Source organism: Hypanus sabinus, unplaced genomic scaffold, assembly GCF_030144855.1.
Source record: "Hypanus sabinus isolate sHypSab1 unplaced genomic scaffold, sHypSab1.hap1 scaffold_303, whole genome shotgun sequence".
In the NCBI taxonomy this organism is placed as follows: Eukaryota; Metazoa; Chordata; class Chondrichthyes; order Myliobatiformes; family Dasyatidae; genus Hypanus; species Hypanus sabinus.
The window spans coordinates 303,009-375,097 of NW_026781186.1; the positions used below are offsets into that span (position 1 = coordinate 303,009).

Genomic DNA, 72,089 nt, shown 5'->3' on the forward strand with positions numbered 1-72,089 from the left:
GTACCATCAAACAATCCCATGGTCAGACACAGAGTGATTATTCCTCTACACGGTCCCATCACACACGCCTTGGGCCAGACACAGAGTGAATCTCCCTCTACACCGTCCCAGCAGACACTCCCGGGGTCAGACACACAGTGAATCTCCCTCCACACCGTCCCATCACACACTCCAATGGTCAGACACAGAGTGATTATTCCTCTATACGGTCCCATCAAACATCCCGGGGTCAGACACAGAGTCATTATTCCTCTACACCGTCCCATCACACACTCCCGGGGTCAGACACAGAGAGATTATTCCTCTACACGGTCCCATCAAACACTCCCGGGGGTCAGACACAGAGCGATTATTCCTCTACACGGCAGCATCAAACACTCCGTGTGTCAGACACACAGTGATTATTCCTCTACACGGCCCCATCAAACACTCCCGGGGTCAGACACAGTGAATCTCCCTCCACACCGTCCCATCACACACTCCCGGGGTCAGACACATAGTGAACCACCCTCCACACCGTCCCAGCACACACTCCTGGTGTCAGACATATAGTGAACCACCCTCCACACCGTCCCAGCACACACTCCTGTGATCAGACACAGAGTGATTATTCCTCTACACCGCCCATCACACACTCCCGGGGTCAGACACACAGTGAATCTCCCACCACACCGTCCCATCACACACTCCAATGGTCAGACACAGAGTGATTATTCCTCTACACGGTCCCATCAAACGCACCCGGGGTCAGCCACAGAGTGAATCTCGCTCCACACGGTCCCATCAAACACTCCCGGGGGTCAGACACAGAGTCATTATTCCTCTACACCGTCCCATCAAACACTCACGGGGTCAGACACAAAGTGAATCTCAATCCACTCCGTCCAATCACACACTCCCGGGTCAGACACAGAGAGATTATTGCTCTACACGGTCCCATCAAATACTCCCGGGGTCAGACACAGAGTCATTATTCCTCCACACGGTCACATCAAACTCTCCCGGGATCAGACACAGAGTGATTATTGATCTACACGTTCCTATCAAACACACCCGGGGTTAGACACAGAGTGAATCTCCCTTCGCGCCGTCCCATCACACACTCCCGGAGTCAGACACAGAGTGATTATTCCTCTACACGGTCCCATCAAACACTCCCGGGGTCAGACACAGAGTGATTATTCCTCTACACAGTCCCATCAAACACTCCCGTGGGTCAGACACACAGAGATTATTCCTCTACACGGTCCCGTCAAACACTCCCGGGGTCAGACACAAAGTGAATCTCCCTCCACGCCGTCCCATCACACACTCCCGGGGTCAGACACAGATAGATTATTCCTCTACACGGTACCATCAAACAATCCCGGGGTCAGACACAGAGTGATTATTCCTCTACACGGTCCCATCAAACACTCCCGGGGTCAGACAGAGAGTGATTATTCCTCTACACGGTCCCATTACACACGCCCTGGGGCAGACACATAGTGAACCACCCTCCACACCGTCCCAGCACACACTCCCGGGGTCAGACACAGAGTGATTATTCCTCTACACCGCCCATCACACACTCCCGGAGTCAGACACACAGTGAATCTCCCTCCACACCGTCCCATCACACACTCCAATGGTCAGACACAGAGTGATTATTCCTCTACACGGTCCCATCAAACACTCCCGGGGGTCAGACACAGAGCGATTATTCCTCTACACGGTAGCATCAAACACTCCGTGTGTCAGAAACACAGTGATTATTCCTCGAAACCGTCCCATCAAACACTCCCGGGGTCAGTCACAGAGTGAATCTCCCTCCACACCGTCCCATCACACACTCCCGGGGTCAGACACAGATTGATTATTCCTCTACACGGTACCATCAAACAATCCCGTGGTCAGACACAGAGTGATTATTCCTCTACACGGTCCCATCACACACTCCCGGGATCAGACATAGAGTGATTATTCCTCTACACGGTCCCATCAAACACTCCCGGGGTCAGACACAGAGTGATTATTGATCTACACGGTCCTATCAAACACTCCCGGGGGTCAGACAAAGAGTGATCATTCCTCTACACGGTCCCATCAAACACTCCCGGTGTCATACACAGAGAGATTCTTCCTCTACACGGTCCCATCAAACTCTCCCGGGGTCAGACACAGATAGATTATTCCTCTACACGGTCCCATCAAACATCCCGGGGTCAGACACAGAGTCATTATTCCTCTACACCGTCCCATCACACACTCCCGGGGTCAGACACAGAGAGATTATTCCTCTACACGGTCCCATCAAACACTCCCGGGGGTCAGACACAGAGCGATTATTCCTCTACACGGCAGCATCAAACACTCCGTGTGTCAGACACACAGTGATTATTCCTCTACACGGTCCCATCAAACACTCCCGGGGTCAGACACAGTGAATCTCCCTCCACACCGCCCCATCACACACTCCCGGGGTCAGACACATAGTGAACCACCCTCCACACCGTCCCAGCACACACTCCTGGGGTCAGACATATAGTGAACCACCCTCCACACCGTCCCAGCACACACTCCTGTGATCAGACACAGAGTGATTATTCCTCTACACCGCCCATCACACACTCCCGGGGTCAGACACACAGTGAATCTCCCACCACACCGTCCCATCACACACTCCAATGGTCAGACACAGAGTGATTATTCCTCTACACGGTCCCATCAAACGCACCCGGGGTCAGCCACAGAGTGAATCTCGCTCCACACAGTCCCATCACACACACCCGGGGTCAGATACACTGTGATTATTCCTCTACACGGTCCGATCAAACACACACTGTTTCAGACACAGAGTGAATCTCCCTCCACGCCGTCCCATCACACTCTCCCGGGGTCAGACACAGAATGATTATTCCTCTACACGGTCCCATCAAACACTCCCGGGGTCAGACACAGAGTGATTATTCCTCTACACGGTCCCATCAAACACTCCCGGGATCAGACACAGAGTGATTATTCCGCTACACGGTCCCATCAAACACTCCCGGGGGTCAGACACAGAGTCATTATTCCTCTACACCGTCCCATCAAACACTCACGGGGTCAGACACAAAGTGAATCTCAATCCACTCCGTCCAATCACACACTCCCGGGTCAGACACAGAGAGATTATTCCTCTACACGGTCCCATCAAATACTCCCGGGGTCAGACACAGAGTCATTATTCCTCCACACGGTCACATCAAACTCTCCCGGGATCAGACACAGAGTGATTATTGATCTACACGTTCCTATCAAACACTCCCGGGGTCAGACACAAAGTGAATCTCCCTCCACGCCGTCCCATCACACACTCCGGGGGTCAGACACAGATAGATTATTCCTCTACACGGTACCATCAAACAATCCCGGGGTCAGACACAGAGTGATTATTCCTCTACACGGTCCCATCAAACACTCCCGGGGTCAGACAGAGAGTGATTATTCCTCTACACGGTCCCATTACACACGCCCTGGGGCAGACACATAGTGAACCACCCTCCACACCGTCCCAGCACAAACTCCCGGGGTCAGACACAGAGTGATTATTCCTCTACACCGCCCATCACACACTCCCGGAGTCAGACACACAGTGAATCTCCCTCCACACCGTCCCATCACACACTCCAATGGTCAGACACAGAGTGATTATTCCTCTACACGGTCCCATCAAACACTCCCGGGGGTCAGACACAGAGCGATTATTCCTCTACACGGTAGCATCAAACACTCCGTGTGTCAGAAACACAGTGATTATTCCTCGAAACCGTCCCATCAAACACTCCCGGGGTCAGTCACAGAGTGAATCTCCCTCCACACCGTCCCATCACACACTCCCGGGGTCAGACACAGATTGATTATTCCTCTACACGGTACCATCAAACAATCCCGTGGTCAGACACAGAGTGATTATTCCTCTACACGGTCCCATCACACACGCCTTGGGCCAGACACAGAGTGAATCTCCCTCTACACCGTCCCAGCAGACACTCCCGGGGTCAGACACACAGTGAATCTCCCTCCACACCGTCCCATCACACACTCCAATGGTCAGACACAGAGTGATTATTCCTCTATACGGTCCCATCAAACGCACCCGGGGTCAGACACAGAGTGAATCTCCCTCCACACCGTCCCATTATACACACCCGGGGTCAGACACACTGTGATTATTCCTCTACACGTTCCGATCAAACACTCCCTGTGTCAGACACAGAGTGAATCTCCCTCCACACCGTCCCATCACACTCTCCCGGGGTCAGACACAGAGTGATTATTCCTCCACACGGTCACATCAAACTCTCCCGGGATCAGACACAGAGTGATTATTGATTTACACGTTCCTATCAAACACTCCCGGGGTCAGACACAAAGTGAATCTCCCTCCACGCCGTCCCATCACACACTCCGGGGGTCAGACACAGATAGATTATTCCTCTACACGGTACCATCAAACAATCCCGGGGTCAGACACAGAGTGATTATTCCTCTACACGGTCCCATCAAACACTCCCGGGGTCAGACAGAGAGTGATTATTCCTCTACACGGTCCCATTACACACGCCCTGGGGCAGACACATAGTGAACCACCCTCCACACCGTCCCAGCACACACTCCCGGGGTCAGACACAGAGTGATTATTCCTCTACACCGCCCATCACACACTCCCGGAGTCAGACACACAGTGAATCTCACTCCACACCGTCCCATCACACACTCCAATGGTCAGACACAGAGTGATTATTCCTCTACACGGTCCCATCAAACACTCCCGGGGGTCAGACACAGAGCGATTATTCCTCTACACGGTACCATCAAACACTCCGTGTGTCAGAAACACAGTGATTATTCCTCGAAACCGTCCCATCAAACACTCCCGGGGTCAGTCACAGAGTGAATCTCCCTCCACACCGTCCCATCACACACTCCCGGGGTCAGACACAGATTGATTATTCCTCTACACGGTACCATCAAACAATCCCGTGGTCAGACACAGAGTGATTATTCCTCTACACGGTCCCATCACACACGCCTTGGGCCAGACACAGAGTGAATCTCCCTCTACACCGTCCCAGCAGACACTCCCGGGGTCAGACACACAGTGAATCTCCCTCCACACCGTCCCATCACACACTCCAATGGTCAGACACAGAGTGATTATTCCTCTATACGGTCCCATCAAACGCACCCGGGGTCAGACACAGAGTGAATCTCCCTCCACACCGTCCCATTATACACACCCGGGGTCAGACACACTGTGATTATTCCTCTACACGTTCCGATCAAACACTCCCTGTGTCAGACACAGAGTGAATCTCCCTCCACACCGTCCCATCACACTCTCCCGGGGTCAGACACAGAGTGATTATTCCTCTACACGGTACCATCAAACACTCCCGGGGTCAGACACAGAGTGATTATTCCGCTACACGGTCCCATCAAACACTCCCGGATGTCAGACACAGAGTGATTATTCCTCTACACGGTCCCATTAAACACACCCAGGGTCAGACACAGAGTCATTATTCCTCTACACGGTCACATCAAACTCTCCCGGGGTCAGACACAGAGTGATTATTGATCTACACGGTCCTATCAAACACTCCCGGGGTCAGTCACAGAGTGAATCTCCGTCCACACCGTCCCATCATACACACCCGGGATCAGACATAAAGTGATTATTCCTCTACACGGTCCCATCAAACACTCCCGGGGATCAGACACAGAGCGATTATTCTTCTACACGGTAGCATCACACACTCCAATGGTCAGACAGAGAGTGATTATTCCTCTACACTGTCCCATCAAACACTCCCGGGGGTCAGACACAGAGTGATTATTCATCTTCACGGTCCCATCAAACACTCCCGTGGTCAGACACAGAGTGAATCTCCCTTCGCGCCGTCCCATCACACACTCCCGGGGTCAGACACAGAGTGATTATTCCTCTACACGGTACCATCAAACACTCCCGGGGTCAGACACAGAGTGATTATTCCTCTACACAGTCCCATCAAACACTCCCGGGAGTCAGACACAGAGTGATTATTCATCTACACGGTCCCATCAAACACTCCCGTGGTCAGACACAGAGTGAATCTCCCTTCGCGCCGTCCCATCAAACAATCCCGGGGTCAGACACAGAGTGATTATTGATCTACACGGTCCTATCAAACACTCCCGGGGTCAGACACAGAGTGAATCTCCCTCCACACCGTCCCATCACACACTCCGGTGGTCATACACAGAATGATTAATCCTCTACACCGACGCATCACACACTCCCGTGGTCAAACACAGATTTATTATTCCTCTACACGGTTCCATTTTGCTAAGCTCCATGTACCTATCTAATAGCCTCTTAAAAAACCCTATCGTATCTGCCTCCACCACAATTGCCGGCAGCCCATTCCACGCACTCACCACTCTCTGAGTAAAAAAACCTACCTCTGGCATTTCCTCTGTACCTACTCCCCAGGACCTTAAACCTGTGTCCTCTTGGGGCAGCCATTTCAGCCCTGGGAAAAAGTCTCTGACTACCCACATGATCAATGCCTCTCATCATCTTGTACACCTCTATCAGGTCAGCTGTCATCCTCCTTCGCTCCAAGGAGAAAAGTCCATGTTGACTCAACCTATTCTCATAAGGCAAGCTCCCCATTCCAGGCAACATCCTTGTAAATCTCCTCTGCACACTTTCAATGGCTTCAACATTTTTCCTGTAGAGAGGCAACCAGAACTGAGCACAGTACTCCAAGTGGGGTCTGACCATGTTCAGGTATAGCTGCAACATTACCTCTCAGCTCCTAAATTCATTCCCACGATTGATGAAGGCCAATACACCATACTCCTTCTTAACCGCGGAGTCAACCTGGGCATCTGCTTTGAGCATCCTATGGACTCAGACCCCAAGGTCCCTCTAATCCTTCACTCTGCCAGAAGTTGACCTACCTGGACATGGTCCATTCCCTGTACGTTTGTATGCCTGTCTTAATACAAAACTCCCTTACTCTTATACTCCACACCCTGCCCAGTGGGGACCAGCATTCCGTATACCTTAACCCGTTGTTTTGCCACGTTCTGAGAACTATGTGCCTGGATCCCAAGATCCACAAGATCACTCGTTCCATCAATGCTGTGAAGAGGTCAATCATTAACATTATACTTCCCCCTTCCATTTGATCTCCCAAAGTGCAATAACACATTCCCTCCCAGATTAAGTACCTTCTGCAATTACTCTGCATATGTTTGTGATCTAAGTCCCACTGTGTGCACTGATCAATAGTTACACTGTCCACAATTCCACCAATCTTGCTGTCACACTAAACTTGTAAACCACCCATCAACATTTTCATCCAAACATTGATATATATCAGAAACAACATAATTCCCAGCATCAGTCCTCGTGGATCACCTCTGCACACGGACTTCCAGCCCTACATAGACTTCTATGAGGAATCCACTTCGGAATTGAAATTGCAATCTATATTGAATCCCACTAAGGTCTATATAGATCATGGTCACAGTCTTGCCTTCATCAAGCACCAAGGTGTTGGGACTGATTCTTTTTACGTTATCTGTCAATGATTTCTTTACCCATTCTCTTCATCTGCCTGTCCTTCCCTATTTCCGCAAAAATACCTGCGCCTCCACCTGTCTCTTACAACCGTATAACAATTACAGCCCGGAAACAGGCCACCTCGGCCCTTTTAGTCCATGCCGAAGGGTTACTCTCACCTGGTCCCACCGACCTGCACTCAGCCCATAACCCTCCATTCCCTTCCTGTCTATATGCCTATCCAAATTGACGATGGATTTGATGGATTTGTTGCAAAACGTGCAGATGATATGAAGAGACAAGTGGAGGTGCAGGTATTTCTGAGGAAATAGAGAAGGACAGATGGATGGAGAGAATGGGCAAAGAAGTGGTAGATGGAATACAGAACTGGGAAGTGTATGGTCATGCACTTCAGTTAAAGAGATATTAGGGTCGACTATTTTCTAAATGGAGAGAAGATACAAAAATGAGTTGCAGAGGGATTTGGGAGTCATTGTGCTGGTTCTCTAAAGGTTAATTTGCAGATTGAGTCTGTGGTGAGGAAGGCAAATATGATGTTAGCATTCATTTCAAGAGGATTAGAATATAAAAGCAAGGATGTAATGTTGAGACTTTATGAAGTACTGGCGAGGTCTCACTTGGAGTATTGGGAGCAGTTTTGGGCCCTTTATCTTAGGAAGGATGAGCTGAAACTGGATGGGTTTCAAATGAGATTCTCAAAAATGATTCCAGGATTAAACAGCTTGTCATATGAAGAGTGATTGATGGCTCTGGGCCTTTATTCCCTGGAAGTTAGAGCAATGAGGGATGACTAATTGAAACATATCAAATGGTGAAAGGCCTTGATAAATTTGATATGGAGAGGATGGGAGTGTCTAGGACCAGAGGGCACAGCCTCAGAAGAGAGGGGCTCCCTTTCAGATTGGAGATGAGGAGGAATTTCTTTAGAGATGTTGAATCTGTGGAATACATTGCCACAGGCGGCATCTGTGGGGGCCAGGACATTAGGTATTTAAGGCAGAGCTTGATGGATTCTTGAATGGTCAGTACAGGAAGGGATACAGGGATAAGGCAGAAGATTGGGGCTGAGAGGAAAAATGTATCAGCCAATATGAAATGACAGAGCAGACTCGATACGCCAAATGGCTTAATTCTACTCCTGTATCTAATAATCTGTATCACCACCACCGAAACCTCGATCAATTTTGTCAAGCGTGATCTGCCCACACAAAACCATGCTGATTGTCCCTAAGCAAGCCATGCATTTTCAAATGTGGATAAATCCTGTACCTCAATTTCAAACTCGGATCTGCTGGTCTTCAAACAGCTCCCGCACGTCAGATGTGGACTTGTCTGACGGTGGCTGCTCCCAATCAATGTCCCTTGGCTTCTGTCTTACTCCCTACTAACCTGCACTCCTGCAATTCAGTACCTTCATACGAGATCTGATTTTATTCTTCCTCATCACTAAGAAAGAAAATAAGATCCCAGAATATTCACTGCCTCTTAGCTGTCAGCTGGCCTAGCTCGTTTCCCAAAACTAATTCCTCCTGTCTGTTGTCTCCTCTGGTTGTCTGCTCTGTACATAACGTTTCAAACACTCTTCAGATTCAGTGAAGAAATCTTGTGCATCTTAGTATTGAGCAAGATCCAATCAATTCTAGGGAAGATAAAAGTCCCTGCACTGGTCATTGGGGTCCAATATGATAATCCTATCAGTGTAACTGCAGATTGCCTCTGCGAATGAGCCTTCGAGTTAGTTGGGACATTCCCGGTGGGGTAACCTCTGCTCCTGCTAAATCCACCCTACCCCAACTCACGTGTAAGACGATGAAAGCTAGGAATGTTGAGCTGCCAGCCTTATCCCTCCGACAACATAATGTTGAAATAAACTCATTTCAGCCCATCAGTTCCAGCATGTTTATTAGCTCTCGTTCTTTCCAGACGGTCTTGTCATACGTATATTCTCCCACTTACTACTCGAATTCAAACTCTGTCAAGTGACACCATTAAACCTCCTAGTGAGGAATTTGGTTCCCCTCCGGTTCAGATGCAAATGGCCTTGTTTGTCCCGGTCTCCCACCTGCCTGGAAGGGAGCCCATTGATCCATGAATCTGAAGCCCTCGCTCCTGCATCAGAACATATTCAACGTATTAAAGTTATGGAATTCTCACCACACCACCACATAGTTTGTGGCAGAATTCCGAGATTGCAATGCTGGAAGTCCAGCTTTTTTCTGAGTTCCCGAAAATCACTTAGTAGGACCTCATTCCTGCTCGTTTAACCCCTTCCGTGTAGCAGGAAGAAAGCACCCCTCTCGATGTACTCGTTCCATCTTCCCTTTGAAAGGCCTTGTAGCTGAAGCCTCAACCATTGTGGTGAACTATGAGCCTGTCTGGACACGCCCCCTTCTGACTGCTCCTGTGGCTCCTCCCACAGGCCCCTGTATAAAGGGGTTCGAGGTCTGATCCTCTGCCGCATTCTCCAGGATGTAGTATGATGGTTACTCGCTGCTGGTTCCTTCTTCAGTCAATAAAAGCCGATATCTCGCCTTTCGTCTCAGGGTGAGTTATTGATGGTGCATCAATTTTATTGACTGAAAGTTTTAAAACATGGAAACCGTTTTACGTCCGGAAAGGTTGGATTTGGACACTCAAGACCCTGAAGCAGCTCTTGCTTTTGATCACTGGCTGGCATGCTTCCAATCATAATTGGAAGAGGTTCGTACAACTGAACCCGCCCTTATGCACAGAATTCTCCTCTCGAGGGTCACCCCAAAAGTTTATTCCATTAGCCGGGACCTGCCGACCTACGAAGGGGCACTGGACGCCCTCAACGTGCGGCATGTGAACACCGTCTACCCAAGACATCGTTTAGCTACCCGGCGACAGCGGCCTGGAGAATCGAGCGCGGAGTTTCTCCGAGCACTACAGACACTCGTCCGAGCTTGTGACTGTAAGACGCTCGCGGCAGAACAACATGCGGAGCTGCTAGAACGAGACGCCTTTGTAACGGGACTGAGGTCAGTGTACGTGCGCCAGCGACTTCTGGAACACTCCGATCTTACCTTACGCTCGGCGATCGAGACGGCCAATGCTTTGGAAGCTGCGCTGCAATACGCCGACGCTGTCCAGTCGCGAGATTCCCCGCCGGTTCCGTGGACGCCACCGACCCCGCCACGGCCGGCACCCGGGAGCGAAATTGTCGCTGCCACTGCGATTCCACCAGCTCCCCGAGCCCGTCAGAAGCCTGTGCTTTGTTATTTCTGCGGCCTCAAAACGTAACCCCGAAAACGCTGTCCAGCGCGAGAAGCGACCTGCTCCAGCTGCGGAAAGCGGGGCCATTTCGCCGAGGTCTGTAAGTCTAAACTGCGAGCGGAGTGCAGCGCTGCTGGTGAGACGTGGGGGCCGCCATCTTGCATGCCCGGATGTGGGCGGCCATCTGTCGGCGTCAGCATGCCCCGCCCCCGACCCTCGGGTGCTTACCGGATACCCTGGATGTGGGCGGCCATCTTTGTCGGCGTCAGCATGCCCCGCACCCGACCCGCCGATGCTTAACGGGTACCCCGACGGCTCGACTCTGGCCACTGTGACCCTCGACCAAAGCGCCCCACACCAGCTTGCAAGGTCAATGATGGACATCCGGGTGGTGGGGCACAGGACTAGATGCCTTTTTGTCACGGGCAGTACTATGAGTTTTATTCACCCGGACACAGTGCAACGCTGCGGACTCGCAACACGGCCAGTAAGTCAGAAGATCCATTTGGCTACTGGGTCGCATTCCACAGACATCTGGGCGGGTTGTGTAGCGGCATTGGTGGTGCAGGGCACAGCATATCGGAACTTTGCGCTGCTGGTCATGCCTAATCTGTGCGCACCTGTGCTGTTGGGGCTGGACTTCCAGAGCCATCTCGAAAGTGTGACTGTGTTATATGACGGGCCCCTCCCACCACTCACTGTCCGGAATCCTCAGTTCTGTGGAACTTCACACACAGCGGCACACACATCCCATCCAGCACAACAGCTGCCCTACCGACACCACTTGCAGTCTCTCAACTCTCAAAGTCCCTCCCCCGCCGCGGTTCGCCAACCTGAACCCGACTGTAAACGTGTGGCGACTAAAAGCAGGCGGTACAGTGCGCGGGACAGGGCCTTCATTCAGTCAGGGGTGCAGCGGCTGCTCAGGGAGAGGATCACTGAGCCAGGCACAAGCCCTTGGAGGGCCCAGGTGGTTGGATGGCGGCCCCAACCCCCCTCACGAACTCCTATTCTCTTTTCCCAGGAAGTCTGTCACTGGGACCACTCTACCAGTTTGGCTGATGTCCCCGGGGCCAGTGCTGCTCCGGAAACATGTGAGCAGCAATAAATACTCCCCGCTGGTCGAGAGGGTTCACCTTCTGCATGCGAACCCCCAGTATGCCTACGTGGTTCTACCTGATGGGCGGGAGGACACGGTCTCCATCCGCGACCTGGCGCCCGCAGGTGCAGCAGACCACTACCCTGAACACTCTCCGGTAACTATGAACCCTGTACCCGAGGTGACACCGCGCTCACCAGGCCCTACATAGACTCCTCATGACACCTATATACCAGGTGCCTCGCACATGCATGAGCTGGAACCAACACAACCTCCGTCTCCTGTGCAATCACCAATATCGCCGGCATCGGTGCAATCACAGCCGGTGCTACGTAGATGGCAGCGACAGATTCGACCACCTGATAGACTTGACCTGTAAGAAACTTCGCCACATGGGTACACGTTTAAACAAAGTGAATGTGGTGAACTATGTGCCTGTCTGGACACGCTCCTCCCACAGGCCCCTGTATAAAGGCGATCGAGGTCTGATCCTCTCCCTCATTCTCCAGGATGTAGTATGATGTTCACTCGCTGCTGGTTCCTTCTTCAGTCAATTAAAGCCGATATCTCGCCTTACGTCTCAGACTGAGATATTGATGGTGCATCAACAACCTCACACCAGCTCCTCAGCCACCACTTTACCTGGGGTTTAGAAGGCGCCAGAAGCGTGATCTATATATCCTAATATCAGTCTTATCCTGTTCCTTTATGTGACCGGACTTTCATTTCCCTCGCGACCTAGAGGAACAATTGTTCTGATGAATTAACGCTCTTATCACTGGAAGTGACTGCACCCTCGCCCACCAACTGCTGTGTGTTAGGGCGCTCGCACTGGTCATGGGGCCGGGGAGCGACAGACCGAGTTTCTCTGGTATTTGCGGAATGGAAAAGCACTTCCTATAATTTAAAGCATGAGAATCAGCAAATTTCCAGAAAACCTTCAGTGTGTACGTGTTGTGTGAGGGAGTTTTTTTTTCCGCTCGAGCGCTGTGCTGCGGATAGGAAATTGCCGGGCCTAGTAAAGTGAAGGCGGAGCTGGACGATGAGAAGCCGCTCTCGGCTCTGTCCGTCACTCTGACTCTGTCCCCTCACCTCCCCGCTCTGTCTCTCTGTGTGTTTCTTGGGCAGCCCTTTAAAGAGTGAAAAAATGTAACTAGCAATACAACAGGACGGTGATCAATGAGCTCAGTGATTTGAGGAATGTGAGATAGAAACATGGAAAATAGGTGCAGGAGTAGTCCATTCTGCCCTTCGAGCCTGCAAACAAGAACAAGAGATGTTCCATTATCATTCACGAACCACGGCAGAACTGCCGTGGGGAATGGTCGGTCCCTGGGAGTGCTGTAAAACAGAGATATCGGGGTGCAGATATCGTATTCCTTCAAAGGGTAAACACAGATAGGCAGGACGGTGAAGAAGGTGTTTGCCACACCAGCATTCATCGGGAGAGTATTGGACACTGAGCAGTGACGTCACATTACAGCTCTCCCAGCCTTGGGGAAACGACTCTTGGAGCATGACGTACATTTATAGTTGCCCTGTGAGCAGAGGGTGACATTAAACTGGAGAGGGTGCAAAAGGGATTTAACAGGAGGCTGGATAGGCTGGAAATTCCTCATCAGAGTGTATGTGACATTAGACAGGTTGATAAAATAATGGCAGACATTGATATGGTCAGTAGTGAATCTGTTATCTCCAGGGTCATGAAGTTGGAAGCTTGAGATTCCAGGTATAAAGTGAGAGAGGGAAGATTTAAATGGGACCATGAGGAGCAGGTTTTGTACACAGAATGCGCTATTTACATGTAACAAACTGCCTCCTGTGATGGTATAGGTGGGCACCATTACAATATCTCTTGCACTGTGGAGAGGGATGTTTCACAGGGACATGGGCCAAATGTAGATAACTGAGAATGGTTTTGTTTGTCCACTTTGTCAGCATGGATGTGTTGGGCTGAAGGGCCTGTTTCTGTGCTGCACAACTCATTGACAACGTCTGTTGCTCTGGCAGAGCGGGACGGACAGTGTCAGTAGTGAGAAGGTTTGGGGGATGTAGAGAGGAGAGTGAATGGTTGAGGATGAGGCGGATGGAATAGAATGTGGGGAAAAGTGAGATCACCTATTCCCAGGATCAATCTGTAAGAATCATTTTCACATGGGGATGTTCAAAGGGACCTGGGTGTCATTGTAAACAAATCACTTGAGTTAACATGCAGATACAACAAGTAATGAGAGGGGCAAACAGTACTTTGTCCTGTGATCCAGGAGGAGTGGAGAAGAGGGGTACAGATATCTCAGTGGATTCTATAGGGTCCTGGTGAGAGCACACCTTGAATGTAGTGTCCGTGTTTGGTCACACTTCCTCAGGAAGGATATCCCTGCAATAGAGGGAGTGCAGTGACTGTTCCCCACACTGACTGGGCTGGTTCCAGGGATGGAGGGTTGGTTATGTGAAAGGACAGTGAGTGGGCTGGGTCTGTATTCCTTGCAGTTAATGAGTAAACGAGGAAATCTGTTAGATTCTTTCAGGATGTGACAGACAGTAGGCAAGGAGGATCTTTCCCCTGAATGAGAGTTCCAAAACTGAGGAAAATACCCTCAGAATGAGGTGTAAATCGCAAACACGAGAGAATCTGCTGATGCTGGAAATCCAAAGCAACAAAAGATGCTGGTGGAACTCATGAGGACAGGCAGCCTGTATGCCAAAGAGTAAACAGTTAACACTTCGGGCCAAGACCCTTCCATCAGATCACTGTGTGAAGGTTCTCAGCCCAAAGCATCATTACTCTTTTACATCAGAATGAGTTGACATGCATTCAGGATGGAAATTGAATTATATCTCTTTAATCAGAAAATGAAGAACTTCTGTATTCGCTGTATAAGTAATCTGGAGCCTCAGGTGCTGGGTTGTGTCAAAGCTGAGATCACCAGTCTCTGGGAGAGTTTTCGTCACTCAGACCATAAGGCCACAAGATATAGGAGCAGAATTCAGCCATTTCGCCCATCGAGCCTGCTCTGCCATTTCATCATCACTGATCAATTTATCCTCTTACCTCTTATCTTCCCTTGTATCCCTTTATGCCCTGACCACTAAAGAATCTATGAATCTCTGCCTATACCCAGTGATTTGGCCTCTCCTGCTGCCTGTGGCAAAAATTCCACTGATTCACCATTCTCTGGCTGAAGGAATTCCTCCTCCTCTCCCTTCTGGAAGGATATTCTATTTTGAAGCTGGGTGGTCTGGCTTTAGACACTCCCACCACAGGAAAAATCCTCTCCACATCCACTCAATCAAGCCCTTCCACTATTTGATAGGTTTCAATTCGGTAACCCTTCTTTCTTCAATGTCACGGGGAAGAGAGGCCCAGAGCTATGAAACGCTTTTCATATGACAAGCCATTTAATCCTGGTAAAATTCTCCATTTGTGACGTCATGTCAGCAGAAAAAGTTCTGGATTTCAGAGATTTTTGTATTTTGGAATTATGGACAAATCCGCAAACCTCAATCATTAACCCATGCAATCCCAGGCACACAGATGCAAAATAAAGACAGATGTAAATTTAAAGCAGGAAAGTGGTACCTTACGAGGAGGTAAAGCCTGATTACAAGGCCTCAGAACATTGTACTCTCCAAATGGTCAAAATACAGCCAAGTAACAAGTTCGAAAATACCCACAACTTGCAGAATTACAGTGCCTCTGATTATCTTGGTCCATGGGATAAACACAAGCTGGGTCTGATCAACCCTGGCTCGGTCACCTGGGCAAGAGAGTCTCATGATTAACGACCCGAAACCCCCAATGACCCGAGGTTGCAGTGCTGATGATGTGTCCCTTTGCACACCCGGTTCTTTAAGCCAAGTGGGAGTCAGGCCACGTTAATGAAAGGCATCGGCTAGATTAAAGTGGCTCCACTACACTACCCTATCCACCATAGTCCCACATATCTCACCATACTAAACTCCACAGCTTTATCTCTTCCAGCCTCACATATACATCCACCAGCCCTACCCTCAAACCCAATCCTAAGAAGTGGCACCCACCCCTTCTAACCCTGGCCACACACCCACAAACTCGAAGACTAGTGTAAGGAGGAGTAAGATCCAACAAAGGCAAGCGTTGGACCTGGTGGATGAAGGCATGGGCCGGATCAATGTGGCAGCGTTGCGTGGCACTGAATCGAGAGTGACGAGATGAAGAAGCACAAGAGGGGTGATTCTCCGACTGCCTGCATAATCTCTTTGTTATTTTGATTTTGTTCTGATAGTCCTCTGACTACTTGAATATGTTGGTATAATTCATATTTAATTCCAGTGTTTCTTGTCAATGTTGTGTCAGACGAAATGTGTCTGTGATGCTGCTACAAATCCGTTGTTCCTTTCACCTGTGTGCATAAATAAACTCGATTTGAACTTTACTTTGAAATGTCCAAATCTCTCCTTCGCTCTCCTGCTGCCCTGTGTCATGAACTGAACGTCTTCGTGTTTAATTTTACAATATTTCATCTAATTTTATTTTCATACTGCTTTTGAAATTTGCGTTTCCCTTTTCAATTGCAGCCCGCACCCCCGCCTGTCTCTGCCCTCTGTCCTTCCTCCTGTATTAAACGCAGCGCGAACCGTCACACATTGGTGCCGCTTCCCATCCCCCAGCGTTCCGCTTGGTGATTCCTTTCTCCAAGCAGCCAATCGGAATGCTCAGCGTCACCATTCTAATTAACATACCATTTTGTGCGCTGCCTATTTAGTCCGGGCTCCGAACAGTTTCTGATTATTATTGTGTTTGAAACCGACGGGGAAGTGCCTGATCCACCGAAACCCGCTCCCAAGAAGGGCGCCAAGAAAGCTCTGTCCAAACCGGCGAGCAAGTCCGGCAAGAAGTGCAAGTGGTCGAGGAAGGTGAGTTACAAAGTGATGAAGCAGGTTTACCCCGACACCGGCATCTCCTCCAAGGCCATGAGCATCATGAATTCATTCGTGAACGATATCTTCGAGCGCATCGCGGGTGAGGCTTACCGCCTGGCCGACTACAACAAGCGGTCCACCATCAGCTCCCGGGAGATCCAGACCACCGTGCGCCTGCTGCTGCCCGGGGAGCTGGCCAAGCACGCCGTGTCCGAAGGAACAATGGCGGTGACCAAGTACACCAGCTCCAAGTAAAGACAACTTTACTGACAAAACAAACGGGAACTTCAAAGGATCATTTAAGAGCCACTCACGCTTTCATTAAAAGAGTTACAAAATATTGAGCCATGGACTTGAGGTAAGTTTGAAAATTGCTTTTTGATGCGCTCATTCAGAATCTTATCTCCGTTACTCAGAAATTGCTGTCCACTATTCAGCAGAATCCAGATTTCTCTGTTACATTCCTGCGTACTGCACAGGCACGGAATCGTGACGCACCCCTTCCCTGTCATTTCCTCTCGGTCATCAGGTTTCTCTGAAGAAGACACTAATTGTTGCTTCTGGTTTAATTACCGTGGAGGATGCGGTTCTTTGAGTTTTGTCCCATTTTGGTTACTTCTCTTAACCCCATTCCAACACGAGAGCTGAACACTCACGGTTTGTTCAGACTGTATTTGTTAAAGCCCCACTTTCTGAAGGGCCATCCGTTGGTAAACTGACTTGAGTTTACACAATGACCGTCCGCGAACATTTATCAATTGAAAGAAATCGGTGAACTAAATCTCCAGACACCGTGGCAATATTAACTACACTTAGTTTAAATCTGTTTCACCAATCATAAACGTCCCGCTACATTTCTCCAGACTGTATATGAAGGGAGAATACGCATATTTCCGGAAGCCAGAATTTTTCACGGTCAAGACTCCAAGTTTATTTCTGATTTATCATATCTATCTGACGTTGTATGTATTCCGGAAACCTGGTTTCCCACATTTAAATTCTTCCTTCCAGGATTATATTGTAATTAGGCGTGATAGATTATTTGGTAGAGAAGGTGCTATTGCAAATTTTATACAGAAAGGGAGAAGGCATACAGTTGTGGATGTGAATGAAATGTATGATACACTTGTAGAAGTATTTGATTCAACAGGGAGCGACATTAAAGAGGTATATTATTATAACCATGGTGGAAAGCTTTCGATTGATGTGTTAGAGTATATGTAGCTCCAGCTCACTAAGGGTTGTATGGTTGGGGATTTTAATGCATAGACTTCACTGTGGGCTTGTTCTCAGAATGATGGTGCTGGTATGATTGCAGAAGAGTTTTAGATATTTCACTGTGTCTAACTGGTGGGAGAGTTATGAGATTTAATGTTCATAATAGTTCTGAAATTGCTGTAAGTTTAACTATGGTTTCAAACATTCATGCTGCAGTGAGTGGGTGGTATGTCATGGGAGATGAAACATTGGGGAGTGATCATTTTCCTCTATTTATAAGCCTGGGTTTAGACCAAGATGCCACTTTGAGGAGGTGGAATTTCGGTAAAGCAAATTGGAGAAGTTTTAATGTTTTATGTGATGAATGGGACATCTGTGTGGATGGAATGGTGAGCATGATGTCGATTTCTGCAAAGAAAGGTTGTCACGTTATTCCTCAAATTTGCTGGAAGAGACTCATATTAAAAAGTGCATTATTAGGAGAAAAGCTGTACCATGGTGGACGGAGGAGTGTGCAGAAGCAATTATTGAGAAAAAATGTGGCATTTTGGAAAGTTAAGAAGTATCACTGTCTGCGTGATCTTATTAAGTGTAACAGGTCACAGGCCGTGGTGAGGAAGGTAAAGAAGGTTGTGAAAAATATTTACTAGAGGTCATATTGTGCTAGAATTGGAAGGACAATTAAACTTGGAGGTGTTAGGGGAATGATTAAGAAAATGGGGGTGAGGGATTTATAGGGTTCCCAGTATTGATTAAAGAAGGTGATACAATTGTGACTGAAACAGAGAGGGTTTAGTTACTGGCGTGGTCATTTGCTGTAACTCATAATCAAAATAATGAAGAGACTAAATACCCAGACGTGTTGGAAACCTGCTGTAGCAATGACAGTGATGTAGAGTTTTATTTGTGTGAATTTAGGAAAACGATTATTAATACAGGGCTGACGTCTCTAGGAAAGGATGATATAAGTTATTGCATGTTTAAACGTATGGCCAGAGCTCTTTGGAGATAATATTACATTTTTGAATCCTATTTGGCATTCAGGCCATCTTCCCTCCTCATGGAAAATTGCAATTGTAGTGTCTATTCAGGATCCTGGTAAACCCCTGTTGGATCCTCCTAGTTATAGACAAATATTCCTGATTTCCCATTTGTGTAAACATATGGGATATATGGTATTAGAGTGGTTGAATTATATTTTGGAAAAGGGAGGGGACATGTTGTTGTTAATATACTGGATTAGTTTGAGGGGACAAGTGCTGTTTCAACAGCACATGTGCCAAAAGCAGTCAATGTTTTTATGCAGAAATCTCAGCATCTACTTCAACACAGCAAGCTTCCAGAAACAATATAGTCAGTGGAAATGTCAATCCATCGCCTCCTATATTGTCGCGATGAGGCCACACTCAGGTAGGAGGAACAACACCTTGTATTCTTGCTGGTCAGCCTCCAATCTGATGGCATGAACATCGATTTCTTGATCTTCCGGTCATGCCTCCCCTCCCTCATCATTCCCCATCCACGTTTCCCTATTGTCGCCTGTCCATCACCTCCCTCGGGTGTTTCTCCCCCACCACTTTTCTTTCTTCCACTGCCTTCTGTTCTCTCCTATCAGACTTGCCCTTCTCCAGCCCTGTAGCTCTTTCACCAATCAACTTCCCAGCTCCTTACTTCGTCTCTCCCTCTCCCAGTTCCAGTTATCACTTTGTGTTTCTCTCCCCCTCCCCCACCTTTAAATTTACTCCTCATTGTTTGTTCCCCAGTCCTACTGGAGAATCTTGGCCCAAAATGTAAACTGTACTTTATCCACAGATGCTGCCTGGCCTGCAGTGTTTCTGTAGCATTTTGTGTGTTCTTGGATTTCAATAACTGCAGATTTTCTCCTCTTTATTACTCAATGTCAACAGGCATTCTGTATGACAACTGTCAAAGTCCCACTGCAGATATGAAACTCGAGGTTCGGCAGATGCTGAGAATAAACTGCAAAGTAACACACAAAGTACTGCAGGAGCTCAGCAAGTCAGGCAGCATCTCAGCAGAGAAATAAACAGTCTATGTAGGATGAAGTGTTTGGGCTCATAATATTCACGGTTTATTCCTCTGCATAGATGCTGCTGGGGCTACTGAGACCCGCCAGCATTTTGCAAACATAAACCTCTTTTTTTTCAGTCAATCAGTTTCCAGATGTTGCTGAACTTTCATTTGTAGCCTCATCCTCCTGCTCTGGTTCCCTCTTTCTACTCCCCATCAACTCGAGCCTCCATCACATCTAGAGCCTCCTTTTTGCTGACCCCACTTGTTTCTGCTCCATCGAATATTTACCCACCATTCTGCTCATACCTTAGAGGAGAGCATTGTATTGCAACAGTCTGGCTGTGTGAGGCACGGCCCTTCAAGATCAGTGAAAATCACCCAAAACAGTGAACAGAGAAGGGGAGAGCCTATATTACCAGCAATATCGAGGAGCAGATAGGGAAACAGATTCCGGAAAGGTGTAAGAATAACAGAGTTGTCATGATGGGAAATTTTAATTTGCCAAATATAGATTAGCATCTCTCTAGAGCAAGGGTTTTTATGAGGTGGAGTTTGTTAGGTGTGTTCTGGAAGGCTTCTTGACACAATACGTAGTTAAGCCTACAAGAGGAGAGGCTGCACTTGATTTGGTATTGGGAAATGAACTTGGTCAGGTGTCAGATCTCTCAGTAGGAGAGCATTTTGGAGATAGTGAATATAATCCTATCTCCTTTACAATATCATTGGAGAGATATTCGGAGCAGACAAGTTAGAAAAGAATTTAATTGGAATAAGGGGAATTATGAGGCTATCAGGCAGGAATTTGGAAACAAATGCTCTCAAGGAAAAGTACGGTAGTGTGGCAAATGTTCAGGGAATACTTGAGTGAAGTTCTGCAATAGTTACGTTCCCATGAGACACGGAAGTGATGGTAGTGTGCAGAAACTCTGGTGTACAAAGGCTGGTCAAGAAGAAAAGAAAACATTACTTCTTACTTCTTACTTCTCCTGACAGTAAGAGTGTTCACTTTGATTTGTAAATATGTGGATTTCATCTCCAGGCACAGTGAGGATATAAAATCCCCATTTGAATACACTCAGATATGAACTGATTGTTCATAGTCACAGTGCATTGATTACTCTTCACAAACATGTCTATCCAAATAGAAACTATTTGCGCCATTGCAGAATACTCCACTTGAGGTTCCTCCCCTCCCTGAATCACAATATATAGGGGACAACCACCTAAATCTGATACAGCAGCTCAAAGAAAGCAACTTCCATTTCTTTGTTACAGGTACATCTGATTTTTCTTTCAGAAATAATTATTGTCAAGCATTAAATGTAGATGGCTTCATTGGTAAATTGGAAGATGAAGAAACAATTGATGGAGCTGTGGATAGTGTGGAGGACTGGCAATACATACAGCAAAATGTAGATCAATTGCAGATATAGGCTGGGAAATAGCAAATGGAATTTGACCCAGATAAATGTGACGAATTGCACCTCAGTAAGGCAAACGCAAGACAGAACACTGTTATGGGCAAGGTCCTTTGGTGTTGCTGAGCAGAGAGATCATGGCATCCTAGTTCATTGCTAGTTGTAAGTAGCTACACAAGTTGGTATGTTGTTTAGAAATAGGCTTACAACATGCTTGCATTTATTATTCGAAGCATTTAGCTCAATAGTCATGTTCCTACTTTGTAAGACTCTCGTTGGGCCACATCTGGATGACTGCATACAGTACTGGTCGCCCCACACTTGGAAGGATGTGGAGGCGTTGGAGAGGGTGAAGAATATGTTTACCAGGATGCTGCTTCATTTAGAGGGTGTGTGCTATCACAGGAGGCGTAATAAAATGTTGTTTCCACTGGAGCTCCAAAGGCTGAGGGGTAATCTGATAGAGGATTGCAGGAAGATGGATGGTATGGACATGGTATAGGCAGGAAGGATTAGTGTTTGGGTGTTTTTGATTTGCTTTATAGCTAGTTCATCACAACATTGTGGCCCTAATGGCCTGGTGCTGTGCTGTACTCTTCATTGTTCCATGTTCTCCTTAGTTCTCAAAGCATTTTCATAGCAAACTGACCCATTTGACAGTTACCTTGTAGCTGTTGGTTAAATCCTTTGCGATTTACAATTTGCTATTTCTAAACCCAAGGTAAAGTTTCCATTTAGTATTTTAAATCTCTCACAATATCATTAGACATTTTGGATCTTAAACCACACAAGCAGCAATGACGTTAAATTAGTTTTGTCTTTCCATGTTCATGAGATGTTCTTCTGCACACCATTGATTTAACATGTGGTAATTTAATAGCACCTTTCTGTCAGCTTAAACAGTCTGACATATCACAGAAACAAACGTTTTCACTGACAGAACTGCCAATGATCAAATGACTTATCTTTAAACGCTTTTAACTCTTGTACATGAAAGTCGCTGAAGGCTCTGATATTCTCAATCCACCTTGCCTGGTACAAATGATCAATCCATGGTCAAAGTCACTAAGATCTCATTTCTCTCCTATGGTGATGTTTGGTCTCAACAACAAATGAATCTCTTGACCATTCTTGCATGCTTTTATGCATTAAGTTTCATCGACAATATTGGATGATGAGATATCGGCACTAACAAGTGTAATGGGATGTACGGGTGTTCCTAATAAAGTGGCCACTGAATGTACTATGCTCTGCTTGGGCTGTCCTGAACCATTTCTCTGTCATTGAGGTATTTTAGAAGTAGAGTTTCTGATAAAATGGAAACACAGCAACGAACCTCACACATGCAGCAATGTTATGCCCTGATGGAAAAGAAAATGACTCAAAACCAGGGAGAACTTGCCCATCTTTTCCAAGGTATATGGAAATCACTCAAGAGGCTTTAACATATCTGCCTGGATTCATTCAGGTTGGCATTGAAATAGCATCCTAGAATTTGAACTGTTCACTCGATTGGACCTCAAACCCACGCTATAGCCTCAAGGAAATAATCACACCACCTTGTCACTCTTGACACTGTTAAGAACTCAGCATAGAAACAACTTTAGGGAAATGGAAAACAATCAGCTCAGCAAAGGCAGCAGTACAGGAACTTGCAGCTCATACTGAATGGAATCTAAATTCATACTCTCTGTGATTAAAGAAGAGAATAGTAAATTTAATATTATTCTATCTACAATTGAAAGGTGTCCTAAAGTTGTCTTCAAGGCTACCAGAGTCTGTACTTCTGCAGATAATCTATTACCTTCAGTGACAGTGTCTGATTGTACAAGACAATATGTGGGAACCGAATTCAGCACAGATATACTATAGCCCATTGTTGCACACACACAACTTAAACTAGAAAAATACAGTATTGCCTTTAAAACTGATCTGATTTACTGTCCCAGCTATCCAAAGATCAGTCATTCTTGTCATATAGTAGTATGTCTGTATTCATTTTACCTGTATTCTCAGTTTTCTGAAATATCCTCCCTCTCAATTTGTAGTTTCCAAAAGTCATAGGAGCAGAATTAGGCCATTTAGAACCAACGGGTCTGCCCATCATTCCATTTTGGATGATTTATTATCCCTCTCAACCCCATTTGCTTCCCCTGCTCCGGAACCTATCACAAACATATTAATGAATAATCTATCAACCTCCGCTTTACCCATCCCCAATTAAATAGCTTCACAGCTGCCTGTGGCAAGCAATTCCACAGATTCACCACTTTCTGGCTCGAGAAATTCCTCCTTATCCCTGTTGTAAAGGGACATACTTCTACTCCAAGGCTGTACCGTCTGGTCCCAAACTCCCCCACCACAAAATACATCCTCTCTACTTCATCTCTATCTCGGTCTTCCAATATCCATCAGCTTTCAATGTCCTTCTTTTCTCTTTACCAGAGCTATCAAAAGTGAGATATCTTCCTCCAGATAATGGCCTTCCAAAAAACACTTGTCGTCCTGGTGTTTCTCCTGCTGCTTGTTAACACTGAGTTTTCCAAAGCCCGAGGGGTCAGACGACTTGAGATCAGATTAAACAGTAATGCAGAGGGAATTTCTTCACAGGTAGGATTGTCTTAGCTCCACTTCTTTAACCAATCGAAACAACATTCCTCTGCAACTTGCTCCAACCACAGATCATTGATCGCACAAAGCACATAAAACTAAATATAGTCAAAAATAAGTGCATAAAATATAACTCACAATGCATGCAGTGTGCAGCACATTAAAAAAACAACTAACAGTAGAGAGATCACTGTCCTGTGATGAGAGGTCGGTTGTGGCAGGGCATTCATTGGTTTTGTAACCTAATGGAAGAAGCCTATTACCCAGTCTAGCAGTCATAGTCCTCAAGCTGCAATGCCTCCTTCCCGATGATTATAGGTCAAAGAGATTGGGAGATATGTGCCAGGGATCCTCCATGATGCTTTGGGCTTTGACTAAATCAAATGTGTCAGATCATTAATATTCCAAACAACATTTTATTTAAAGTCAAACATCTATTTTTTGATATAATGAACATACTGAAATGCAATATAAAACATTAATTTTTCCAAGTCAAATTGAGTTTATTCTTATTATCATAAGTTCAGTGAGGTACGGGTTCAGTACCAAGGAAAATTTGCATGCAGCAACATCACAAAGATGAAGGGACAGACAGCCCACAGAATATAGATTATGCATTAGGTCTACCTTAAGTCATGCCATATGCAATAAAGTCGATTTGCCATCATGAGTATATATTTTCAGAAGTTAATTGGCTGGAATAGTAATGAATGGGAGATTGGTTTGACTAGACAAAATAGATGAATGTCACTTGAGGCAGGCATCCCCAAGAGTGCTGAAAACATTGTCAATTACAATTTCCCACGAGACGTTACTCACGGACAGTTATACAAAATCGTGTAGGTCTTGTAATGGAAATGTTCCCATGATAGTTCAGGGTTTATTCATCGAGAAGATACTTTGATTGATGCACCAGTTGGGTGGGAGGTGGACGGGGTAATATTTTGGTGATATTTTCTGAGGAGCTGTCTGGTCAAACGAGATAGTCAGAACTGGTGCCGAATACTTTCCTGTATTCAATGGTGGGTGAGGTTCACCAATGACGGACTGGGCCATATTTAGTACTTAATACAGGCTTTTCCGTACAATGGCATTGATGCTTCCATATCAGGCCAAGATGAAACTAGTCAATAAACTCTCTAACAGACATCTGTAGAAATTAATCAACGTTTCAGATAATAATTCAAATTTTGTCAAGCTTCCAAGAAAGCATAGCGTTTTTGGTGACATTCCAAATCTCCTCAAATTCCTATTGAAATATAGCCGCCGTCACACCTTCTTTACAGCTGTATCAATATTTTGGGTCCAGGTTAGCTCCTCGGACATACTGGCACCCAGGATCTTAAAATAGCTCCCTCACTGCATTTCTGATCCCTCCATGAGGATTAGTGTGTGTCATTCACTCAACTATTACGTGTCATCTGTCCTCATACCCGAACTCCGGAAAACACGTTGAGGAATTCTTCCATGGGCAACAAAGTCAATGGTCTGAGATAACTGAGCAGCAAGTTGACTTCACAATTCTTTGTTAATTGTCAATTCAAATATGAGCGAAAGTCTGAGAATCAAATTCCCAAGACACAATAGGTGACTTTGTGGTTTGTTAAAAGTAAAGGTCTGTTAAGATCTATTAAGATCAGAGCATTCCAGTGTTCCACTACTCTCTGAATAAATAAAACCCTACCCATCACATGCCCTTTGAACACACGCCTTCTCACTTTAAATGCCTGCCCTTTGGTATTTGACATTTCAACCCCGGGAATCAGATACTCCCTGTCTACTCTATCTATGCCTCTTTTAAACTTATAAACCTTCATCGGAATTCCCCTCAGGCTATGGTGCTCCAGAGGAAACAACTCACCGTCCTTTCCAATTGTATCCAGTCTCAATTGTAAGCCAGATTGACGCTGTGGAAATACAGCTCCAGAAATATGATTTTTATTTCTGCAAGGAGCATGTGTGTGTGTGGCAAATATCCATCGACATTTCCTGGTACATGCTTCAGAGCATCGACTGATGATAAGAGGATGCTCACCATGACACTGGAGTAAACTCCAGATCTCTCCTTCTCCTGTGTAGTAAAGGACTTCAATTTGCTGCATCCTACTACAGGTTCTGAGTTATCATTATTCGAAAATGAGCAATGCTAAAAGTTCAGGTGCAACTGTTCTATTTATATTTTCTGCCCATTAAACTACTGGTGTTTTGGCAGCAATAAAGGTCTTCCTTCTTTGGCTGTGTTCAGGGCTTCCTTCATCATGTCAGTGTTACGCCTGTGACAATAGACAATAGGTGCAGAAGTAGACCATTCAGCCCTTCGAGCCTGCACCGCCATTATGAGATCATGCCTGACCAATTACTATCAATACCCTGTTCCTGCCTTGTCCCCTAATCCCTTGATTCCCCTATCCATAAGATACCTCTTTAGCTCCTTGAAAGCATCCAGAGAATTGGCCTCCACTACCTTCCGAGGCAGTGCATTCCAAACCCCCACAACTCTCTGGGAGAAGAAGTTTTTCCTTAACTCTGTGCTAAATGACCTTTTTTAATGATCCTCTTTTTAAAACGTTTCTTATTGCGTTTTCAAATAATTACAGAAAGAAAAACAAATATACCCTTAGCCCCTCCCCTCTAACAACCTTACAGAAAAAAAGAAAATGAAAAAAAAAGAAAGAAAGCGAGAGTGCCTGTATATCTGAAGATCCCCACATGCTCCACGGAGTTCGTAATAACTTTATTGTATATACTTATTTCTTTCCCCAAATAACCAATTATTTTATCTTCGGAGCAGTCATTTGAGATCTTAAGCTGTGTTGCCTTTAAGGCATTTGTTTAGTTTATTATACTTTTGCTTTAGTAATTTGTTTGTTATCATTTTCTAGTTAATGTTAAGGTTGTTTAAAGTAAATTCGTTTTCTGTGATATATAGCGGCATGCGATGACGTCACTCCCGGTTTCGCCGTGTGTTGTGGGAGAATACCGGTTTGGAGAAACAGGAAGGAGGGGGCTTATGTGTACAGTATCAGCGCGAGAAAAGTTTTCTTTCTACGCACGAGAAACATTAGTGAATCAACGCCCTAAGTTCATGAGATAATCGATATGTTGAATTAAAAATGTTAACGCTGATTCTGTTAAAAGTAATGATGATTGATAAAGTTTATGTTTTTTGTTATTTAAAGAGTTGCGGATAGTTTGTGTTGAAGTGTATTTAAAGCCAGTCGATGGCGTGGGTAGATTCTGACTGTATGTTGCACTTTAATGTAAGATTGTTGTTGTAGTTTTACTTTTGCAAGTGTTTATGATGTAAATGTGATGTCAAGAAGGAAACAAATACAGTATATTTTTTGTATTGTTTTATCAACAGTTTTCACCATACCTTAATGTGGAAGAGTGAACAGTAAATGATTAATCTTACTGGGACCGCCTCATTGATTGGTTTATGCTTAGTGTTTAGTTCAGAGTTATCTTACAGCTGTGCGAGAACACTACATAAGCATTTACGAGAATGACACCATCTGATTTCAAATCCCAGAAAATCCTGCAGTCTCGTTCCTGCAGTTCTTCCATTGGAGTGAAAATCATATAGTTATTGGAGATGATGTATGTTGCCGTATGTCAATTACAATAATGACATTTGTGCTGTTCATTTTTTTCAGACAGCTGCACCATAGACCCTGAAAGTGACATCAGGAATATCTTCTCCGCAAGTTACAGTGAGCATCTGGGTTAAATCTGATCAACAGCACAAGGTCAGAAACTTAGTGTCACTACCAAAAGTTCCAGCCAATAGAAGTTCAACACTGTATAATGTGTGTTAACGAAATGTGAAATAGTGCAACACTTGTAATAATAATTAACAATCAATGAAACATACAAACAATGTATTCTTCATTAGCATTTATTGTAAGACTGGAAGTGGTTACTACTGATATTGGCAACATTTATTCACCGTACCTAATATCTGTGCTCTTGAGATTGTCCCCATTAAACACAAAATTATTATAAATAATTAATTTTAGACGTACTTGTTTAAGACCATATGACATAAGAGCAGAATGAGATAATCTGGCCCATTGAATCAGCTCTGCCATTCAATCACTGATGATCCTTTGTTTTATCTCCTCCTCAACCCCATGAGAAAGTAAGGATACATGGGATCCAAGGAGACATTGCTTTGTGGATCCTGAACTGACTTACCCCCAGAAGGCAAAATGTGCTTGGAGACGGGTCATATTCTGCATGGAGGCCAGAGTCCAGTGTTGTGCCTCAGGGATCTATTCTGGGACTCCAACTCTTCATGATTTTTATAAATTACTGAGATGAGGTAATTTAATGAGATGAGGCATTAATAAGATGCAAAACTGGGCTGAGAAATGGTAGATGAAGTTCAACCCAGATAAGTGTGGCCTGGTTCATTTTGGTAGGTCAAATATGATGGCAGAATGTAGAGTTAATGCCTAGACTCTTGGCAGTGAGGAGGATCAGAGGGATCTTGGGGTCCCAGGCCCAAATTTTCTTTAAATAACTATTTATGGTTCTTAGTAATTGTTCCATCCAAATAAGTAAGTTTATTTCTTACAATTTTAAAATGAAGGTTAGTATTAATTGATACTAAATGATTCAATAGAATAAGTTCACTCTTATCCTGAATACTGACTAAAACAGGAGACAAAAGAATGTACGATAGCTAATAAAGTCTCAACATTAGGAATATAAAGCAAAAGGTCATCGGCATAATGCAAAATTTCTAAGGTAAGGACATGTTCGGCACAGCTTTGTAGGCTGGAGGGCCTGTATTGTGCAGTAGTTCCGTGTTTCTATGTTTCTATCATATCTGTTTCCTCAACATTTCATGTCCCTCCACCAATATTCCTAATATCTGCAAACCTGGCAGGAAAGCCATCTATTCCTTCATCTAAGTCATTATATACAGCATAAAAATAAGTGGCCCCATAGGAACCCTGCGGATCACCACCAGCCACTGGCAGCCAACCAGAACAGGATCCATTTATTCCCACTCGCTGCCTCCTACCAATCAGCCAATGTACTACCCATGTTAGTAACATTCTTGTAATACCATGGGCTCTTAATTAAATGCACAGCCTTCTGTGTGGCACTTGTGTCAAAGGACTTCTTAACGCCCAGATATACAAAATACACTGCATCCCCTTTATCTATCCTACTGGCATTCTCATCAAATTATTGCAAAAGGTACATATTTTTAGCCAGATGGTGGTGGAATTATGGAATTCGTTGCCACATACAGTGTGGAGGCCCAATCATTGAAGGTGCTTAAGGAGGAGATTGATAGGTATCGAATTAGTCAGTGTATCAAGGGATATGGGGAAAAAGTCGGAAATTGGATCTAGATGGGAGAATAGTTCAGCTCATGGTGGAGTGGCAGAGCAGACTCAATGGGTCGAATGGCCTCCTTCTGCACCTTTACCTTGCTTGAAATGTAATATGAATTATTAATAGAGTAAACGAATAGACTATAACAGAGACAGTACTTAGCTCATGACGAATTAATGTTGTCACAAATAAAGTGACTATGAATCACTGATTATTTCTACTTGGCATAATTTATAATTATTTAATTATTTCTGGTTAAATATTGCTATATTTCTACACAATTCCTGCTTAGTATGAATGTAACGAGACCCAATTTCCTTCGGGATCAATAAAGTATGTCGTTCAGTCTGTCTGTCTGACTGAAGTTTTTGGCAGACTGAACAGCTTCCGATGGATCATTGCTGGGAGTGCTCGTTCCTTTTGGGCAGCTCGCCATCTACAACACAAGTTCAGAAATATTCATTTGTTACTGAAAGCATAGTACCTTAAAACCTGGAATACAACAAATGATTAATATTGAATAGGATAAAAAAACCTGACACATAAAGGTTTGGAACAAGAGGAAGTGGATTATGATGAATGTTAAATTGTGCCAATGCTTGAAATAAGGGATGGCAATAAATAAAGGGCTGCAAGAAAACCACAGACATGTCATCAGGTTTGAAGGACAATGTGCCTCAATGACCCTGAGTTCTATGTTGTCTGGAGTCAGGGCCTTCTGCTTTAGCTCTTGGTAGTATCAGCCATACCTAACAGGTCAATAAGTAGAGGCCAGGCGAAGAGATGTCCATGGGTCCTGCCCGTTCAGGGTTTCAGTTCAGCAATAAAAATTCAGACTGGTAAATCAAAACTGGTCTGGAAAAGCAATAAAGAATAATTCTACATCTGAGTGCAACTGTATTCCTGAGACTCCACATGAAATGCATACTAGACAGTAGAGAAAACTAAGTGGAAGTACTGACATGATGAAGGAAGCCCTGGACACAACCAGAGAGGAAGACCTTTATTGCTGCCAAAAACACCGGTAGTGTAATGGGCAGAAAATATAAATAGAACAGTTGCATTTGACTTTCAGCATTGTTCATTTTCGAATTATGATAACTCAGAACTTGTAGTAGGATGCAGAAAATTTAATTCCTTTACTGCACAGAAGAAAGAGACATCTGGAGTTTACTCCAATGTCGTGGTGAACATCCTCTTATCGTCAGTCGTGTGCTCTGAATCATGCACCAGGAAATGCTGCTTGATATTTGCCACACACACATACTCCTTGCAGAACTAAAAATCTTATTTCTGGAGCTGTATTTCCTCAGTGTCAGCTTGGCTTACAATTGAGACTAGATACAACTATTGTATTATACAATATTAATTAAAGTTCATAATGTGCTCCTTTGTTGCCTTTAAATAGATCTAGTTTTATCAAGAGAACAGAAACATTCCCCGATATGTGACACATCAGACTCTGCTTAGCTAATATTATAGACTGATTACTTTTGTTGAAAGTTATCAATATACGTTATCAAATGACAAATTTAATTAAATTACAAAGCACTTCAAATCACTTCAACAGGACTGACGATTTGGTATTCACTTAATGAGTGACATGTCAACAGAAACATTGAGAAAGTTTGTAGTATGATACCAAAGCAAAACAGATTATTGTGTAATGTGGGCATTGATTGCAAATTGATTGGAACTCATTGTCCTGTAATTCTGTTTGAGGCATCATGGTCGTGGAATTATGGAATTCGTTGCCACATGCAGTGTGGAGGCCCAATAATTGAGGGTGTTTAAGGAGGAGATTGATGGTAATCTAATTAGTCAGGGTATCAAGGAATATGGGGAAAAAGTCGGAAATTGGAGATGGGAGAATACTTAAGCTCATGGTGAAGTGGCAGAGCAGACTCAAGGGGCCGAATGGCCTACTTCTGCTCCTTTACCTTGTCTTGTCTTGACATGTGAATTATTAATATAGTAAATGAATAGACTAAACTCAGAAACAGTGCTTAGCTGATAACGAATTAATGTTGTCACGAATAAAATGACTATGAATCACTGATTATTTCCACGGCATAATTTATTATTATTTAATTATTTATGGTTTTATATTTCTATATTTCTACGTGGGCTTTTCCGCCGGCTTTCACTATTACGCTGTTCTAGCCTTTCTTCTGGTGCGTCTCAAGGAGCTGTTCCCCAGACCCTCTTTTATCCCCACTCAAAGGGTCTCAGATGTCACTCAGGGTGGAATGATGCCATCCCCTAACCTGCCCACGTTGCCTGAGGGCATCCACGAAGCATAGTATTCAATACACAATTCCGCCTCCAAGAAACAATGACCTTTTCCGTGGCTTTGTATCGCTGGGGGCCAGGACATTCCAAACTTCTCTCTCTCATTTCCTGGGTCTACTACCCTGACTTAATAGCGATCTTGCAATTCTCAAAAAGGAAGAGGGAGAAAACAGAGAACTATCGGCCTGTCAGCCTGACATCAGTGGAGTCCATTATTAAGGATGAAATTGTGGCATATCTAGATAGCAGTGATAGGATTGGGCCAAGCCAGCATGGATTTACCAAGGGTGAATCATGCTTGACTAATCTGTTGGAGTTTTTCGAGGATGTAACCAGGAAGTTAGACGGGGGAGATACAGTGGATGTAGTGTACCTTGATTTTCAGAAGGCATTTGATAAGGTCCCACATAGAAGATTGGTGGGTAAAATCAAAGCTCATGGCATCGGGGGGAAGGCATTGACATGGATAGAACACTGGTTGGCAGATAGAAAGCAAAGGGTAGGTGTGAATGTGTGTTTCTCGGAATGGCAGGTGGTGACTAGTGGGGTGCCACAGGGCTCGGTATTGGGACCACAGCTGTTTACCACTTACGTTAATGATTTGGATGAAGGCATAAAAAATAACATCAGCAAATTTGCTGATGATACTAAGCTGGATGGCAGTACGACCTGTGATGAGGATGCTGGGAGAATTCAGGGTGACTTAGATAGGCTGGGTGAGTGGGCAGATACTAGGCAGATGGCGTTTAATGTGAATAAGTGTGAGGTTATCCACTTTGGGAGTAAGAACAGGAAGGTAGATTATTATCTGAACGGTTTAGAGTTGGGTAAGGGAGCAATACAAAGAGATCTCGGAGTCCTTGTTCATCAGTCACTGAAGGTGAATGAGCAAGTACAGCAGGCAGTGAAGAAGGCTAATGGAATGTTGGCCTTTATTGCAAAGTGAATTGAGTACAAGAGCAAGGAAATCATCCTGCATTTGTACAGAGCCCTGATGAGACCTCACCTGGAGTATTGTGTACAGTTTTGGTCTTCAGGGTTAAGGAAGGACATCCTGGCTGTAGAGGAAGTGCAGCGTAGATTCACGATGTTAATTCCTGGGGTGTCTGGACTGTCTTACGCAGAGAGGTTAGAGAGACTGGGCTTGTACACGCTGGAATTAAGGAGATTGAGAGGGGATCTGATTGAAGCATGTAAGATTATTAAGAGATTGGACTAGATAGAGGCAGGAAATATGTTCCAGATGCTGGGAGAGTCCAGTACCAGAGGGCATGGTTTGATAATAAGGGGTAGGTCATTTAGGAAAAGTTAAGAGTTAAGGAAAAGCTTCTTCTCCCAGAGAGTTGTGGGGGTCTGGAATGCACTGCCTTGGAAGATAGTGGAGGCCAATTCTCTGGATGCTTTCAAGAAGGAGCTAGATAGGTATCATGGATAAGGGAATCAAGAGATATGGGGACAAAGCAGGAACAGGGGATTGATAGTAATTGATCAGCCATGATTTCAAAATGGCGGTGCAGGCTTGTAGGGCCGAATGGTCTACTGCACCTATTGTCTATTGTCACAGGCGTAACACTGACATGATGAAGGAAGCACTGAACACAGCCAGAGAAGGAAGACCTTTATTGCTGCCAAAAACACCAGTAGTGTAATGGGCAGAAAATATAAATACAACCGTTGCACGTGAACTTTTAGCATTGCTCATTTTTGAATTATGATAACTCAGAACTTGTAGTAGGATGCAGCAAATTGAAGTCCTTTACTACACAGGAGAAGGAGAGATCTGGAGTTTACTCCAGTGTCATGGTGAACATCCTCTTATCATCAGTCGATGCTCTGAAGCATGTACCAGGAAATGTCGATGGATATTTGCCATACACACACATGCTCCTTGCAGAAATAAAAATCATATTTCTGGAGCTGTATTTCCACAGCGTCAGTCTGGCTTACAATTGAGACTGGATACAAATGGAAAGGACGGTGAGTTGTTTCCTCTGGAGCACAATAGCCTGAGGGGAATTCCGATGAAGGTTTATAAGTTTAAAAGAGGCATAGATAGAGTAGACAGGGAGTATCTGATTCCCGGGGTTGAAATGTCAAATACCAAAGGGCAGGCATTTAAAGTGAGAAGGCGTGTGTTCAAAGGGCATGTGATGGGTAGGGTTTTATTTATTCAGAGAGTAGTGGAACACTGGAATGCTCTGATCTTAATAGATCTTAACAGACCTTTACTTCTAACAAACCACAAAGTCACCTGTTGCGTGGTCGGAATCTGCTTCTCAGACTTTCGCTCATATTTTCCTGTGAATTGACAAGAAACAAAGAATTGTGAATTCAACTTGCAGCTCAGTTTTCGACATTTCCTGGTACATGCTTCAGAGCATCGACTGATGATAAGAGGATGTTCACCATGACACTGGAGTAAACTCTAGATGTCTCATTTCAGGGAGGGGAGAAACCTCAAATGGAGTATTTTGCAATTGCGCAAATATTTGGATAAACATGTCTGTGAAGAGTAATCAATGCACTGTGACTATGAACAAACAGTTCATGTCTTAGTGTATTCAAATGGGGATCTTATATACTCACTGTGCCTGGAGATGAAATCCACATATTTACAAAATCAAAGTGAACACTCTTACTGTTAGGAGAAGTAAGAACCAAGATGCACTTATACTTCATCCGTAGCATGGACTCTCAAATTGCACCGTCCACTGCAATCTTGTTAAGCAACCAATAATTTCCTATCTTTTTCCTTCCTGTGTTCCTCAGGAGTAGAGTGACATTTGTGATTTCCCGGTGACGGGGAACAATTCCTGACTAATTATTCTTGCACTATGAATGCCTCCACCATCGCTTCAGCCTCTTTTTGCGAATCCGTGGTGTCTTGTCCATCCAACGTCAGGATTTACAACTCTCCAAGCAATTTCTCCTTATTAAAAGTGACTATACTCAATGCCGCCCAGGCTTCAATTTCTGGCATGCTCTTCATGTCGGAAAACATTGGAGACTGACACAAAGTACGTGTACAGTTCTCTGCCGTTTCAGTGTATCTGACAACTTCTCCAGTGTCATTTCCCAGAGGTCCAATATCCATTCTACACTCTCTTTTACTGTTTATACATCTGTAAGAGTACTCTTTGTATCCTCTTTAATATTCACAAAAAGAATTAGGTTTAATATCAATGCTATATGTCTTGAAATTTGTTATGCTCGAGAAGTACATCGTAATGCATTATAATAAAACCAGTAAATCACAGTTAGATTTCTATAAAAATAGTATAAAAAAGTTAAATAAGTAAGAAATCCGATGTCAGATGGGAAGAGGCTGTCGCTGAACCATTGAGTGTGTGCCTTCAGGCTCCTGTACCTCCTCCATGATGGTAGAAATGGGAAGAAGGCATGTCTTGGGTGGTGGCGGTCCCTCATAATGGATGCTGCCTTTTTGAGGCAGCGCTCGTCAGTGATGTCATGGATGCTATTATTTCATCCATACTTTTCCTTAATTCTATTGTAATTATTCTGCACATTATTCTACACCTTCTGCATTATTAATGTTTTACCTTATCCTACCTCATTACACTGTGTAACGATATGATTTGATTTGTCTCAAGGGTACACATGCAAAAACATTCACTATTGCGGTACCTATGGCAATAATAAAAACATTCCAATTCCAATCTGTTGAACCCACTTCCCTGCTATTTAGTGAAATACTGTCCACAACCCTAGTTATGTGATTTGTCAGGACTTCAGACCTAGCATGTTTCAGCTGGAACCTGTCCAATCAAATCATCTCCATCCTTCCGCAATAGTGGAAGCAAAGTACCATGAATCTAAGCATTCTTCTCTTCCTCCAGCCAGCCCTCCTGTCACCCGGAGCCATTGGATCGTCTTGACTTAAGGAGGGACAGCTGTCGCCTATTAGGGGGCAGCTGTTTATAAGGGACTCGGGGACTGAGCCTGGGTGTGGGTTGTCCTACTCCGAAGCCGGTTTTACCCGATCTGTACCTGGGCTGTCGGCTCTGAATTCTGCTCTTTCCCTGGTTGCCGGCCTGCTCGGAATCCTGTTTTGCCCTGGTTGCCGGCCTCTTCTGCATCTGTTCTGTCCGGTTGGTCTTGTTCCACTGCTTCTCTCGTGTGCGCTGGTCCCGCTGTTCCGCCTTAGTCGCCTTGCCTGCGCTGTCACGCTGTCGGTTGCCCTTCCCAATAAACCGGTGTATCACGGTAGCCCTACTGCTCTCCCTGGACCCAGCTTTCTTCTGATTCCTTGCCTCCCTCGGGCAGGCCTGGCTGGACTGCCGGCTGCCCGGTGGGGATTCTGCCCTTTCCACCCATTGCTCACTAAGGGTTGTGCCCCGCACCTGCCCAGGTGTCCGCTCCTTGCAGATGCCTCCGTGTTTTTAGCCTGGGAGGTGGCCCTGCCCGGGATCCATGCGACCCGCCACGAGCTCTGGGATCCTCCTGCCCTATCACGAAATCGGGGATACAGCCCCGCCTGCATAAGCCCCTGCATGCCATGGCATCCCCATCCTGTCCTACCCCTAGTACTTCAGTGCCTGCGTTCTGCATTTGGGTCCAATCCTGTCCCCGTCCTGACAAGCTCCTGGAGACTTGATACTATCAAAAGGGCTTGTCAGGAGGCAGATAAGAGTCAGGAGTCTAGATGTAGGGATGAGAGTGAAGAAAAACCAGAATGGGTAAGGATGGGATTTCTCTATTAGGTCTCCAGATAGAGTTTGAATAACCAACAGACTTATGATCTGTTATGGCTTCTGTCACATGAAGTGGATGCTTTTCACTGGGTACTGTAAAACAAATGGAAAGTTAAAAACAGTATATTCCATGAATGGATGGTTACGTACTCGTGACATGACAGTGGTGTCCTTGTCACTTGACTGGGGTTGAAGCTGTACTGGACGAGGTAATGGTCTTGTGATGGTGAACTGACGTCAGTTTCCCGCCAGTAGAGATCATGTGACAGTTTTTTTTAACTGGTTATAAAAGGAAGACTCCACCCTGTGAGGAGGGACAGCTCGAGGCTGGATTTGTCAAGTTGATTTCATGCCACTGCGTGATTTAATGGGATGACGCAGTTTAGCTGAAGGGTGAAGTTTTATCAAATGCCAAAAGTTTAAAAGATCATTGCCAGCAGGTTCTTGAAATACTGCAAGTTCCGAAATCAGTGGAGAGTGAAGATCGAAGATCGAGGAGGATCTACTTCGACGGTGAAACGGGTTCGACCTTATTTAATCCTTATTCGAAAGGATTTCGTGGACTGTTCACGTGTTAATCTCTGCGGGAAAGCAGGAGATTGAGGACAGTGTGATAAAGGAAAGGTCAGTGCCTTTAAGCCGTTCCGTTTTGTAAATTCGTCGTGGGAGAAGTTCGACATCGGGTATCGAAGTGAAGCGACGTGAAAGAAAATTTAAATAGTCTTATAAAGTCTCTCCTTTTAGCTGAACTGTGAGCATATCGAACTTTTTGCAATACTACTTTAAAGAACTGTTTTTGCAATATCGCTTTAAGAACTGTTTGAGCTGCCGCACAGCAGCTGTTTCCGGTTACGTTAGTGTTTGTTTACTTTTGGGGGGTTTGTTTTCTGTGTTTAATAAACGTGTTATTTGTTATACAGAACCCCTTGCCGAACTCATATATTCATTGTTGCCGGAATACGTAACAGGATGACATCAGCTTTTCTGTCAATGCAGAAGCATCTCACCCACTTCCACGTAGCAAATCAGTGGTCAGCACTTTACACCACTTAATATCTTTGAATCCAAACCCCAGCTCCTGAAGGGAAAAAGGTAGGTCATCAGGCATCGTGAATAAATTATTGAGATTTATTTCTCGTCAGCTGAGGAATACTATGTTACCCTGCAGACTTTGTATGAATTGAACGAGCTGGTCTTTGTGCAATAGATGTCAAGTCTGATCTCTAATTGCGACTAATACGTATCTGTGGAGGGAAATCCCCATAAATGGACAACTGTAAATCCTGCATCGGACTCAGCTCCACCATAGACTTTCCATAGAGTCCAAAAAGAGAGAGTGACATTCCACAGATCTTCCCAGTTCACAAGCTGGGAAATCCCCTGGCTAAATTCATCTCAGATTTACTAAGTACAAACTAAGTTAATAGACATGTTTTTACCATTTAGAAGACATTTGGACATGTGCCTTGATTAGAAAGATTTAGAGGGTCATTGAGGGCAAATAAGAAGCTCATTCAGGTAACTTGCTCAGCGTGGATGTGTTTGGCCGTAGTGCCTGTTTTCTGTGCAGTATATTTCTCCAAATCTATTTTATTAAGTAGTTCAAATTATAGTGGACATGTGTTTTCAGCCGATGAATCTTTAACACTGAGTCTGTGGAAAAAGCTCCTCACTGATTGCCGATGTCAGCAGAGCAGCTGCTCGCTCTGGAACTGGCCCTGTGCTCTTTGAGTCCAGCTGATGTGCAGTCAGCTGGCAAACCAGTGCAGAGGATCAATTGTCAAACTGATCTCCTGTCACTAGTGCTTCCAGCTCCCCTGTAAGCTGACTCCGTTATCGAGTGTGACTTTATATATAGTAAGCAGCACTCAGCTTTCGGGCTTAATACTGAATTAACCCCGTGGACTGGCGTTATGAAGTGTTTGTGGGCCAAGATGGAAACATACCCAGGTGAATTGTCTTAGGCCATGCTGAGCAGGTTCTCCAGAGAACAATTGTAGTAAGAGGACAGCTTGCATAATGTAGATTTTGAGTGAATGATGAGTGATAATCTCAAACACTTTAGAATCTCAGTGTTTCCTGTGGGACTACTAAACCTATTCCACTATCCAGCAGAGATCAGAGGCTGGTCACTGTCTGAACTTGATAGATTCATGGTGTTCTTTGCCTTACATCCACATCAGGTTTAAAAATGTTACTGGTGTTTATCTGCTGCACCTATATTTCCAGTACGCTCATCGCTACCCTTTCAGTGACAGATCTGAATGCCACTCGTATTGACCCAGACATTTACATTCGGACCTAAAATATCCTCTTCTACATCTCACCAATTGTTCACTTACATCGAAACAATGCATCGTATTCCAATATATTTTATGTGCAGTCATAAAAAATACAAATTGAACAACGTATATTTCACCCTTTGTGTGTTCTACTGGTGCCTGTCGACCATGTGGCCTTGCTTATCTTGTTGCTGCTCAGTTCTGTTATTCAGCTGATGGAAGACTGACGTATCATAGAGGGAGAAAGATCAACTTAGAGAAATGGAGACTGCAAGAACTGCTTCTGTTCCCAGCCATTCTCCATGACAACAAGAATTCTGGACTGGCTGGTTGACAGGACACGCTCAAGGAACAAAGACAGAATGAATGTTAACAACGTTTGAGGGCAGCATTAGTGAAATAACGAAGTTGAATTTGTTCAGGTCTCGTACCACACATCCGCCAATCTCTTTGACACCCACAATCTTTAGGAATGAAATGCTGGAGCATCAGGTCTACGACTGCCAGACTGGGTAACAGCTTCTTCCCTCAGGCTGAGAACCTAATAAATATCCTCGCACCACCAAGGTCTCATCACGAGCAATGTGAGCTGTTTATTGTTTACTGTTTACTCTTTACAATTCACCCGTGCTGCCCACTGCATGTATTGTGAATTTTATTTTAGCCATTTATTTGTGATAATGGTGTGTTTTATGTGCTGTGCTTTGTGGGTATATGTTTTCTGAGTGCACCATGGTTTGGAGGAACATTTCTTTATTTGGTTGTCTGTACTTGAACTTGAGTTACTGAACCTGTTGAGCTAGTGTATTTGTCGGTGTAGGTTAACAATGCACAAATTACAGAAGTGGAGGAAAGTCAAATTCACCTGTGCAGACTGAGGTAGATCCACTTTGCTTCTGATACTTTTGAGTATAAGTTGAACTCTGGAAAACTCAGAGTTAACAAACAGAGGCCAAGTGTATTTTGAAAAGGCATTTACCTTTTGGAAGAGATCTCACTGTTCATGGCTCTGGGAGAAATTCATTGAAACAGGCGGGTTTGTGGATCTTGGATATGAAGTAGAAATGTTGGTTATGGGGTTAGAGTTCTATTATGTTGGTGGCAGTCTAACATGTCTGGTGCTATGAAAATGCTTTGAAAACAATGCAGAGTACTGTTGGGGGAGACAGTCTATGGGGGAAGCAACTATGGTGGCACTTCTAACACAGAGTCTGCCCCTGTGACTCAGATGACAGGGACATCAAAGATGCAATAATAACAGGGTTGACTTAGTGGGCGATTTTAATTTCCCAAATATCAATTAGCATCTCCATAGAGCAAGCGGTTTAGATGGAGTGGCATTGTTAGGTGGGTTCAGGAAAGTTTCTTGCCAAAATATGATGATAAGCCTACGTGAGGAGAGGCTGTACTTGATCGAGTATTGGGAAATGAACCTAGTCAGGTGTCAGGTCTCTCATTGGTAGAGCATTTTGGAGATAGAGATCACAATTCTATCTCCTTTACCATGACATTGGAGAGGGATAGGAACAGTTAAGTTAGGAAAACGTTTAATAAGAGTAGGGGGAAATATCATGCTATCCGGTAGGAACGTGGAAGCTTAAATTGGGAGCAGATGTTATCAGAAAATGCATGGCAGAAATGTGGTAAATGTTCAGTGGATGTCTGTGTGGATTCCTGAAGAGATGTGTTCTAATGAGACAGGGAGAGGATGGTACGGGACAGGAACCATGGGGTACAAATGCTGTTGTAAATCTAATCAAGAGGAGAGCAAAAGCTAATGAAAGGTGCGAAAGACTAGATAATGATTGAGATCTGGAAGATTGAGGCCAGAAGCGGCCAGGTGAAGGATTGATGAGCAGGATAAAGGAAAACCCCAAGGCATTCTACAAGGACAGGAATAGCAAGGGGATAAGACGTGAGATAATAGGAACAATAAAGAGTGTCGGGGGATACGTGTGAATAGAACACAGGCGACTGTGGAAGGTGAGGGGTGGAGCCCATGGCAATAATATTTGCTTCATGAATGGGGACAGAAGTAGTTCCGGAGGATTGGAGTGTTGCAGATCTTGTTCCATTATTCAACAAAGGAAGCAGAGTTAGCCCAGGAAATTAAAGACCAGTGAGTCTTACTTCAGTTGATGGTTAGTACTTTGGTGTAGAGATCCCGTGAGGTCGAGTTTATAAACATATGGAGAGGTATAATATGATTAGAAATTAAAAGCATGGGTTTGTCAAAGAAGGTTGTGCCTTACGAGTCTGATTGAATTTTTTGAGGATGTAACTAAATATATTGATGAAGGTAGAGCGGAAAATGTAGTGTATATGGACTTTAGTAATGCAATTCATATGATATCCCATGGAAAGCTTATGGAGAAACTAAGCAGGCATGGGATCCAAGGGAAATTGCTTTGAGCATCCAGAACTAGCTTGCCCACAGATGGAAAAGTGTGATTTTAAACGAGTCATATTCTGCATAGAGTTCGGCGACCAGTGGTGTGCCTCAGGCACCTGTTCTGGACGCCCTTCTCATTCTGATTTTTATAAATGGTCTACATGAGGAAGTGGAAGAGGATTTAGTAAATTTGCTGATGTCACAGAGGTTGGGGGTGTTGTGGATAGCGTGGAAAGCTGTCAGATTTCACAGCAGAACATTGATATGGTGCAAAACTGTGCTGAGAGTTGGCAGATGGAGTTCAACAAAGATAATGTGAGGTGGTTCATTTTGATAGGTGAATTATGATGTCAGAATATAGTATTAATGGTAAAATTCTTGGCAGTGTGGAGGAACAGAGGGATCTTGGGGTCCAAGTCCATAAGACACTCAAAGCTGCTGTTCAGGTTGACTGTGGTTGATGAGACATACGGTGCATAGGCCTTCCCCAACTGTGGGATTGAGATCAAGAGCCGAGAGGTTAATATTGCAGCTATATAGTACCCCTGTCAGACCCCACTTGGAATACTGTGTCCAGTTCTGGTCGCTGCACAAAAGGAAGAATGTGCAAACTACAGAGAGGGTGCAGAGGAGATTTACGAGGATGGTCCCGGTAGTGAGGAGCATGCCCATTGAGATTAGAGTGAATGATCTTGTCCTTTTCTTCTCAGAGCGACGAAGGATGAGTGGTGACATAATAGAGGTGTATCAGATGTTCAGGGGCTTTGTTTGTGCACATAGTCAGAGGTCTTATCCCAGGGCTGAAAAGGCTAATGTGTGAGGGCACATTTTCAAGGTGTTTGGATGTAGATACAGAGGAGATGTCAGGGGTAAGTATTTTACGCAGAGATTGATGAGTTTGTGAAATGGTGCAGGAGGATACAATAGGGTATTTGAAGAGACTCCTGGGATGGAACATGGAGTTTAGAAAAAATAGAGGGCTATGTGTAATCCTTGGTAAATTCTAAATTCAAAAAAATGTTCGGTAAACCATTGTGGGCCAAAGGACCTGCATTGTGCTGGAGGTTTTCCATGTTCTATGTTCTAAATCCTCTTCATATTACAAGCCATTCAATCCTCGGTTTTATATTCTGATTCTCTTGAAATAAAATTTAACACCGCATTTACCTTCCTGACCACAGAATCAACCTACAAATTAAGCTTTCAAATGCTGCACAGGAATCCCAAATGCTTTTGCACTTCAGATTTTTATGTTTTATTTCCATTTAGAAAGCAGTAAAACTTTCATTTCTTCTAACAAAGTTTACAACCATAAACCTCTCAACATTGGATTTCATCTGCTACTTCTTTGACCATTCCCTTAATGTGTCGAATTCTTCTGTATCTTCCCTATTCTTTCAAATCTACCTGCCGATTCACTTATCTTTGTATCGTCTGCAAACTTTGCAACAAGGACATCAATTCCATCAGGTCCATCAATCTCATCATTCAAATCATTCTCATATAATAAAAAAAAAATTGGTCACAACACAAAGCCATGAGGAACACCAATAGTCAGGGTAATGAATCAGAAAAGGATCCCATTCTCCCCGCTCTTTTCCTCCTGCTAAGCAGCACTTCTTGAATCCGTGCTGATATCTTTTCAATAATACCATGGGTTTATAGTTTGTTAAACAGCCTTATGTGTGGCAGCTTGTGAAAAGCCTTCTGAAAATCTATGTCCACAACATCAACGTATCTACATCGACACAACATCAACATATTTGTCTATCTTATTTTTTTCTTTCTTCAAAGAATTCCAACAGATTAGTCAGGCAAGGTTTTCTCAAGGAAACCATGCCTCCGACAAGCTATTCGTGCCTCCCAGAATACCTAAACCACATCCTTTACAATCAACTCCAACATCGTCCCTACCACTAAAGTCTGATTATCTGGCCCCTTGTTTCCTATCTTCTGCCTTTCACATTTCTTAAAGAGTGGGGCGACTAGGACGTTCCGGAGTTTGGAGAACAATTCCAGTCCCATCATGCTCGGAGTCTCTTTACATCCACTGAGTGGAAAGCTTGGGATATTCCCGACTGATCGAGTTTCTTTTCACGGTTCAAAGACCGATAGGCTTGGGAATTGATCATTACAAATTGTCCTGTGATTACACAGCTTGTACCTTGGTTTACTAGGTGGCGCAGCTTGAGGGGATGGAAGTCCTTGTTCTATCTTGCATCTCAATAAATAAGTAAATAATAGATTTGGGGCATCACATCTGAACTGCGGAGGAATTTGGGGTGGGAGAAAAAAAATGATCAGTGTTCCTGGTCCAGGTGAGTCCAGCAAATAGGATAACCACTGAAAAGTGACAGCTAAGCAGCTAAGAAATAAATATAGGAATCAGAATCAAAAGGTTAATATACTCTGCATAGTTATGTAAAGTGCATGCGCTTGTTACAGGATCAATTAGATTAGGGAGTTAAAAGTGTGCCTCAAAGACTGGAGGAAGATTGCTGATATTCATGATACTTTGGTCCCACTTTTGGGGAGGAATGGAGATGATTTGATTGGACAGGGTACAGCTGAATCATGCTAGGACTGAGGTCCTGACAAATCACATAACTACGGCTATAGACAGACTTTCACTAAATTGCAGGGAAATGGGTTCAACAGATTGGAAATGATGGATGATGTTTAAGTGTATCTTGTTTCTCACTTCTTCTGGCAGCAATAGTGTTAACGTTGATGTGTAAATATGTGGATTTGATCCCAGGGACAGTGAGGACATACGACCCCCAACTGACGACACTGAGTCAGGACCTGTTTGTTCATGGTCACCTTCAATTGATTATTCTTGGCAAACTTGTTTATCCAAATAGAAGCTATTTACATAGAGCTTGATAAGGGTAGGCAGTGCATGTATCTACATTGATTTTACTCAGGCGCTGGGCAAAGTCTTTTTGGATGGTAATCCGGAAGATTCAGATGCATGTGGTTGGCAGGGAATTGGCTGTTTGGAGTCAGTACTGGCTTTCGCATAAGAGACAGGAGGAGTGGTTGAAGGAAAACATTGGAGCTGGAGGTTTTCGATTAGTGGAGTTTCACAACGATCTATTATGGGACCTCTGCTGCTTGTAATGTCTCTAGATGTCCTGGATGAAGATGTAGTTGGATTCGTTAGTAAATTAGCAGATGATACCAGGATTGACGGAGCTGTGGATAGTACAAGGGAGTGGCAATAAATACAACAAAATATAGATCAGTTGCAGATATAGGCTGAGAAATGGCAAATGGAATTTGACCCAGAGAAATGTGAGGAACTGCAACTCTGCAGGGCAAATGCAAAGAGACAGTACTCTGTTATGGACAAGGTCTTTTAGAGTGTTGCTGAGCAGAGATCATGGCATCCTCATTCATTGCTAGTTGAAAGTAGCTACACAGGTTGATATGTTGCTTCAGAGAAGCTTACAGAATGCTTTCATTTATTTGTCTAGGAATTGAGTTCAAAATTCATGTTCCGACTTGGTAAAACTCTCGTTGGGCCACGTCAGGATCACTGCATAAAGTTCTGGTGGCCCCACACTTGGAAGGATGTGGAGGCTCTGTAGAGGGTGCAGAATATGTTTACCAGGATGCTGCCTCAGTTAAAGGGTGTGTACTATCACAAGAGGGGTAATAAAATAGTTGTTTTCACTGCAACTCCAGAGACTGAGAGGTGATCTGATGCAGGAAGATGGAGGGATTTGGACATGGTGTAGGTAGGAGGGATTAGTGGGTTTGGTTTACCAATGTCGGACTGGGCCATATTTACTACTACTGACAGGCTTTTCCGTACAATGGCATTGATGCTTCCATATCAGGCCACGAGAAAACCAGTCAATATACTCTCCAACATACATCTGCGGAAATTTGTCAATGTTTCAGCTAACATGTCAAATTTTGTCAAGCTTCCAAGAAAGTATAGCGTTTTTGGTGACATTCAAAATCTACTCAAATTTCTATTGAAATATAGCCGCCGAAATACCTTCTTTACAACAGCATAATATGTTGGGTCCAGGTTATGTCCTCGGATATATTCACACCCAGGAACTTAGCTCCCTCATTTAATTTCTGATCCCTCCATAGGGATTGGCGTGTGTCATTCTCTCAACTATTTTCTGTCACCTGTCCTCATACCTGAACCCTTTTCAGTGCAACAGCACTCCAGAAAGCATGCTGAGGAATTCTTCCATGGGCAACAAAGTCAATAGTCTGAGATAACGGAGCTGCAAGCTGAATTCACTGTTCTTTGTTTCTTGTTGTAAAGAGGGTTTCTTCTTTTAGTTAACTAGCAGGAATGCTAATTTACTGATAACGAGAATGGTATTCCTTTGTAAACCAAATGGGGATTAATGTTCTTCCTTCTGAGTCTGTAAGCTTTTGTTGACGGGCTTTTGGGCAGATCGGCGCGAGGGGGTCGAGAGAGAGGACGCAATGCTCTAAGCTGGGCGAGGATCGGACCCCAAAGGGGGGTCCGAGGCCGGGAGAGTCTCCGAGGAGGGGGGGGATGAAGCTAGATGTGCTTGGTTGACCACTCGGAGGGTCCTGAGCTGTTTGGAGAGTCGAGGAGTTCGGAGGTTCCTGAGCTGCGAGTCGAGGAGTTCGGAGAGGATCGAATGGTGGCCAGAAGATTTCAGTAATTGAGCTCCAACGGTTGTACACGAAGTGGTTTGGACTTTGATAAGTTTGGCGCCTTTTCTTTAATTTTCTCTTCATATATACTGTATCGTTATTAATCACTTAGTTATAGTAACCTTTATAAATTGTACTCATTTAATCGCATATGGTGTACTGTCTGGTTTTGGGCGAGGCGGGGACATCACACAGTATCCACACCAGCTGATTACCCAGTTTGGCGGGGCCGAAGGCTGCTCCCCCTAGACAAGAACGAGCTGAGCGAGCCTGAGGCGACCCAAGGGGTTACATTGTCAATTCACAGGAAAATATGTGCGAAAGTCTGAGATGCATATTCCCACATAGCTGTCCAGAATACAGCAGGTAACCTTTGGTAAGTAAAGATCTGTTAAGAGCTCGTAAGAACAATGCATTCCAGTCATCCACAACTGTCTGAGTCAAAATCCTACCTCTCATGTGCCCTTTGAACCCATGCCTTCTCACTCTAGATGCCTGCCCTTTGGTATTTGACATTTCAACCCCGGGAAACAGATACTCCCTGTCTAATCTATCTGTGCCTCTTTTAATCTTATAAACTTTTATCTGATCCCGCCTCAGTCTCTGGTGTTCCAGAGAAAACATCTCAGCTTCCTTTCCAATTGTATCTAGTCTCAATTGTAAGCCAAGCTGATGCTGAGGAAATACACCTCCAGAAATATGATTTTGATTTCTGCAATGAGTATGTGTGTGTATGGCAAATATCCATCAGCATCTCCTGGTGAATGATTCAGAGCACACGACTAATGATAAGAGGATGTTCATCATGACATTGGAGTTGTTTCCTTCTGTGTAATAAAGTACTTCAATTTGCTGCATCCGACTACCACTTCTGAGCTGTTATAATTTGAGAATGAAAAATGCTAAAAGTCCAAGTGCAACTATTTTATTTATATTTTCTGCCAATTACACTACTGACAGTTAGGGCAGTTAGGTCAGGGCTTTCTTCACCATGTCAGTAGCTTCCTCTTGGGTTTCAGTGCAGTCCAGTACACATACCACGTGGAGACTGAGGAGAAGCATTACACTCAGATCTAGAATAATTCTTCATTGCTGTTTCTGGAGCAGTTTGGTCTTACCAGTCAGAGTTGTTATTCCTTGGCTGAACGCCCAGACCCGTGGACCTCTCTTAGCCTGGCCTCTACTTATTGACCTATTTGGTATGGCTGATACTGCCGAGAGCCAAAGCGGAAGCCCCTGTCTCCAGACAACTTAGAACTCAGGGTCATTGAGGCACAATGGCCTCCAAACCTAAAGCTTGTGGTCCTCTTTCAGGCCTTTATTTTTTGCTATCCCTTATCTTAAGCATTGGCACAATTTAACATTCATCATAAACCACTTCCTCCTGTATCCAAGCCTTTATGAATCAGGTTTTCTATCCGATTCAATGTTAAATGTTTATTTTATTCCATTTTTATGGCTCCAAGCTTTCAGTAACAAATGAATATTTCTGACCTTGTATTGTAGATTGGGAATTGCACAGAGGGTTAGGATCACCTAAAGTCTGGATGGTGACAATCTTCAATCTTCCACGACTCTTCAGTCAGTGATAAATGGATGCTTTAGTTGTGTCAAAATAATTCGACATCGGCTAAGCACTATCTCTGAGCTCAGTCTATTTATTTACTCTTTGAATAATTCACGACTTCCTGTTGGAATTCTTTGAGGAGAATACAAGTAGGATAGATAAATGGGTTACAGCGGATTTTGTTTATCTGACGTTAGGAAGGCCTTTGACAAGTTACCACACAGATGGCTGATTACCAAAGTAAGAGCCCAGGATATTACTAGAATGTTATTAACATGGTTAGGTCATTGGCTGATTGGTAAGAGGCAGCAATTGGGAATAAAGTGCTCCTTTTCCGGTTACCTGCCAGTGGCCAGTGGTGTTCCGCAGTGGTCGGTGTTGGGATCACTTCTTTTTTTTTGCTGTATATAATGACTTATATGATAGAATAGATGGCTGTGTTGCCAAGTTTCAGATGTTAGAAAGATTCGTGGAAGGGCATGTAGTGTCGAGGACACAGGTAGAATAGGAACATACTGAACACAGAATTGCAACAGCACAATACAGGCTCCTTGGTCCACAAAGCTGTGTCAAATATGTCCTTTCTTTAGAACTTTTGCATTATGCCGATGATCTTTTGCTTTATATTTCTAATGTTAAGACTTCATTACCTTTCGTACTTCCTTCATTCTCCTGTTTTTGCCAGTTTTCAGGACATAAAATAAATTTTCATAAGAATAAACAATTTCCTTTGAATAATTTGGTATCAATTAATAGCAACCTTACTTTTAAAATTGTAAGAAATCAATGTAAACACAAGGAAATCTGCAGATGCTGCTAATTCGAGAAACACACACAAAATGAAGGTGGAACGCAGCAGGCCAGGCAGCATGTATAGAAAGAAGCATTGTCGATGTTTCGGGCCGAGACCATTCGTCAGGACTAACTGAAAGAAAAGATAGAGATTTGAAAATAGGAGGTGGAGGGGGAAATGCAAAAATATAAGAAAAGACCTGAGCGGGTGGGTTGAAGCAAAAAGCTAGAGAGTTGATTGGCAAAAGGGATACAGGGCTGGAGAAGGGAAAGGAACATGGGTCGGGAGGCCTAGGGAGAAAGAAAGGTGGAGAGGAACACCAGAGTGAGATGGAGAACAGGCAGCGTGATGGACAGAGAGAGAACAAAAAGTGGCGGGGGGGAATAACTAAATCAGGGCTAGGGTAAGAAGGCGAGGGGCATTAACGAAAGTTAGAGAAGTCAATGTTCATGCCATCAAGTGGGATGCTGCCCAGACGGTATATAGAAAAAGGAAGACATCTCCTTCGTCCTGGAATGAAAAGCCTCATCCCGAGAGCAGATGCGGCGGAGACGCAGGAATTGCGAAGAGGGGATGACATTTTTGCAAGAGACATGGTGGGAATACAAATAGTCCAGGTAGCTGTGAGATTCAGTCGGCTTATAGAAGATATGTGTAGATAAGCCGTCTCCAGAGATGGAGACAGGAAGATCAAGAAAGGGGAGGGAGGTGTCGGAAATGGACCAGGTAAATTTGAGAACAGGATGGAAGTTGGAGGGAAAGTTAATGAAATCAACGTGTTCAGCATGCGTGCAGAAAGCAGCACCAATGCAGTCGTCGATGTAGCGAAGGAAAAGAGGGGGGCAGATACTCATATAGGCTTGGAACATGGACTGCTCCACAAAGCCAACAGAAAGGCTGACGTAGATGGGACCCATGCGGGTGCCCCTGGCTGCACCTTTGGTATGGAGGAAGTGGGAGGAGCCAAAGGACAAATTATTGAGAGTGAGAACGAATTCCTCTAGACGGAGGTGAGTGGTGATAGACGGGAATTGGTTTGGTCTGGAATCCAAAAATAATCGGAGAGCTTTAAGACCTTCTTGGTGGGGGATGGAGGTATATAGGGACTGCACGTCTATGGCGAAAATAATGCAGTGGGGGGCAATAGAACTAAAAATCACTGAAAAATTTCAGAACATGAGAAGTGTCACGAACATAGGTGGGAAGGGATTGGACAAGGTTGGATAAAACAGTGTCAGGATACGCAGAAACGAGTCCGGTCGGGCAGAAGCAAGCTGAGACAATAGGTCTACCTGGACAGGCAGGTTTGTGGATCTTGTGCAGGGGGCTGAGACGGTAAGTACGGGGTGTGGGAACTATGAGATTGGTGTCAGGGGTTACGAGCTCCCCTGAGCTGACAAGGTTGTTGATGGTGTGGGAGACAGTGGCCTGGTGCTCCTTAGTAGGGTCATGATCGAGTTGTAAGTAAGAGGAGGTATCAGTGAGTTGTCGCTGTGCCTCGGCCATGTAGAGGTCAGTACACAAGGCCACAACAGCGCCCCCTTATCAGCGGGCTTGATACTGAGTTTGGGGTTGGCGCGGAGGGAGCGGAGAGCAGAGCGTTCAGAAGAAGTGAGGTTGGAAGTGGAACAAGGTGTGGTGAAGTCCAGATGGTTGATGTTCCGTCAGCAGCTAGCAATAAAGAGATCCAGAGCAGGCAGAAGACCAGAGCGGGGTGCCCATGAAGATGAGTTTGGTTGAAGACGGGTCATGGGTGGGAGTCCTTGCCGAAGAATTAGGCTCGTAGACGGAGCCGGCGGAAGAAAAGTTCAGCATCATGGCGTACGTCGAACTCGCTGAGGTGTGGGCGAAGGAGCACAAAGATGAGGTCTTTACTGAGGACAGAGCACTCTGCCTCAGAGAGTTGAATGTCGGAGGGGATGGTAAATACCCGGCACGGATGAGAGATGAGATCACAGGGGAGAGGCTGGTGAAGTCGGTGGAGAGGGGAGGATTAGGGTGAGAGGAAGGTGGAGGGTCCAGGAGCTGACGATTGGATTGAGGGAGAGCGGATTGCAGAGTGGTGCTTGGGGAAGGTCAGACAGGAGTCACAACCGCAGCACGTGAAGACCCGGCCTGGTGTTCAAGGCTGGAGTCGCAGTTGGGGTCTGCGCAATAGCGTTGAAGGTGTCCATGGTCGTTGGATCTGGCATTGATGATGCTGGTGTCCGGGTTTTGAATATGCCCTGGGTTGCTGTGGCAGCCGAGATCGACGGCGGGGCCATTCCATGGTCCTTGGAACCAGTATTGATGGTGCTGGAGTCCGGGTTTGAGAGAGTGTGAGATGTTCGAGAGAGCCATGGTTTTCAAGGGACATTGGAAGATTATTTCGAAAAAGAGAAAGGTCTATAATAAATATAGGCAGCATGGTGTAAATGACGTGTTTGAGGAATATAAAGAATATAAATAAATCTTAAGGAAGAAAATAGAAAAGCTCAAAGAAGATACGAGGTTGCTTTGGCAAGTATGGTGAAAATAAATCCTAAAGGTTTCTACAGTTATATCAATAGCAAAAGGATAGGAAGGGAGAAAATTGGTCCCTTAGAGAATCAGAGTGGACAGCTATATGTGGAGCCAAAAGAGATGGGGTCGATTTTGTACAATTTATTTTCTTCGGTATTCAATAAGGAGAAGGATATTGTATCGTGTAAGATAAGGGAAACAAGTATAGTAGTTGTGGAAACTATGATGACTAAAAAAGAGGAAGTACTGGCGCTTTTAACGAATATAAAATGGCAAAAGCCTTCGGGTCCTGACAGGATTTCCCCTAGGACCTTGAGGGAAGTTAGTGTAGGTACAGCTTGGGCTGTGACAGAAATATTTCAAATATCATTAGAGACGGTCATTCCTACTTCGAGGCACACCGCTAATTCTGCGACACCTCTGGTGCCTGACTGCATCAGTTTTGACCATTGCTCTGGATTCATCAGCTGCGTGGAGAGCATTCACCCCTGCATGGGCAACAGCTTGCTTTATGTATCGTACTACCCTGACTTGCATATTGACTTTCATCCGCAAAGGTACAATATCCATGGTCGAACCTGACCAGTGGAGGCCCATCAACAGCATGTCTGACTATGGCCTCCTCTCCTGCTGCGATGAGGCCAAGTATAGGTTGAATGAGCAACGACTCATATTCCGATTGTGTAGCCTCCAATCTCGACGGCATGAACATTGATTTCTTCAAATTCAAGAAATGAATATCCTGTGCTTCTTCCCCCCACTCCACCTCAACGTTTCTTCGGATCCCCCCGCCCCATTCTGGTGGCTATTTACTCCTTCACTTCCCCTCACGCACCGCCATGACCTCCTCATCAATTCTGTCTGGCTCTCCATCTCTTTTCTGTAATCCCGTGGTCCTGCGTCTCACCTGTTAGATTCCTTTCTTTTCATCTCTTTGCCTTTTCTGCCTGTCACTCAGCTCTTCACATAATCGTTCCTCCAGAAACCAGTCCCCTGCCGCACTCACTTGTCCTTCTACTCCTCCCCCATCACCTAATTCTGGCTTTTGTCTCTTTCTCTTTAATCAGAATGATGGGTCCCAGCCCGAGCTGTCGACTGGTTGCTGAGTTCCTCCAACATTCTCTGTGTGTTTGCTTAGGTTTGTTTATTGATTAAAATAAGCAAACTGGTACAGTGGAAGAGGAATTTGTGGAATGGTCAGAAACAGTTTCATACAGTAGTTTATTTACCCAGGAACATGCCATTTCAGTTGTAATCTGTGTAAAGAGGTTGTATTACAGAGAGTTCTTGCGGTGAAGGATCCTGAATATGAGCAGTTGCAGATGTTTAAGGAGAAGGTTCGTTAGAGCCGACATTTATCCCGATCAAACAGAGGAATCACAGAGAGCAAACAACAGTCTGTGGTTAAAAGAGTTCAAGGTAAATATTAAATCAGAGAACAAACAAAGAGGCAATGACAGGGTGGACAAAACAGTTGGGATTTTTCCAGTAACTCATGATGCGACAAAAGATAAAAACATCAAGGAAAAAACAGATTAGTTAACTCAATAATTTCCATTGGTGTTTTCAGTGGGGACACAGCAAACATCCTACAGATATCTAACGGTGACATTTCAATGCTGTCCCATAATGTGTAGCAATCACCATCAGGGGTGATAAACTAATGGGACGAAAAGCAAAAATATCCAGTTCCCAACGACCTGCACCAGACGGTTTCACAGGAAGGCTGGAGAGAAAGTAGAGACATTGGAATCTGTCAAAAATCACTGTTACAGAAAGGTCCTAGTGGAGCTGAAAACCATTGCTGAAGGGTGGAAGAGAAAGGAAAACAAAGTAGGTAACTGTAGTGGAGTCTATAATCTGTGAAGAAATGACAAGTCATTTAGAAAAGTTTAATATCATTGAACTAAACCAAGAGGGTTTACAGTCAGATTCACGCAGCACAGAAACAAGTCTTCAGCTCAAATGGTCCACACTGACCAAAATTCCCATCTGAGCTTCTGGTCTGTAACCGCCTCACAACGATATTATGAACAATGTTATCCTCTGTCCTTGTCCCATTTCCCACCTTTTGACCCATATCCTTCAAAACCTTTCCTTCCCATTAGCCTGTCCGAGTACTGCTTCGATGTACCTCATTCAACCACTCCCCCAGTAGCTCATTCCATTTGCTGTCCAGCCTGTGCTTGGAAATGTTGCCCTTCAGGTTCCTATTAGATCTCCTCTTACACCAATGCCTTCCGGTTCCAGATTCCCCAACACTGGCAGAAAGACTGTTTTATTCGACCCACACTGCAATACACCTCTGCAATACCAGCACTCATTCTCTGACATTCCAGGGAAAATTGTCCAAAACACCTTTCACAATTCAGTCCTTTGAGATCCAGTCACATCCCAGTAAATCTCCTCTGCCCTCTTTCCAGCTGATTGGTGTCTGTCATACAGCAGGGCGACCTGAACTAAACACTATTTGCAAAATGCGGCGAAACCAACGTGGTGTGCATCTGCACCGTTTCTTCCCAGCTTCTATATTCGGTGCCCTGACTGAAGGAGAGTGTTCCAAACCCCTCTTCACCACCCTGTCCATCTGGAACCTGGTCTTGGACCCTGTAACCTGGGTTACTGAATATTAAAACAACATACAGAAAATGCCGGTGGAACACAGCAGGCCAGGCAGCATCAATTAGGAGAAGCACTGTCGACGTTTCGGGCCGAGACCCTTCACCCCACACTCAGGTTGGAGGAATAACACCTTATATATCAGCTGGTTAGCCTCCAACCTGATGGCATGAACATTGACTTCTCTAACTTCCATTAATGCACCTTCTTACCCCATCCCTGACATATTTAGTTTTTTTCCCTTTCTCCCTTTATTTTTTCTGTCTCTCTCTGCGCATCACTCTGCCTGTTCTCCATCTCCCTCTGGTGCTCCCCTCCCCTTTTCTTTCTCACTCGGCATCCCGTCCCATGATCCTTTCCCTTCTCGAGCTCTGTAACCCTTTTACCAATCACCTCTCTGGCTCTCAGCTTCACCCCACCCCCTCCGGTCTTCTCCTGACATTTTGCATTCCCCCCCCCACTTTCAAATCTCTTACTATCTTTCCGTTCAGTTAGTCCTGACGAAGGGTCTCGGCCCGAAACTTCGACAGCCCTTCTCCCTATAGATGCTGCCTCGCCTGTTGCGTTCCACCAGCATTCTGTGTGATACCAGAGTTTTGAGACTTTATAGGGGAAGTTGGAGAAGTGTGTCTTTGTACTTTCAGGGGCATTTACCACATGTAAGGCAAGTGCACAAGACAAGAGCTCTGTGCTGGGAAGGAAGTGTGTTAATATTGATTGAAGTCAGGTTATCATACTGAGACAGAATAACGTGTAAGGAGGATATAATTGGTGGAGTTTTCCAGGGACCAGTTCTGGGTCATTAATGGACCAGTTCTGGATCATCAATGACTTATTGATATTAATGACCCGATGGAAGGGCAGAATGTGCGGAATCCGCGGTGTCAATGATGGGGAACGTGATGAGGGGACATGTTGTGATTGAACATTTGGTCTCTCCAACAAGACATGGGGAAGCTGGTGAGAAGAATACTTGGTAAATGAAGCTTAATGTGGTAAAGTGTGATGGCATGCAGAGAAGCAGGAGGAAACAAAAGTCAGACAATTATTTATGTAGAGATAAATTGTCAATGAGAGAAATAGAGAGGCGTCAATGTGTTCTCCTGCACAACAAAGTAGAGATGGGTGTAGTGAGTGGTTCATAAAAACATATGACCAAGGTTCAGAGGTGAATGGTTCATTGATATTTATTGCTGTAGAGAAATAGAGAGGTTTTGTTACAGTGTCAGACAAATGCACAATGATGGATTTGGAAAGTTAAAGCAGGTTATGACACAGACAGAGAATAATAGGTTCCTGAGGATTGTTGACGAAAAGAAAGACTTGGGGTACAGGTACATAATTTCATGAAGGTGCCAACACAGGTAGACAAGGTTGTGAAGAAGGTGCACGTCATGCTTGCCTACATCGGCAAAAGGCTTTGGGAGGAGCTGGGACATCATAATACAGTTGTACAACTCAATAATGAAACCACACCAGGAGTACCCTGTGCAGTTCTGGTCACCACGAGAGGAAGGATGTGGTTAAGCTGAAACGATGCAAAAATGATTCACAGGAATGTTACATGGACCGCGGGATTCAGTTACAAGGAAAGATCATACTGACTTGGACTGTTTTCCACGAAGTGAAGGAGGCTGACAGGTGAAATGGTAGAAGTTTATAAAACTAAGAGAGGAGTAGACAAGCAGAATCACTTACCCAGCGTGCAAGTATCAAATATGACAAGGTGCAACTTTAAAATGCCAAGGTGAGTACTTAAAGGTGGACATTAGTGGAGGTAAGATTAGTGTCTCCGTAAAAAGGGAGGGTGGGGAATAAATCGATCAGGGATGGGCTAAGAAAGGGAGGAAGGTTATTAACGGGTTAGAAAAAAATCAATGTTCATTCCATCAGGTTGGAGGCTACCCAGACGGAATATGCTGTGTTGTTCCTCTAAACTGAGTGTGGCTTCATCGTGATAGTAGAGGAGTCGTGGATAGACATATCAGAATGGGAATGGGACGCGGAATTAAAATATGGGGCCACTAGGAGGTGCTGCTTTCTCTGGCTTTTCATGTCTATCCACGGTCCCAGAACAGGAACACTGCAATCCAGTAACGTTGCTCAGTCTCCTTCATCCTTCAACGCTGGCAGATGGTATCTATTTGGTACTACATATGCCGAATTGTAATAACCCCTTGACAGCGTTTGTTCAGCCTGCCAGCCGAATCTGTAACTGCCATCAGCAGAAGTTGTGATATTACTGGTGACATAGCTATTGTCCGTACAGTTAGCTAAATCTGATCCCATTACCCCGTAGTTGCAATAACAGACTTCACGCTCATTCTCGTGAAGTAGTTTCAGAGATTAGGATTCGTGCAGTCCATTATAAGAAATTTAATGTCAGCGTTCAAAACAGTTCCATTGGCAAGAGATCACATTCACAGATCTAACATTGCTACTAAAGTAAAACACAGACTCAATCTTGCCCAAACCTCAGCACCTGCAGCTGGCTTTCGCACGGTGCTGACATCGATCGAAGCTTGTGTCTTCCTTGCTCTCAGCAAAGGATCGGCTATCTCGCCTCGGTTCAGCCACATCGAATTGTCTTCAATTCCAAAAGGAAGTTACAGACTATAACGTACAATGGTCTACACACACAAATTGCTTGAAGAACTCAGCAGGCCAGACAGCATTAACAGAAGAAGTACTTTTTTTCCAAAGATGCTGCCTGACCTGCGAAGCTCCTCCAGCATTTTGAGTTTGTTGCTCGAATTTCCAGCAGCTGTAGATTTCCTCTTGTTTGCCAATTGCGATGATCGTTTGTCAGAAAACGTGTGCTGAAAAAACAGCGCAGAACCTCAGGATACTGACCACCACCCCTTTCTAGTGAAGATGCAAACTATCCCTTTGGTATCGATCACCCCTGCACAGATGAAGTCCCAGTGATTGGGTGAATGCAAGTCGGCTTTTTCCATGGGGGTTGGGAGGTACTACAACCAGAGGGCATGAGTTAAGGATGATGGGTGAAAGTTTAAGGAGAACAGGAAAGGAAAATTCTTCACTCAGACGGTTGTGAGAGTGTTGGAACGAGCTGCCAGAATGAGTGTTGCATGCAAGTTTGATTTCAATATTTAAGAGAAGTTCGGATAGATGCGTGCGAACGATCCCTGCGAAAAGAAGAGAGGGGTAGAGAGGGAACGAAGTCCTTAGTGGTGGGGTCCTGTTGAAGGTGGCGGAAGTTGCGTAGGATAATATGCTGGTTCCGGAGGCTGGTGTGGTGGTCTGGTGGGGTCAGCAACCCATTGTGCTTTCCCCTTAGATTCCTTCTTCTCCTCTCCTGCCTAACCCCGCCCTGCTTCCCCTCCCCACCCTTGATCTTTCCTCTGATTGGTTTTCCGCCATCTTCTTCATAGGGCCCCTGCCCCCTGCTTCTTTAGACCTGACGAAGGTTCTCGACCAGAAACATTGACTGCTTTTTTCAACTGATGCTGCCGGCCCTGCTGAGCTCATCCAGCTTTTTTGTACGTCCGGTAAATGGTTGACTCGTGCATTAGTCTTTACATTAATTCTTACTCATAGACTCAACTCACATCGGTAAAGGCATATTTTTTTTGAGGTTTGCAAAATGGCTTTGTGTGGGTGAGATTATAGTTTACAAACCTGATCACATTGTTTATGAAAAATGGTTGATTGATGAAGTCCGGGGTGGATATTGTATTAGTCGAATTTGAAAAGCTTTCAACAAGGCCTCTCATGGTGGTTAGGAGGGAGATTTCCTCTGTGTCTGACCCCGGGAGTGTGTGATGGGACGGTGTGGAGGGAGATTCACTCAGTGTCTGGCCCCGGGAGTGTGTGATGGGACGGTGTAGAGGGAGATTCCATCTGTGTCTGACCCCGGGAGTGTGTGCTGGGATGGTGTGGAGGGAGATTCACTGTGTGTCTGACTCCGGGAGTGTGTGATGGGACGGGGTAGAGGGAGATTCACTCTGTGTCTGACCCCGGGATTGTGTGCTGGGATGGTGTGGAGGGAGATTCACTCTGTGTCTGACCCCGAGATTGTGTGCTGGGATGGTGTGGAGGGAGATTCACTCTGTGTCTGACCCCGGGAGATAGAGATAGGACGGTGTGGAGGGAGATTTACTCTGTGTCTGGCCCCGGGATTGTGTGATGGGACGGTGTGGAGGGCGATTCAATCTGTGTCTCACACCGGGAGTGTGCGATGGGACGGTGTGGAGGGAGATTCAGTCTGTGTCTGACCCCGGGAGTATGTGATGGGACGGTGTGGCGGGAAATTCACTTTGTGTCTGAAACCGGTAGTGTGTGATGGGTCGTTGTGGTGGGAGATTTATTCCGTGACTGACCACGAGAGTATGTGATGGAACGGGGTGGAGGGAGATTCACTCAGCGTCTGACCCCGGGAGTGTGTGATGGGACGGTGTGGAGGAATAATCACTCCGTGTCTGACCCCTGGAGTGTGTGATGGGACGGTGTGGAGGGAGATTCACTTTGTGTCTGACACCGTTCGACAATGAAACTCGCTCCCCACCGTAATTGATCATTGGTCCCGTAACCTACAAAACTGTTGCATCTCGGTGACGGAGAGAAAACGGAGAACCTATTGGAAACCTGACATCACAAGAAGAATCCGGAGCTGGGAGGGAGGAATTGAAAAGTTGGGAAGTTGAGTGGTGAAAGAGACAGGGGGCTGGTGAAGGGTGCGTCCGGCAGAAGAAAACAAAAGCCATTGAAGAAAGGGGGGTGCACCAGAGAGAGGTGATCGGCAGGCATTGATGTATAGTGAGAGAGGGAGTATGGGATTGGGAGTCTTGAAGGTGCGGGCGGGGGGACCATTACAGTTAGTTCGAGATATCGATGTTCATGACATCAGGTTAGATGCTACCCAGGCGGAATATAAGGTGATGTTCCATCAACTGGAGTGTGGGCCCATCCGAACTGTAGAGCTGTAGAACTTGATTGACCTGTCGGAACGGGAAAGGGAAGTGGGATTAAAATGGATGGGCACGGCAAAATTCCGCCTCTTCCACGGAAACGGCGGAACAGCGAAACTGCCTCCAAATCTACGGTGGGACTAATCGATATAGACGAAGCCACACCGGGGGCACCGGACAGACTATACGACTGCAACAGCCTCACAGGTGATGTTCCGCATTAGGGTTGTTTGTGGCTCTGGATGGTAGTAATGGAGGAGGTGCAAGGACAGGTGTAGCACTGGTTAGACTTAGCAGGGTAAGTGACAGGAAAGAGATCAGAGGGTTGGATGGAACGAAAGAATAATAGAGTCTCGTAGGGAGAACTCCCAGTGGAAAACAGAAAATGTGTTGTATGGGTGGTGGGGCGGGACGGATGTGCTCGGGTATGTGATCCCGTCAAAGTACCGGAGGTTTCGGAGAATTATGAACTGCATACGGAGGCTGGTAGTTGTTAGGTGAGGCCAAGAGGAAACCTATTTCTGGTAGGGGGCGGAAGGATGGGTTAAGATCAGATATGCGAGAAATGGAAGATTGTCAGTTTAGGGAAACATTGATGGTGGAGCTCGGGAGGCTTTGTTCTTTGAAAAATGAGGAAATCTTCGTTCTGGAATGAAAAGCCTCATCCTGTGAGAAGATTCGACGGAGATGGAGGATCATATATGGTGATTGAACTGATTTCCTTCATACTGGTGCGAAACGTGACGGGAGCCCGGTTTACCATATGAGGGAGAGCATCAGACTGGTGCACACGCAAAAGCTGAAGGAACTCAACAGGTCAAAAGTGAATGACCATTTGAGTTTTCGGGCCGTGACTTTTCAACAGTACCGGAAAGATGCCAGAATAAGAACGTTGGGCCGGGTGGGGGGGGGGGGGGGGTGGTGGTAGGGGACGGGGGAACTAGAAGCTGATAGGAGACACCAGGTGGTTGGTGAAGGTGGACGAAACAAGAGACTGGGAATTGATAAGTTGAAAAGACAATGTTCAGAAAAAGGAGAAGTCTGATACAAGAGAGAAGAGTCCATCATAGGAAAACCGGTAGGGGGAAAGGTATCAGAGGAAAGTAATTGGCTACAGTGAAGAGTTAAAGTCCAGAGTGGATCTGACGAAGAAGGAGAGGAGAGGGAGAAATACAGTGACTTGCAGAAATCCATATCCATGACAAAGGCTTGGATTTTACGCAGATGCTCTATGATGTGTTGCTCCTGCAAACTGAGAGTGGACTCATCAGGAGAACATAGGACGTCATGTACAGACATGTCGTAGTGTGAATGAAGGATAGGAATTGAAATGGTTGGCCACTTGGGAAAACCGCCGCTATATAGGCGCTCGACGAGGCGTTACTTAATTTGAAAAGTCTCCGATAGAAAGTTTGAATGATTATTTCCTTGGAACCGTGAGTTCTGCAAGCATTTTAGACCATACGAACATAGTAGTATTAGATATAGGAGCCGAATTAGCCCATTTGCGTGTCGAGTCCTCTCCGACATTTCAGCTTGTCTGAAACGATTTTCCACTCTGTCCCAAGTTCCTGCCGTGTTCCCGTATCCCTTCAAGCCCTGACTAATCAAGAAGCTATTATTCTCTGGTAATTATGAATAAAGAGTTTTCTTCCACAGCAAGAAACCGAGACCTTGGTAAAAGTTGTCTGAGAGCTTACATCTCAAGGACTGCCGAAACTTTGCACGGTACTCCTTTCCTCTTTTTTAACTGTAAAATTGTACGAAACAAAACTAATAAACTAAACTTTCTTACAATGTCGAAAATAATGTTTTGTAGCGGTGTGCTACACCCAGCGCTGAAATAACGACACCCAGTCGGTCAGCTACAGTTGCAAAAAGAGATTTATTCAAACTTCGCGGCCTCGTTTTAAAGCCTTCCTGATCTCGCCCTCCCCGGGCGAGAGTGCTGTAGGGGGCGCGTATTCACAGTCCCGTCCCGAGCGCGGGTATTTTCCCTTGCTGGTGAAGCAGGCTTGGCGCCCTTTTTGGTACTGGCCTATATGCCGTCGCGCCCCGCTTTGTGAGCCGGTTCGAGTGCGTTGGGAAGTGGGACGCCACATAACGCCTCCCCCCTCAGAACCGGCGATACACCCGCCAATGTCCTCAGTCTGGGTCGGTCTCTGTTTGGGAGGTCTGCCTCCGCGCCGCGGTGCCGGAATCTCGACTGGCTGCGCCACGTCCACATGGGCCGGTTTGCGTCGGTCCAATGTGAAAACCTCCTCCTTCCCCCCAATGTCCAGTACGAATGTGGACCCGTTGTTTCTGATCACCGTTAACGGACCCTCGTAGGGTCGCTGTAGCAGTGCCCGATGTCCGCCCCGTCGGACAAAAACGAACTTACAATTCTGCAAGTCTATGGGTACGCAGGTCGGGCTCTGCTCATCCTATGGTGGGTATCGGGGCCAGGTTACCAACCCTCTCACGTAGAGTGCCCAGGACTCCTGTGGGTTCTTCCTCTTGCCCCCTTTGTGCTGGTATGAAATGCCCTGGGACGTCCAGGGGTGGGCTGCACAGCAACTCAGCCGATGAGGAGTGGAGATACTCTTTGGGAGCCGCGCAGATTCCGAGTAGGACACAGGGAAGCTCGTCCACCCAGTTAGGCCCTTTGAGGCGGGGCATGAGAGCCGACTACAGGTGACGGTGGAAACGCTCCGCTAGTTCGTTCGACTGTGGGTGGTAGGCAGTTGTGTTGTGCAGTTGTGTCCCCAAAAGGCTGGCCATAGCTGACCACAGTCTGGAGGTGAACTGGGCGCCTCTGTCGGAGGTAATGTGGGCCGGTACACCAAAGCGAGATACCCAGGTGGCAATCAGTGCCCGGCCGCAAGATTCGGAGGTGGTGTCGGTGAGCGGGTTCGCCTCTGGCCATCTTGTGAACCAGTCAACGATGGTTAGGAGGTGCCGCGCTCCATGCGACATTGGCAATGACCCCACGATATCCACATGAATGTGATCGAAACGCCGTCGGGTGTGATGGAACTGCTGCGGCGGAGATTTTGTGTGCCGCTGCACCTTTGTTTTTTGGCAGAGCATGCACGTTTTGGCCCATTCACTGACCTGCCTGTGGAGCCCGTGCCAAAGGAACCTGTTGGTTACCATACGGACGATTGACCTGATGGAGGGGTGCACTAAGTTGTGAATGGAGTCGAAAACTCGCCGCCGCCAGAAAACTCGAACTGGCATTTGTCCGGGGTGATTGTTAGGCTGTATTCGCTGAGTCGGGCGTAGAGTTGACGGAGGTGGGACAGATGCTCCTGACGACTGCTGCTGGCTATGAGGTTGTCGTCCAAATAGATGAAACCGAAGTCAAGGTCGCGTCCCATCGCGTCCATTAACCGCTGAAACGTCTGAGCGGCATTCTTCAGGCCGAACGGCATGCGGAGGAACTCGAAAATGCCGAACAGGGTGATTAGTGCCATTTTGGGGACGTCGCCCGGATGCATCAGGATGAAGGTATTTGACTGAGAGAAAAAAAAAAGAGAGAGAAAAGGGTGGAGGGGGATAATTAAGTCGATAGATAGATAGTCAGTTAGATAGAGAAATACATAAGGGATGGGGTAAGAAGGGGAGGAGGGGGATTAACGGTATTTAGAGAAATCAATGTTCATGCCATCAGGTTGGAATGAGGTTGAGAGAAGTAATAAATAAAACATGATAGAATGGAGGGGAAGGGTCAACCGGCAGAGTGGACTTCTCTTGCTCCTGTGTATAATAGTCTAATCTCACTGGAACCGAAGGGGGAACAAGCCAGAATATGAAGCCGAAGGAAATAAAGGCAGGCTAGAATGAAATGTATAAAGCCATGTAGGTGGGGGAGGGGTGGGTTAAAAGCTTCTGTCTCCATTATTTCCCACAACAGCACCGAAGTGTTTATAAAGCACAGACTGTTGTGCTTATTGTACTGATGTGTCTTTTTGAACGTCCAAAATACGGCTTTGATGGCTCTAACATTTCAGAATTGCATTCAGTTTGCGTTCCAATCTGCCGACCTCTTCAATCCTGGTGGTGGCTCTCAAGGAATTCCCAGAGACGAGGCCAGTATACCAAATTCAGAGTTTGTGCCGATCCAATTGGAACTGATTCACATCCTTCTCCATTTGGAGATCTGTCTTCATTTATTTCCCTGCTGCGTACAGTCTCACATTCACGAATCTTTAAAATGCGTCTTCTCAGTATTAGGATTCCTTGCAGAGCTTGTGGGGTTTTTGTGCAGACCAGTTGTTAACGAGTTTAAATATGAACATCAGTGCTGTAGTGTCCGAGCTGGAACTGGAAATGTAACTACAGTGTTAGTTAGTGAGGGCAGTTCTGAAAGAGCAATACAATGATCTGTGCGGATATTCACGGACCTGATACGAACATTTCTCACATGATTGCCAACATTGAGTGAGTGACCCTGTCTGTTTCGGTCAATGACCGATCTGAATACGCAGTGACAACACCAGAGTGGTGAGTGATGCGCCACAAGCAGTCGTGGTCGTTCTGTTTGATGTATGTTGAACAGATGGGTCACTTTGAAGGAGGAAGTCCTGCCAATGATCGCACTCACTTTCGAGAAGTGCAATAAAATTAATTGTTAATCTTCATGCACGGTGGTGAAAGTTTTATCTCATTCATGAAACGTCTGAATTTACAGCATTCTGTTTGCACGAAGTCGCGGTGACCTGTCAATATGAACAACTGGGGATGAAGGGAACTCCCTGGATGACGTAATTAATATTAATGCGAAGGTTTTACTTTAATTATCAGCATAACGTGGACAAACAGACTCTGGTGGGAACTGCTGGTGCTGCAGGGGGGCTCTACGTACATTCTCAATGTAGAGAAGAGGTCATGGAAGAGGACTCAAAATTCATACTTCCCGTCGATATCCGTTTGGAAAGCGGTCTCTGCAGTTGCAGTTTCCACTAGTGGGAAGGGGAAATTCTGCATTCTGATGTCCTTAAGTCAGAACAGATTCCCAGGGCTGAGAGATATCTTATCCCACGGCGTTATGTGGTAGGCGAGCTGAAAAATTCTAAAGACATGGAGAAGTACAACAGGAAACAGGCCCTTCATGTCATGCTGAACTATTCTGCCGACTCTCATCGACTAGCAGTATGAAAACAGCCCTGCACTCCACTCCTGTCCGAGTACTTATCCAAACTTCGGTTAAATGTTGGAATCGATCCTGCAGTCATCACTTCCACTGACAACCTGTTCCACTCTCACCACACTCTGAGTGGAACATCCCCTCATCTTCCCTTTAAACATTTAAACTTGCACACTTAACCTCTGACCCACACAGCCAGCCTCAGTGCTTGAACTTACCCTATCCATACCCTCAAAATGTTTTACATCCATACCAAATCTTCCGTCATTTTCCTGCGATGTAGTGAAGAAAGTAATAAACTATTCAAGCTGGCCTTATAACTCTGTCCTCAAAACCCGGGAACATTCTCCTAGAACCTCTATGAAACAATTCCATCTTACTGATAGCTTTCCTACAGAAAGGTGATCAGGGATGCACACAATACTCCCAATCGGACTCACAACCGTCTTATTCAACTCCAATATAACATCTCATCTCCGATACTCAATACCTTTGCATATGGAGGTCAATGTACCAAAAGCAATCTTTACGATCCAGTCGACCTGTGATGCAGATTATGAATCTCTTTTCCCGTATCCGCTTGATCCACCGCACTCATCGGTGCCCCAGCATTCAACGTGTATGCCCTTCCAAAATGCAACAGCTCGCAGTTACCTGCATGAAATGCATTCTACCAATTTACGGCCCATTTTACCGGCTGCTCCAATGACTCTGAATGACTTTCAGAGATTTGGGGAAGTCTGGTAAGTTTGGAACAGAAGCCAATGTAATTAGGTCTTTGCTAAGTCTAAAGAAACAAGCTGTTCTAGAATATTAAGTCTATAGATCCCTACAGCTAAGGCACTAAAGAGTTGCCTCCATTGCTATCAAGATGAAGCCACACTCAGTCCGGTGCAACAATACCTTATATTCCGTCTGTGTAACCTCCAAACTGATGGCAAGAACATTGATTTTTCCAGCTTCCATTAATGCCCCTCCTCCCGTTCTTACCCCCTCCGCTTCTAACCCCGTTCTTTATATATCTCTCTATCTACCTAGCTAGCTAACTATCTATATATATTTCCGCCATTTTTCCCACTCCCTTCTCTCTCTGCCCCTCTCACAATCACTCCTTGCCTGTTCTCCATATTCCTCTCGTTCTCCCTACCCCTACTATCTTTCTCCCTAGGCTTTCTAACTCTTTTGGCAATCAACTTTACATCTCTTAGCTTCATCCCTTCCCCTCATGTTTTCTCCTATCATTTCAGATCTCCCCCTCCCATTTTGAAATCTCATACTATCTCTTCTTTCAGTTAGTCCTGACGAAGGTTCTCTGCCCGAAACGTCGAATGTACTTCTTCCTATAGATGCTGTCTTGTCTGCTGTGTTCCATCAGCATTTTGTGTGTGTTACCAAAGGCTGTGAGCTGTATTTTCCCCAAGTTTCGTTTCCCAGACCGGTGTGAGATGAGAACGGCTTCCTGGATGCAACAGGCTCCTCAGCCACTGAACGATGAATCACAAACCAAATATTTCTATCTAAACAGGAAAGCATGCTTTCTTCAATTACACGAGATACAGTTCGCAATAACAGAGACATGATATTGCTTTCCATTTTTCCACTCAATCCACTCTGTAATCATTGGAGTTTCATAGAACAAAAATCCAGACACAGTTCCACTCAACCACGGTACATGTGAAAGGAGTAATCCTACACCAGCACGAAACAGATAAACACTAAAGGATTGTGTCCGCTGTAGCGAAACACCATGAGGCTGAGCGGTTCGCGATTAAAGGCAGACGATAACCAGTTTGTAATATATCCCACTCGTTAACAGTCATGCACCATAAATGATTATGAAGTGTTGCGAACAGAGAGAATATTGGATCTCTTTCTTCCTCACCGGATGGGTTGCTGCAGATCTGAAACCAATTGTGTAAAGCGTCCGGCGGAGGCAGAGAGACTCACAAATCGGAAGGATCTGGGTGAACATTTGGATAGAAGGGGAACAAAAGTTTCGCCATTCAGGGAGAATACCTTACCCGGAAATGACGTGCCGCTGTTTCGTACTCAGTGAACTGGCAAATCTGTGATATCCAAGTTTCCTTCTGGTCCGGGCAAGGCAACTCTATGTGAGCGGCCTGATTTGTCCACGGACTGTGACTCCCCCGTGGTGGATAGTCTGATTCAGATTTGTTTTCTAGGTGGATGGAATTGCAATCAGTTTAATGTTGCCTCATGTATTGAGATGGTGCGAAAATCCAATCCTGTGTACAGGTCAAATCATTATATAGAGCCGAGAATACAATAAACAGAGCAAGGTCACACAGTAACAATGCTGAATAAAGTGAAACAATTACAGTTACCCTGAACAAGGCGACAAAAAGGAGGAGAATCACATCGGGATAAACTAGGAGGTGAAAAGTCTATATTATCGTCCACGGGATCATTTCAATAATATTTTATCGGCGGGATAGAAGACCTGCCCCAGCCTGTAGTTATCTGTTTGCTGTACTCTGTAGCTTTACTGGTGCTTTCCTAGTGTTTTCCAGAAGACAGTTCCTTGGTCTGCTCTCCTTCCTCTCTGCTCAGTGAGACACATTCAGTGATGCAGTTCCGGTCGAATCCGGCCTCAGTAAAAGAGAGAACCTGGAAAGTTTCGGCCATCTTGAACCACCCGCGCTGGATAAAACCTGATAACGTTCGTGCTTTAAAACATAGTGAAGTTCAGCACCACACAGTGCCGGAAACTCAAACAACTTTACTTGGGATAGACAGATAAAGCTGGAAGCTCTGTACCAACACCTATTCCTTTACCCATCTCCAGGCCTTGCAATAGCCTTGTCGGGCGACACTGCAAATCCCGCCACGTTTCTGTCCTCGGCGGCCCCTTCTCCCGTTAATGCTAAAAATGAAGCAAGAGCAACTGCACCCCACGTTGCGATTTTTTACTCGCATTTACAGAACACTAACTTCGTTTTTTTCAAACTCCCCTTAACATTGTGATTGCAAGGTGCAATTCTGAATATATCTGAGCGATACCCGGAACAAGCGCTAATTTCCAGTATGACATGCGAACTTGGTGAACGGGACCTTACGCAGTCACCGTTAAACGAGAGACGTTTCGGGAACACAGGAGTGGTTTAACGCTGGATCGGAGCAATGCGTCTGGAGCAGGCGAACAGTGGGACTTTGACTGCAGAACCGTGGGTCACAACGATGTCGCTGATCTACACTAACAAACGCATATCTATTCAATGGGGAACAGAGGGGGATAGAAACCGGCGACTGCAGGAAAAAAAACGATTAAAATGATCGTCATTGAGCCAGAGTGAGGAATCATGTGCGATGGGAAAACCGGCGAAAAATGAGACGAACAAGAAGATCGCCGGGCTCCATTGGTGCAGAGTTTGCCTGCAATAACTGGTGAATTACTTGGGCCAGGCAGGGAAACAACGGTATTTCATGACATTTTCGCAGCAACGAGAGCCAGTGGATGTGTTATCGCATCCTTCAATTGCTCCCTGCACTTGGTCTGGGTGACGGCGTAAAGGGCCGTGTTCGTGCAGCAGCTCAGAAGCTGCAACAACAAGCCCAGTTCTCGCAGAGAATCAGGAGGAAATGTTACGGCAGAGGTAGCAGACAGTCGGTTCCAAGCAGAATACAGAGTGAACGGTGCCCACAGCAGGACGAAATTGCCAGAGATGATCAGCAGTAAAAACGAGGGATTTCCTGCGGCTCTCCATCTCCGGGTCCCTGGCACCCTGTCCCTTGTCAGCACACCGGAGTCTCCTGCGCCCTCTGCTGGTGACTAAAACATGTCTGGCGGTTAATGCATTGGTCAGCATTGGGATTACAGGGGTGAGAAGGTAATGAAATAAGTCAATTGACATTGCGACAAATAAAGGAACATAATACACAGTATCCATACAAATAAATGGAGCGATCAGCGTTGCATAATACCGCGAGAGCCGAAAATACCAGTAAATATTCCTTAAACAGCTGATCGCAGTCACTGTCCCCAGAATTACAGCCGCAGTTTTCCCGGTGCAAAATTTTGTTTTCAGCTTCTGGCAACAAATGGCCACAAACCGGTCAAAGGTGAAAGTGACGGTGAACCACACCGAACAATCTGTGGCGACGTATAGCAGGACGGCGTGGATTTTACACAGTGGTGTACCCGCAGCCCAGATGAGAAGTTCAATTGGCACGTAAATATTCGGAATCTTGCTCAATATCAGGTCCAGGACAACAACCATAAGATCCGCCGCTGCCATGGCAACCAGGTAGCGTGTGACAACTCTTGAGAGACCGCACTTTCCTCTGGACAGGATTAAAATCGTCACCAGGTTCACTGTGAGAAGCACAAAAAATAATCCGTTGAGTCACATCCGGAAGCGTACGCTATAATCGTACAATTTATCGCATTTGTTCTCTGTGCTCCTCAGTGAGGAGTAAATAATTGCTCCTCGGGAATTCTATCAAGAAAATCAATTATCAGAATCAACGGCAAAATTTGCGGGCTGATATCACTCTGGAAACAGCAGAGAAAACACAGATAACGATCAAACGATCAATGACATTTGGTAGTTTTGTATATTTTGAGGGGAAAGACGCAAATAGAACTTCAAATACGAACTCTACAGAAACTTAAATTCCATTCGATAAATTTCCCCAACAATGACTGTTGAGATCAAGGGCAGGCTCCCTTCCCTGATCATTATACACTACACTGCAAAAGTCTTAGGCAAACATACATACAGTTAGGTAGCCCTAGCATTTTGCACAATACCGTATTGTCATATATAACGGAAAAACAGGTTGCAAATCTGGCCGAAGAAAACGATGTTGAAAATTTTATCAATTACAGAGTGTCTCCTCGATTCTTCCCGCTTCCTCTCCTCTCCCTCCCACTTTTCCAACGACGACCCTCTCACCCTGACTCCTTCCCATTCTTAGTCTATAACCTAGACCCATATCAGAATCAGGGTTAACATCACAAACTTAAGTCAAGATATCAGCTCCTTTTTTTGCGGCAGCAGTGAATTGAAATGCATATAATTACTACGGTACTGTGGAGGGACGGGGGGCATCTTCGCTGTATATAAAATACTGTCACTGATCATCCCGTCGGCAGCAGCTCCGGTCAAATAGCTCAATGTGCGAGTAATTTGGAGCAGCGCAGACTGTCCGAGTTTCACACAACCCATTAACCGCTTTCAAGCTGCTGACCCGAAGCTCAGAGAAGCTGGTCGACTCTCTGACACGTTCAGCGGGAGATCAGATTTTGCTGCAGCAGAGGTTATGTTCAGAAGCCGAAAGTTAACTGGGCAAATGATATTCCTTTGGAATCATTCCACCACGGTTCTTCATCCCCTTCAGATACTCCTGCTCTTGTTTAAAGAGATTTTCCTCCATTCCTTTGCATTTTATTTCATTCGTGGTAAAAATTTACTTCCCCGTAATAATTACCCTCTTTTTTTCCCCACAGCAATGCATCACTGTCAGAATTTCCTGGCCTCTTCGTAATCTTTCAGTGTGCAGTTTCTTTCTTTAGTTCTGTCGCTTCAAAAGACCGACCGAGTTGACAGTCAAATGTAAACGCCGACGGTAATAAAATAGCCACAGGAAAGGGCAGAGGTGAAACATTTCAGAGATTTGCTCACAAATTCCGATAATGCAGAGATTAAGCTGCAGCGGGATGAAAGCCAATGGTGAACCTTGAGGAAAGGAGCACGGATTCCCTGGACAGCCAGAGAGTTTTAGAATAGACAGTCGGTTCTGGGAGAAGTGTGAAGGCGGACTGTTCTGTTCGATGACGAGGCTGGCACGCACGAAGCTTGGCAGTGCTTGCTGTGCAGTGACGTTGGAGCGTATTTGATCGTCAGACCGGTTGTCTGCCAGAATAATCCGCACTTGGAAGTCAGATTAAATTCCGTTGCAAATACAAGGAGTTGCAGCAGCTTGATTGAAAGCCGGTATTTTCCATGGGGCGACTTAATGAAGCAACGCTCCCAGAGGCAAAATATCTGAACCTCATTCACGAACTGATGTGAGCAACGATTGGACGGAGTTTACGGATTGGATCAATGGCCATTCCACCCGCGCAATTACAAGGACCACAGTGAAGCACCGTTGCTGAATTTGAATCTTTGGAGAATTTTTACCTGGAGTATGAGACAGTAGGAATAATTACAACATTAGAAAGCAGTTGAATACTGTTGTGTAGTTGAGATTTGAAGAGACGCTCACCGGGAACAGCAATGATAGCGAGAGCAGGGTAGTAAACCACTTGAATGACTTTTAATGCGTGCGTGATTCGAAGATCGAAAGTCATCCACTCATACTTCGCAGATATAAACTGAGCAGCCCCGAAGACATTCTTCGGAATTTCTGCCACATTCCACGCTGCTGTTCCCGGACTCTGATCCATTCCGGAACCAGCAAACCTTCCTTCCGCAGAATGTGCTCTCTCTCTCTCCCGCTTTGTGGTCTGGCAAATCGCTGTGAGTACCGGAGCGGCTGTTCAGTGAGATCTCCGTGAGTCAGATGCTTATTAAGAGGAGAGAGAAACTCCCTTGTGACGCAAAAATCCTCCACGGAAATAACGATATTGGCATTTAATGTAATGACAGAATCCGTTAATTATTTCTGCATAGTACCTGAGCAGCAGGTGTGAGGTTTTGTCAAATAATTTCCAGCATTTAGGTTTTATTTGTTCATAATATATGTCGAAACGATTCAGTAGATTTAGCGAAAAATGAAGCTGGATAAGAATCAAAGACAAAAATAAAATAAAATATGCAGATTATCGTTTAAAGGAAATATTAAAATTTGTTTCAAAAGCCTAATTTTGAATATTGTGAATGTACAGTAGAGTGCCATGAGTATTTGGATTAGATTGAGTGGGGAGGGAGGGAGAGAGGGAGAGAGGGAGCGAGAGAGAGAGAGAGAGAGAGAGAGAGAGAGAGAGAGAGAGAGAGAGAGAGAGAGAGAGAGAGAGAGAGAGAGAGAGAGAGAGAGAAGCGCATTATTATTCTTTGCACTCGGTCTTTAAATTGCTTTTCACATGTTTAATGGCCAGTTTCATATACTCATAATAAAGTAGTTTTGTAGATGAAACGTGTGCGGGACAGTTTTTTTCTTAAAATACAAATGCCGTTGTATTGGGGAACTTCCACTCTTTTGACCTCGGAAATCTGTGACACAAGTCTGTGTAGGAACAAGCGTCACAAATCGAGCTCTGTCCTGGCTTCAGTGAAGAATAACGTGAAGAATAACGCCTTGACATACCCCTTGCTCTCTCCAGAGCTTTGCAGTACCGATTGCAAACCGCTATTTTCAGAATCAAAACCAGGTTTATTATCAGCAGGATGCGTCGTAAAATTTGTTAACTGTGCAGCAGCAGTTCAATGCAATACATAATATAGAAGAAAATAAAAGTAAGTTAATGAAGGTATGTATATTCAATCGATTAACAAATCGTGCCAAACTTAAATAATATATGTTAAAAAGGTGAGGTAGTGTTCACGGGTTCAAAATCCACCTAGGAATCGGATGGCAGAGGGGTGGGTGTTGTTCCTGAATCGCTAACTGTGTGCCTTCTGGTTTCTGTACCTCTTAGCTGATGGTAACAATGAACAAAGTGCATGCACTGGATGCCGGGGGTCCTTAATAATGGACGCTGCCTTTCTGAGAAACCGCTCCCTTGAAGATAACCTTGTTACTCTGCAGGCTGACGCCCAAGATGGATGCAGCTTCTTTCAGTCCTGTGCAGTGATGCAGCCTTGTCAGAACGCTCTCCACTATGAATCTAGAAAGGTTTTTAAAGTGTTTTTGTTGAAAAATCAAATCTATTCAAATTCCTAATGAAGTACAACCTCTACCTTGCCTTCTTCATAGCTGCATCGATGTGTTTGGACCAGATTTGGTCTTCAGATATCTTGACACCCAGGAACTTGCTCACTTTCCCCACTTCTGGTTCCTCTATGACGATTGGTATGTGTTCCTTCATCTTTCCCTTCATGAAGAACGCCATCAGCCCTTTCGTCTTGCAGACGTTATGCAAGGTTGTTGTTGTGACACCAGTCCACTGGCTGGAATAGCTCGCTCCTATACGCGTTCTCCTCTCCATCTTGGAGTTTCCCAGCAACGGTTCTGCCATCAGCAAATTTATACATGGTATGTAAGCTATCCCTGGTCACATAGTCATGTGTATAGAGAGAGCAGAGCAGTGGACTAAGCACAAACTCCTAAGGTGCACCAGTATTGATCGTCAACGAGGAGGAGATGTTATCACCATTCCACAGAGACTGTGGTCTTCATGTTAGGACGTTGAGGATCCAATTGCACAGGCAGGTACAGATGCACAGGCACTGCAACTTCTCAATCAAAATTGTGGGAATTATGCTATTAAATGTTGAGCTACAGTCGATTAACAGCAACTGGTATTGTCCAGGTGGTTTAAGGCCATGTAAAGCGCCATTGAGATTGCATCTGCCTTTGACCTGTTTTGGTGATAGGTAAACTGTAGTGGATTCAGGTCCTTGCTGAGACAGGAGTTCAGACTAGTCATGACAAACCTCTCAACGCATTTCATCACTGTAGATGTTGGAAATGTCTTTAATTATGACAGCTCTTCATCCTATCCTCAATTTGTTCTTTAATATGTGTGCTAATGAGGGACTGTTAGTTGGAGGTGTTTTCTCCGCTTTTGTCCGGTGGTCCCAGATTAGGATGAGGGTAACTCTGTTTCGTTTA

General features: G+C 45.2%; 1 protein-coding gene across 1 annotated transcript; it reads left to right on the forward strand.

Moving 5' to 3' along the window:
* Positions 1-11,038: 11,038 nt before the first annotated feature.
* LOC132388357 (histone H2B-like) lies at positions 11,039-27,919 on the forward strand. Its single transcript, XM_059960696.1, has 4 exons — positions 11,039-11,104; positions 16,497-16,600; positions 16,685-17,199; positions 27,778-27,919. The coding sequence occupies exons 1-3, from the start codon at positions 11,039-11,041 to the stop codon at positions 17,094-17,096; spliced, it is 582 nt and encodes a 193-aa protein (XP_059816679.1). The 3' UTR covers positions 17,097-17,199; positions 27,778-27,919.
* The last annotated feature ends 44,170 nt before the right edge of the window (positions 27,920-72,089 follow it).

What these genes read in the sequence shown, in the direction of transcription:
- LOC132388357 (XM_059960696.1), top strand. Translation starts at nt 11,039, where the DNA reads ATGCCCCGCCCCCGACCCTCGGGTGCTTACCGGATACCCTGGATGTGG. An exon ending in GGGCGGCCATCTTTGTCGGC is followed by an intron (nt 11,105 to 16,496) that starts GTCAGCATGCCC and finishes TTTCAATTGCAG; the next exon opens with CCCGCACCCCCGCCTGTCTC. An exon ending in ATCCCCCAGCGTTCCGCTTG is followed by an intron (nt 16,601 to 16,684) that starts GTGATTCCTTTC and finishes CTGCCTATTTAG; the next exon opens with TCCGGGCTCCGAACAGTTTC.